Genomic DNA, 72,089 nt, shown 5'->3' on the forward strand with positions numbered 1-72,089 from the left:
TAAATTCCGGCCATTACTCTCTCACTCTACAAGAATTTTGTACTTGTAAAATGACTATCGTATCAAGGATGCGCGGTGGTGTTATTCAAGATTGAAAAAGGTTGATAGTAGCTTGTATGAACAAGAAAGTAGAAGTTGTTCAAAATGCTAAGAAATTAAGAAGCTATTGTATTGCTCCAATTTGCAATGGGTGAGGAAAATCAGAATATAATATTGGATAATGATTCACTAATAACAGTCTCGAATGACTTGAAAAAGAGAAGGGGCCGAATAGTTCTAGGGATATCCACATTATTGATGAAGCAAAAAGCACTCTAGAAGAGTTCCCAATAATTGAGGCAGCTCATGTCATCAGAATAGATATAATAGTGTGGGTGTGGGATAGCTGGAAATGAAATGCACGTGGATGACTTCCAAGCTTGGATTGATGAGCTACAAGCCTGCAAGGCTCTTCTTGCCCAAGTGTGCATATTTGAGATTTCAATGCATCTAATTAATTGCAAGATTTGTATAAAAGTTAAGAATAATACCAGCGTTTGGTATAACTGAAAGGACCTTAATGTGCCAAAAGACGAAGTTTCATTAATAAACTATGGCATTTGGCCAATATTCTCTCTCTCTCTCTCTCTCTCTCTCTTTTATTATTATTTCTTAATATATCTGGATTCGAACTTGTTTTTTGCTCTACACCTAATTAGACCTGTACACTACAGCGCCTGTTGATAGGGAAATACTCTAGGACAACCATATATCTAAGAATGCAAGAGATATTGTTACCATATAACATGTAGATTTAATCACACTCTAAGACATGTAAATAATATTAGACGAGATTTTACCATGAATTTGCATATATGATTGCATATTTGTATTTTTTTTTAAAATTAGTGCTAATAAAAATAAAAAGGAAAAGAGAATATCTTATTGTTAACAATATTTTCTATTAACCTCAACAACCCCACCGTGAGAGAGAGAGAGAGAGAGGACCTAAACTATAGAATTAGACATTTTACTTTGGTTTTTTACTTTCACATGACTTTATGACAATAATAAGCTGAGTGCATGTTCTATTATCATTTAAAAATCAAATAACTTTAAAATAGAGATTCTAGTTTTGGCGTGCATTTATATTAAAAAAGAAAAAGTTAAACGTAATGTAGTTAATGGGACAATTGACGAAATAACTAACAAATGCGGTCCAGCAATAAGAATAAGATTCATTTATTAGTTGTAATTTGCGGCCTTTTTTTTTCTTTTTTTTTTTCCTTCCTCCCTTTCCAAAAGAAAAGTAAATGACGAGGAAGTGTCATGTAATCAGCATCAATAACACTTTGTCAAAATATGATCAAAACAAAAAATAATAATAATACTTTGTCAAAGATAAGCACCAAAATCTACAGCATAAATCTATCATAGTGTTGAAACTAATGACTAGACTCTAGATGCCTTCAAAAAAAAAAAAAAAAAGACTAGACTCTAGATATATCCCTTTACACCTACTCATTTGAGATTACATCACATTTCTAGCAGGGGATGCCATAATTTTCACATATTATTTACCATCCAACTCATTATCCATTAAAAACTAGAATCTTCATCACGCCACAGACACATGGATTGCTTTAATAAGAACATTTCTCCCAACATAGGATTCTCATGCTCTTTCCAATTCCAATATAGCACATGGACTAAAAATCAAAATTGATATCAATATTATTCTTGTTTTTATTAAAAAGAAGAAGAAGGAAAAATATACAAATCACAGGCATGATAAAGAGCTAGTAAAAATTAATCCCTTTATGCCTAATAATTCCTCACTGTACAACATTTAATCTGAAAAATCCAGACAAAAAAATTGCTGTTAGTTTTCAGCAGTATGAATGAGTCCAATTACCCCCCTCCAAAATAATAAAACAAAAAAACCGACAAGACCCGAGCCGACCCTATTGCTGCCTCAATTCCTTTCGGAGCTTCTTTGAAAAAGACCCGCAAGCATCCATGCTCAAATCCATGGCTGCCGCCAATGCCACGAAGGCCGCCGCATCCTCCGTGCATGTCACGTGCTTTACACCCACCTCCACTGTTGGTTTGCCACTTTTCCCCATTTTTCTCACCGTAGAAGACATCACAAACCCTCTATACAATTGAAGCAATGCTGCCGACCCGAATTCGAACCCGGATCCGGATCCGGATCTCGAAGCAGTTCTGGACCTGTTCCACGACCCGGATCCGAAATCCCAACTTCCTCTTGGGGTGTCCATTGCAGTGACACTAGAGGTTTTGTCCACACAGAATTTCCCGCCATTCTTGGAGCTGAGAGTCCCCGCGGCGATCTCGGAGGTTGCGTCGGGACTCGAGAAGAGGTGGAAGCGGTAGCCAATGGCGTCGGGGCCCCGGCGCTCCCGCCACGCCTCGAGGCGGCCCCACGGGTCACACGCCACATCCCCATGGCGAAAAATGAGCCAAACCCCGGGGCTTGATTGGCTGACCCGCCCCGGGGACCCGGGGGACGGCACAAACCGTGTGACCATTGAGGCTATCGCCACCACTGAACCCGACAAGTCGTGTACGCTTATTTGCCATCCCTTTCTATGTTTACTACTTGTTGAATTACTTTGTTCACTGCATTGGAATAAACATATTTCAGATTAGTATAAAGTTGCCAAAGATTTTATTTAAATTAACATTTTACTTGGTTTCCAATCAAATTTCGCTTTCCCTTATTTTCTCAACAACCAAACAGAAACAAAAGAGATGAATTAATTCAATTCAAGTCTTGGGGTTTTAGAACTACGTAGGAATAAACAATTTTGCCAAAGATCTTAAATTAACATTCACATGGGTTACCAAGAAAATTCAAGTTTTGGGGTTTAAGTTACTTGAGGATGGTTTTTCTTCTTACATAAAATATATCATAAATTTCTTTCATATTTCCACTTATTTTCTGGACAACAAAACAAAAACAAAAGAGGAAAAATAGCAATAAGAATAGGACAAAAAAGAACTAACCTTGGTAACGAAATTTGATCGGCCATGTTTCTGAAGCTGAACTTGCAAGAGAACACAGGTTGTCTAACACTCCCATGGACTTGATAGACTAGAGGACTACACTCTGGTTCTCCACCGAACTCAAAAACAAATCTTGGGTCTGGCTCAGCCTTAACGCTCAAGTACAATTGCGCAGACGAGCCCTTCTTGTTGTTGTTTCCAATACCAACCCAGCCTTGGAGAATGTTACTAGCCCTTGTCTCCACAGCACCCAGATCGATCTCTACAGGGACTGTCCCCAATAGCTTCCCACTGTTCAAACCACAAGTTGTGCCTCTCCTCCCTGTGTAAATTTCAATCAACAAGATTGGATTTTTCTGCTTCTTGAGGAATTTGTCGATGTGGGTTTTGTCCAAAGTGAAGCAAGCCGCTAAGGAATTCTCATGGGAGTGGATTTGGTTTTCTTGGGTGATTAGAGGGACTGTGGTGAATTGGGTGGGAAAGTTCTTGAGACTAATCTTGCAGAAACACGGAGAGGTAGAGGGGTGGACACCAGAGAAGGAGGGTTTGGAAGCTATGGGAAATTTCACTCCAAGATTTCCTACAAGGATTCGTACAAACTGGTTCGGATTCATTAGGAGTTGTAAAAGTTTTTCTTGGACTGGTTTTTTGTTTAGATGTGTTTATGTGTTTGAGAGAGAGACAGAGAGGTATATATACATAAAAGAGGGAAAGGAGAGAGCTAAGAAAGAAAGAGGAAATAGGTGCAACTGTAACTGTAAGTACTAAGTACAGCTGTTTTTTTTTTTTTTTTTTAGAAAAGTTTAAGTACAGCTGGGTATTTGAGGTATTTGAGGAAACTCAAATCCAATTCGATTTTTCTTTCTTTTTTCAAATAAAATATTATCCCTTTGGTAGGTTCAGAAAATTTTACTTGTGCAAAATAAATAAATATTTATAAAAAATATTGATGAGACAAACTAAAAAGGAAATGGGTATTCACGTTACTAAAATTGATTAACCTAAAGTTTGTCAAAAAAAAAAAAAAAAATTGATTGACCTAAAGAGTAAATGATGTGTTGGGTATTTTCTGTCAAAATAGATGAAGTGGAAGTGGTCAATTTTCCTACCAAGGAAAATAATTTAATTTAACATAAATGACATAATGTATGCATCAATTTAAAAAGAGGATATACTTTCATCAAAAAAGAAAGAAAAGAAAGAGAATAGGCTAAGGTTAGCTTCTATATTTTGGCGTGGAATAACGGATGGTTGAATAACTTTTGGTATTTGTTTGCTTGGAGGGTGATTGGTTGAATTCTACCTACACAAAAGAAGTCCGTTCTTTTTTTCTTTTCTCTTTTTGTTTTGTTTTTTTTGTTTTTTTTTTTGATGAACCGGTGAATGTAAGTAAGCCATTCATTTGTTAACGTTGAGTTACCGTTAATAAAGTACTAAAACAATTATGAAAAGTTTGATTGCTTCAAGAAGTAACCTATGAAATGACAAGTGCTTGAAGAATTAACCTCTATATATATATATATATATATATATATATATATGTATATATATGGAAAAGTGCTGCTGCTATGCTCTAATCAAAGTTTGCTCTAATCAAAGTTAAGGGATCGCAAGTGTTTTGTCTAGTTGCTAATTACATTGAGCTAAATATGTAAATATTTTATATACAAAAAAAAAAAAAAATCATTTATACGCAATAGTCAATAATTAAAAATAATATGTTCTTTAAATTTAAAAAACAAAATAAAGAGGACGAAGAAGAAGGAAAGAGACATTGGAATGAAAATTGACAAAAAGGCACTGCCATCACATTTCCAATTTTTTAATGAATCTAGTTGCTCTAAATTTTTATGAAAAAATTGTAATTAAAGGCTCCAGCCTCTAGAAAATTTGAAACAATAAACTTGTGAAACATTTTTTTTAAGTTGTATTTATTTCAAAGTTTAGGGAAAGTGCTAAATATATATACATATGATATAATTTCAATCATGGTGTCTATTTCATGATTTTTGAAAGATATAATAGAAAAAATATGTTGTCCACTTCATGATAATTTTTTGATGTAGACAACGTGTGAATCTCAAAACTCTTATTCAACAATAAAAACATTATTAGTTGAACTAACTAAAACTTACGATATAGTATGTTGTAATTGGTGTAAATTAACATTGATAGCAAAATTGCAAACAAAATGACTCATGCAACTATGCAAGTCGGAAACATGGTGTACATTAATGTGATGTAAGCTAATCTTATTAAAATATATATATATATATATATATATATATATATATATATATATATATATATATATATATATATATGTCTTACAAGAACATTGTACTTGTTTGTCATTTTTTTTAGTTTATTTTACAATTTTTTTTTAAAGATATAGGGACATTTAAAATAAATAATAATTGACGGAAACAATAGTCCACCATGGTGTAAATCATCGTGATGCAGCCTATTAGTACTTGTTTGCCATTGTTTTAGTTTTTGTTATTGTTTTAATTTTATAGTTTTACCCATTTAGGTACATATATCATTTTACCAAAAGAAATTTATAACTTCAAAAAAAAAAAAAATGGTCCCCAAATCAATAGGTAATTAATCATTTGGCCCACCCATCACCATTTGCCTTGACACACTAATTAGCATGTTGTCTCTCGATATTAGAGGAGTATTTAAGAGAGTAGTTTAAATTATATTATTTAAGTGTTTTTGATATACATATGAGTAAAAAAATATGTAAAAATTATATAATATTATTTAAAATGTGTAATTGTGTGTTAAAATTAGGTGTCAAACAGGCCATAGAATTCAATAATGTTATGAGCATAATTTTACTCACAATAAATTTAATAGTTATTAAAGTGATTGACTACAAATAAAAAATACAACTATAAAATTTACTGTAAAAAGAAAGTTAGACGTTTGTATAATAGATTGAAATTAGATCCAATTAAATTAGAAGTTTTCTGTCTACATAGATAGGAATTAGATCCAATATAATTACTAGTTTTCTATGTTTAAGAATGTAGCGTGGACAGAAACTGAGAACGAAAGTGTAGGGTCGGTAGGTTCCGAAGTATAAAAAAAAAAAAAAAAAAGTGCATGAGCATGCGTGGAGTAAGCTGGAAGTCAGTGCACACGTACACATTTAAGTTATTGCCAGCAATATCGCATGATATGATATGTGAATTTGGTGTCACTTTCCGTTTCTGTTTCTGTATGTACGGAAAGAGATCCACTACTGGTGCCCGACAGACTACAACCCATTAAACAGCTGTCCCAATTGCCAACATTTTCGCTGCTGGAAAGTTTGGCGTTGGCTTAGACTATAGTTTGACTTAATTCATTAATTAAGACTCAAAGTTTGGAATCCCTTTCTACAAAAAGAAACGTGGTCAACTCACTCAAACCCCCAACCCTAACCCAACTGATTTGGTAACGTCGGACAGGTCTGCCACCTCATTCCTGTAATCCTTCCAGATTGGATCTTCCTTGCTTAACAAAGTTTTCTTTCTTCTTCCTTAAGAATCCAATAAAGAGAACTAAAGCTGATAACCATATATGTGTATTTTAATTTTTTAAAAATAAATTTTGTGTAAGATTATAGATCAATTTGGAAAGGTTAAGAAACTGTTACGAATTTTCTTAATGATCTTAGAAGAATTCATTGCAATTTCGATTACACTTGTAAGCTTTATCATCCTCCTTATTACTTATTTATATACAAAAAAAAAAAAAAAAATGAAAAGGTAAACTATTTCTAAAATTTTAAATGTAAAATTAATAGTGTGTATTAATTAATTAACTAATCCAACTAATTTGATCCATTATTCCAATCTAACACCTCGTGCTAGTGTTTTATGGATTAATAGATAGAGTTGAGTTATAATTTTATTTTTTGTATAAATTCGGGTGGATCGAATGGGCAAAATTTAAAATTAAGTGATCCAATCCACTATTATAATAATTTAAAATAATCTATATACATATTTTATATTATTTTGAGAATAAGTTTAATTTTTTTTTTTTTTTTACTTTGTTTTTAGTGAAGTTATCTTATCGATTGCATAAACTATAAACCATAATTATACTTTCAATAATGGGGTTGAAAATTTTATGAAAGCCTATTTATTTATTAGGCTTGATAAAATGGCCCTAACCCCACAATCCAACTCAATTCCTATGGGTTAGGTTGGGCAGGTTTTTAAAGTTGCCTTGAATTGGTTTGGATAGGGATTTATCAAATCGTGGAGATTAGGTTGGGTTGGGTACTTGGATTGAAAAATACCCAACATTTAACTCATCTTTGACTCATGCCTACCAATGTACAAATTTCCGTATGGAAGTGTTTTTTTTTTTTTTTGAGAAACTGTGGAAGTTTATGTATTAGTACTTAATTTTGTAACTTTCTATTTCTTGTGTTTAAATTACAATCAAGTACTCCAAAACCCAAGATTAGGATAATTTTTCTTTTATCCAAAACGAAGATAAGTATATTAATATTAAGGATAAGTTAACGAATTTTCTAGGAGTATTGGTTTAGGAAATATTTTTATAAACTTTTTATGAGAAAGAAAAAAGATAAATAAATTTTTGAAAACTTTTTATATTTCTCATAAAAGTTATATTAAAATTAACTTTCCTATAATGGTCCAATAACAAATGTTCTAAGGGAATTTGTTAACCGAACTTGTAATATAATAATGCTATATAGCGCATTTTATACCATATGTGAAGTATTTAGTTGTTGGGTGTTTCAAAAGAAGCCAAAATGCATAAACATGTATCATTCTTGCTACGCGATTGGCTTTGTAATATACATATGCTTAACTTCAACCTGCCAATCACTAGAGAGTAACATCCTTCATAAAAACGTTCACTACAAGAAATCTGGGTTTAGGCGGCGTTTTTTTTAGCGACGTTTTTAAATCCGCCGCTATAAGTTGTATATTGTGACATTTTTTACTAGCGCCGCTAAAGCGTGTACCGTTTGCGACGTTTTTTAAAAAACCTCGCTGTAACTCAGAATAATAGTGGCGTTTGTTAAAACGTCGCAAAAAGTACAGTTTCAGCAACATTTATTTGGCTTATAGCGACGTTTGTCTAAAATGCCACTGTAGTTATTAATAACCCCGTGTCTGGAAAGAAGATAAAGAAATAAATATATAGCGACGTTTTGAAAACGTCGCTGTATGTCCCCCAGAAATTTCATTCTTCCCGCACAAAGTACCACCTCTCTCTCCACATAACTCATCTTCTCACTCTCCCCTCACGCCGCTGACACCACCGCCCTCGTCCTAGCCTAGCCACTATCCACCGCCACTACCCTCACCCTAGCCTAGCTGCCGATCTGCCCTAGCCACCACTCACCGCCACCACCATGGCCGTCGTCGACCTCCACCGATTCAGACCTCGCATCATCTTATTACTTTCTTCAAACCCATTTTTTTCAAAACACTGTTTTTCCCTCAAAGCCGCTCTCCTCCTCCACCACTTCCGCCGATAAAACCATCATCTCAGACAAGGAAAGGTACAATTTTTTTCAATAAAAAGAGTAAATTGATATCTTTTGGTCTTCTATTGATATTTATGTTGTATTGTTATTCAATATTTAAATTGCTATTATTTGTTTTGTTTTCAGATTTGATAGATTTGTTCAGTGGTTGACTTGGATAAGCTTTGTAGAAATACTCATTTGGAAAAGCTGATTATTTGTCAAATATTATAATAAAGGTTTAAGAATTTTACGTAGTTAGGAGTGGTTTATTTTTGCTAGTAGTCAATTTGGAATATTTTTTTATTTATTTTAGTGAGGTGAAAATAAATTGGATTTGACTATAAACGTAAGATAATTGAGAAAGTAAAATGTCAATTAAATTGCCCGGCCTTAAGCAAGACACTGCCAAGATAATTGGGAAATGTTGAAATGGCAATTGGACAAATATCACAAGCAACACTAGTCTTTATATCCCACTACCTTTGCTAGATTTTTCCTTGTCAAGATATGAGCATGGACTTTGTGTTAGGATTGCCACATACCTTTAGATGAGCATCAAAATGTTAAAGTTTGGTATATCTCTGGAGGCATTCCATGCTTGTTATTCTAATGTAAAATTGTACAAGTTACATGTGGATTGTGTGTGTAGGTGTGAATAGGCAAATCTTGGGTGGTGGATATTATTTTTCTAACCTTGCCATCTATTAGGTTTAATCAGTGCCCCACGAAGATGGGCTTGATTCTTACTGGCAAAGGTGATAAGGTATTGTACCATGTATACTATGTTGCTAACTACAATGCCATCCTTAAGGTAAGGATTGTAATAAATTAATAATTACTAGTCAACTTTTATGTTTCTCCCATGGTGAGAGTAGATTTTTTTTTTTTTTTTTTTTTTTTATGCTTTGCATCTTAATACTATCAACTTATTGCATGTGAATGATGCTAGGTAATGCATCTCTGGTCCCTAGAAAGCAACAAATGTGTGGAAGCATATTTTGTTCCAGACACAGTTCCTCTAGTTGACTTTGATTTTGATGAGAGCAAGGTAACATTAATAAATCAATGCTTTGAATGTCTTTGTGTATGTGAAACTTGACCTGAATGCTACCATACTCCAGCAAATTAGTTTGAGGATTCATGTTGATGTGTTTATCATTCTTTTTATAACTATGTTAATGTGTTTAGCATGAAGTGTGAATTTCAATTTGTCAATGCTTTCTATGGCATTGCATCTTTTAAAAGGAGTGATAAGTAATAAATGCGTCTTCATCTAAAGAATTCACAAAATTTGCTAGTGCAAATTTTCATTGAAAGTAATACAATAGACTTCCAGTTCCTGAATAAATTGGATGCTTTTGTGTGACCTGCTGTCACAAAATGCTTATTAGTTTGATGAGGATTTATCTTTACAGTTCATGACGTGATAAGTGTAACCCCCAAATGAGTGATATTTCAACTCAAATTGATGAGGATTTAGCTTTACATTTTAGCTTTAAGTAGATAAGAGGACAAGTTAGACAAAATTAATAAAATAGCAAAAGCTGAATATATATTGCAACCAACAAAAGCTGTGATGTCTACAAAATCACCTATTGTTCTATCTTAAATTTTTCATCTCTCTCTCTCTCTCTTTTTTTTTTTTAAATGTAAATAGGCAATAAAACTGCACATTGACAGCATTCCTACAAGTGCTCAACCTCCCATCACATGCTTGGCTGTTGGGATGAAGAAGGTTGTCACTGCACATAATGGTAGGCACATCAAACTCTGGAAATTCAATAGCTGACTTGACCTGCTGGTTTTAATGCACTGGTGGTTTAAATGTTCAATTTGAGTAGTTTATAATAAGAGAAATACTAGGGACACACACTTTTACACAATTTTGTACCATAACTTGCCACATGGTGAGTTGTGATTGGTTTGAGTTTATTAGTGGGCCATGTGAGGACACATTCTAACCAATCACAACTCACTATGTAGCGAGTTATGGTCAAAGTTGTGTAAAAGTGTGTGTCCTTATTATTTCTCTTATAACAAACACGTTTTCATTTTCTTCTATGCACTTATAATGTTTTTGAACTAATTTGTGTCATTAATTTGTTTATCATAGAAAAATGGGGGCCGCTATTTCAGAGCAAAATTCTATGAATTTTATAATGAGTTTCCAACGAAAAAAGTGGAAGACAAAAGCTGTTTTAAATCTTTTTAAATTTTTTTATATATTCGAGGTTGAAGATCTCATCCAATAATATTAAAACTTATGGGTTAAAGAGTCTTTTAGTTCTTCTTCAGTTCTTTGTAGATGATGTAGTATTGCACGTACTGCTTGGTAACTCTAAACCTCTAGTCTTCTAGTTGCTTTGCTATCAACCACTAAAGCTTGCTGTCAAGCACTTAAAATTTATTTAACCCATATTTTAATGAGTGTGCAAACCAATGTCTGCCCACTCTTGTAGTTTTTTTTCTTTCTTTCTTTTTAATTTTATAATTCTCAAATGGTTGACTATATAATGGGGCGTAAAAAAGAAAATATTTGGTTGTCAATTATGCTTAAAATTTAATGTTTTTTTTATTTTCATAATTACGTTTTCTTAGAATTTAATATACCTATTTGCATTATGAAATTTATGACATATAATAAATATTTGAAATATAAATTTTTATATTTATTTGGATTATTTTTGTTAAATTTTCAATTTTTACTAATTTAATATATTTATTTATCTTGTAAATAATTATTAAATTAATTTGATAACATATTTATTAAATAAATTAACATACCTCATACTTGCTATATTTATTTTTCAAGATCTCCCACACGACACTAATAACCTAATGGACCACGAGATCATTCTCGCAATTAATGTGAGAACTGGTGTTTTCTTATCAAGCAAATTGAGTTTGGCTCAACTCCTTGAACAATAAAATTTTTGTCTCCCTCTAATAATTGGTAATAAGTACTGCATGCTTGCCCTTTAGAACCTCAGTAAAATTTAATAGAAAATTCGAAATTCTATTAGGCACATTTTTTATATATTATTTGTTAAATTTGATGGAAATCCTAACAGCGTGAAAACTATTTAAATTTATGATGAGACTACTTTTTTTTATCTGTATGATAAAGCCCATTATATCGGTAAGATAAGCGAATACACATTTATTGGAATTGTTATTATCCTTTGGCCATAAAATATAATGAAAACTCATAATGACCCTCTTCATATCGGTAGCTCTGGCTAAACGATATCTCTGACTCTTAGGATATGTAAAAGATCCAACATGCTTTTCTTTACCTTTTTTTAGTTTTTTATTTTAAGTGATCCAATCTACAATCAAAGAGTCTAAATCAAGATCATGTGCAATCTCTCTCACCTTTATTTGCCTTCCACATCATTTAAGTATCCTCTTTTATTTTGTAGGTTAAATACTCATTTATTGTGATAAGTTTGGATTTTTTTTTTGGAAAGGTGTTTGCTTGGCTTGAGCATAGTAAGTAATTTTTTCTTAAAACTTTGTACTTGAGATGTTGATAATTGTGTTGAGGTGGATTGTTGAGTTAGAGCAAGTTGGTGGCTTGCATGGCGCTATAAGGCGGTTTACATTCATATTGGAAGTGTTTATTATTTTTTGAAAATTTAGATGGATATTTTTAAGTTATATTTGTTGATTACTTTTTGGACTTCAATACTTGTAAGCATTTTATATTTGTAATTATGATAATTGTATTGGATGGATTGTTATGTTGGAGCAAGCGGGTGGCTTGCATGGTGTTATAAGGTGGTTTACATTCATATTGGAACTTATTTAATTTTTTGAAAATTTGGATATTGTTGAGTTATGTTTGTTGATTACTTATTGGACTTTAATACTTATAAGCATTCTATATTATTATATTGATAATTGTATTGGATGGATTGTTGTGTTGGAGCAAGCAGGTGGCTTGCATGGTGTTATAAGGTCGTTACAATTGATATTAGGAGTGTTTATTATATTTGGAAATTTGAATGGATATGGCTGAATTATATTTGTTGATTTTTTTTTTAATACTTGTAAACATTATATATTTGTGATTAAAATAATTGTATTGGGTGGATTCTATTTCCATGGTTTTTGCAAGTTTGTAAAGATTTAAGACTTAGTCCATTTCTCCAAAAAAAAAAAAAGACTTAGTCCATTTGTGTGAATAAGGATATAGATAGACTTGATATGATTTGTTTAGTATATTTAAGATTATGTGTAATTCTATTTGCATGTTTATGAAACTATGTGGTTTTGAATATATTGTGCACTATATTTAAGTGTATGTGTAATTCTGCCTCCATGATTTTTACTTAAGTTTGTAGAGATTTAAGATTTAGTCCATTTATATGAATGATGATATAGATAGATTTGATATGGTTTGTTTATTATATTTAAGATTATGTGTAATCTTATTTGCATGTTTATGAAACTAAGTGGTTTTGAATATGTTGTGCATTATATCTTAGTGTATGTGTAATTCTACTTCCATGGTTTTTACTTAAGTTTGTAGAGTTTTAAGACTTAGTTCATTTGTGTGAATGAGGATATTGATAGACTTGATATGGTTTGTTTATTATATTTAAGATTATATGTTATCTTATTTGCAAATTTATGAAACTAAGTGGCTTTGAATATGTTGTGCATTATATTTAAGTTTATGGTAATTCTACTCCCATAGTCTTTACTTAAGTTTGTAGAGTTTTAAGACTTAGTCCATTTGTGTGAATGAGGATATTGATAGACTTGATATGGCTGTTTAGTATATTTAAGATTACATATAATCCTATTTGCATGTTTAGAAAACTATGTGGTTTTGAATTTGCTGTGTAAATGAAGATATGGATAGAAATGTATTTGGTGTTAAAAAATTTTAAGAACTATCATTTTGTTAATCAAAATGATTTCTTTATGAACTTATTAGATACTCTTAATTTGTATTCAGGGTGGTTTCAGTTTAGATCATTAATCTTTAACTCCTTATAGATTGCAGGCTTCATCCCATCAAGAAACTAGCATATAGCGATAAATGCATTGTTTTAAGGATTTCATGGGCTATTACATAGTTGTTTTAAACAACCACAATTATTTTGGAACTATTGTATATTGTTTATAATATTTTCATAGTTTGGGTGTTTTTTTTTTTTTTTTTTTTTTTTGTAGGTAGATAAGTGCTTTGTTCAATTCAAGATGATTCATGCATTGGTATTAAACATATATATAAATATATATATATATATATATGAATTTATGGTTAATGTGTTAGTTTGGACATTTGTTATTGTGGAATATCAATGATCAATAGGTATATTTGATCTATTACAACATTATGTAAGTTATTGTTGAATTTTCAGCAGGTTTATATAGTATTTTTAATATTTAAAAAATTTATAACGAGCAGGTTTTAGTGACGTTTTAAAAACGTCGCTAAAAAGTAATAGGAAATCCTAATAATCAATCCTATATCAACTTTTTTACAAACGTCGCTAAATGTATTTTCTTACATTATATACGAAAATGTTTTATGATTTAGTGACGTTTTCTAAAACGTCACTAAAAGTTTTTGAACGCCACTAAAGAGGAACACATGGCGACGTTTTTCGAAACGTCGCAATAGACCTATAGTGATGGCTCTATTGCGACATTTTTGAACATCGCAAAAGAAAACGTCGCTATAGACCATTTGTGTCTATAGTGACTTTTTTGGGTTTTTAGTGACGTTTTAAAAACGTCACCTAAACCCAGATTTCTTGTAGTGGTTAGACATGTAAAATTTCATCATTTTCATGAAAAATTACCTAAAAGGTGTGGGATGAGAAACTTGCACAATATCAATTGCAAGATTCAGTAATGCAATTCTTGATGGGACTCAATGAGTCATATAGTTAGATTCGAGGTCAAATTTTGTTGATTGATCCTCTTCCCTCAATTAACAAGGTATACTCCTTGTTGATTCAAGATGAGAGTCAAAGATCAATTGGTCACTTCAATGGTACTTAAGTAGAATCTACTGCCCTTGCAACCAAGTCAATTGCTGGAACTGCTAATTTTGCCAATGGAAACTCTTATAGAGGAGGGAAAGGTACAATGGGCAAAGGAAAAGAAAGACTTGTACGTGGTCATTGTGAAATTATAGGCATACTATGGAGAAATGTTATAAACTCCATAGATATCCTCCTAGATACAAGGCCAAAGGAAAGAATCCAAAGGCTAATCAAGTTGCTGGACCTGAGTTTGGAGCTTTCCTTGGTAATATGGAGTCAGATTCAATGCCTGTGCAGTAGTCTTCATCTCCACAAGCCTTTCCTTTCACTGTAGGCCAATACCAGAAGCTCTCGGCTTTGATTGGAGGTCCAAGAAACATAGGAGTACTAGCATCTGATGTGGTTCTAGCAACAATGGCTAACAATGTTACAATCACTACTCCACTTGCAGGTAATTCTCCTAACTTAAAGCATTCTGTATTTTTGCTGCCAAGGAAGTAAATAGAAGTGCTTATATCTCCAACACTTGGGTCTTAGATACAGGTGCCACAGACCTTTTTGTCCATCAACAACAACTTGTAACAACTTACTACTTATGATTTGTTATGAAAATGTCGTGGACATAACATTTTTTTGTGAAATTATCAAGACATCTTATTGTTGTCACAATATTTTCAAAACTACTGAACTGTTAATTCTTTATAAATAAAAATAAAATAAAACAAAATTATAAAGGTATTATGTAAATATTGTGTCATTTTGTTGTGTTTTTATATAATTCTTTATAAATTATATGGCTTTTTTTTTTCTTATCAAAACTCAATTGTTTATTGTTGAAAGATAATGGTATTCATTATCATTCTTAGAATTTTTTTGTGAATGTATATATTGCTTTTAGCAAAGAGGTACTAAAAAAATAATTTTTGTAAAATAGATATTTATATGTTAAATAGCTACCCTAATTTTGTGGTTGATCAAAATTCTTATATGAACGAGATTAACTTTTTATGATATAATTATCAAAATTCTAAAAATAATATCTCATTTGATTAATGTAAATCTCTTCGTACTTTAAAAATCAAATGCTTTTTATTTTTGTTTTGTGATACAAATAAAATATACTACGTTTTCCATCGAAAAATATGAAGTGCTAGATTTTACCTAAAAGGGGAGAATATTCGTGTAGAGAGTAGAACACTCCATTCATTAGTTAACTAATGAAGAAGGAAATAAGTTTGATGATTATTTTGTTAAAAATTGAAATTATTATAGATAAAAAACCAAAATAGTTACAGTATGATATAACTTTTAGTCGCATGGAGCACTAGTATTGGTGGTGCTAAAAAGCTATATTGATCTTTTTTGCACCACCAAATACCAAAATGTGGCTACACTAATGGAGCCAAAGCCATATTTTTTTGGCTCCATGTTGTGTACTGTAGCTCATATTTAATAAAAATAATATATATTTTTTTTTTTTGAAAACATAAAAATAATATTATTAATTGTTGCGTTCACATTGTTTTTTAAATAAAAAAATCTCTTTTGGTTGTGTTCACACTGCTTTTTAATGAATTTTTATATTATTTTAATCAAATAGTTAAATATATAGATCCATTGATATTGGGTGTATTGTAAAATTAGAAAGTAAAATAAATAACATAGCTTTTGGTTGTGTTCACACTGCTTTTGAATGAATTTTTTATATTATTTTAATCAAATAGTTAAAAATATAGATCCATTGATATTGAGTGTGTTGTAAAGTGAGAAGGTAAAATAAATAACCTAGTTTTTTGTAAAGCCATATTGCTAAATTTATGGCTCCACCAATGTGGATGCATAGTAATGTAACTTGTTTAAATAATTTATTGAGTTACGTAATTTACCATTTGTATGCATGGTCTTATAAACTATTACATAATGGGTTGAACTTGGAGGTGATTCCTATTGTATAAACTATTACAGTCCCATTGTATTATCTTATTTTATGTAGATTGGCATATTCATAGTGGTTATGATAATGCGAGCTTCTAATGAAATAAATACAATGGGACTGTAAATGAACTAGGAAATAAATATAATGGGGTTGTAGCCTATAAATGAACCAAGTTATTTATGAACAGCTTGAGCTCAGTTTTGAAAAAATTTGTTTATGTCCATTTGTTAAGCAAACAAGTTATGATCAAGTTTAAGTTTGGGTCAATCATAGAATTGAGAATTGATTTTGTAAGTTTGTAAATAGGTTCACATAGTACCAAATTATTATTTGTAGTTTATTGATAATATAAACAATTCATTTATTGTAAAAATTCATAGATTTGTAAAGGGGAAAAAACTATTAGTCATGGTTTTACTATATAGGAGAAATGAATAAATTATTCAAGTAGCTCGCAAATAAGTTTAAGCTTGTTTGACAATAAAATGAATGAAACTTAAACATGTAATAATGTTTAGTGATAAGCTCAAACTTAGCTCATGTTCAAAATAAAATTAAATGAACAAACTTGAATTTTTGATTCTCAACTTGGCTTAACTCATTTATAGCTCTATTTCTCAACTCTAAATAAATGGCAATTGGCTCATTATATTTTTATTCCCTTCTTATATGGCTGCTATGAGGCTTTGAGAGTATATTTCTCCTTAATACGCGCTCACACTGCTCATTTATCAACCACCTTTGTTTTGTGAAATCAAGGGCTCTCTTTCAAGACTTCAATTGAAATCTCATCATCAAGTTATGGAGATATGTCATTTCTTTACAAAACACTCATACATGCTGTGAATAAATCAAAATATCTTGTATAATTATAACAATTCCTTCAATCTGGTTTGAAAAAAAACTTTATCCTATATGTGTTTTGTTCAATCTAAATTGACAAAGTACTAAGTATTACTAGTAATCTTTAAGAGTGGAAAAATAGTAAAATTTTGTGTACGTGGCTTTTTGATTGAGAATGATGATGATTACCACCCTTTCAACAAATATTGTCAGAAAAAAAAAGATTAGAGGCTTCCATAGTAGGTAGTTGAAAGCTCGGATTTGTGATAAAAACACAAGAGCTGTTTAGACCCCAAATTAAAAAACAATTACGGCTCGGTTGATTTTACTCTAACTTAAACTAAGTGCGGAATAGAGTAAATGCGAGCGACCAAACAAAACAACTACTCTAAGCCATATTCAATAAAGCACAGCATTAAAAAGAAAGCTAAAAGAGTAGGGAAGAAAGATGCAAACACAAGATAACACTCCGATGTGTTATTGAAGAGGAAACTGAATAACTCAGCGAAAAACCTCTCCACCACCCTCAAAGCGATAAATCGATTCACTAGACAATAAGTTGGATACACGAATAGCAAAAGACCCTTCAAGCCTAGTCTACCCAGTGCACCTAAACCCTCCAAGCTCTTGCTCTAACAAGGCTTCTCGGAACCGTGTCTTATTCAGCTTTCCAAATCCTACAATGCGCCTGATTGCATCCGCCAAAAAGTTGGCTTCTTCCAATGCTTCCCAACAACACCAAAAACTCACTGGACACTCAATATGGGTGTGGTAAGTGTTTGGGCTATTAACCTCTCAAGGATTTGGAAATGAAGAGGTAGGAATAGAGGAAAACCACAATGGATGGTGTGTAGAATTGTGGGTATGACAATCTCACACTCTCAAGGGTTTTAGGCTAGGGTTTTCTCTTCTGAAAAGCTCTCTACTCAATATGTAGGTAATGATGGTATATATAGTATGTATGAAGATGTAGTGGAGCAGATAGGACAAAATAGCAAAACAGACTGTTTCGCAGGTATCTCGCAGGAAGGCCTTACCCGCAAGACACTCGCGAAAACCAACTATCAGCATTAGTCATGACTCTTCGCATTCCAGTCATGTGCAAGACACATGTATCACTTCGCGGGATGCTTAGTTGCGATCTACCCGCGAAACTCTTCTGTCTTCAAATGCTTGAGTCTTCACACTCTCTCTCCCTATCACACAACCTTTACAATTAAATCCCACAATAAATACAGGCTATAAAAGATTAAATAAAATTACAATCAAATTTGGCACGGAATTAAAGCCAACACAAAATAGTTGTAAATCACAACTTTACAATCTCCCCCTTTGGCTATTTCGTGACAAAACACCCTATAACAGACTCTAAACTTAAACGTGAGTTTGGGAACAGTGGCAAAACTCACTCACACCTAATCTAGAAGTTGTGAAGCACTTGTACGAATACATCTGTATCCTAAAACACTTGCACACAAACAAAACTTTCATTAAGCTCATGACAAGTTGAATACAAGGTACGTATAGAAGCAAGTATAATGCAATCAAGAAAAACAACAAGATATAAATAATGAAGCATAACTTGATCATACAAGAATAGTCATTATAGAATGACTACAATAATCATTTAACTAGTAAACGATCATCTGAACACGCAATTCTATTAAGTCCAAAGCAAGAATCAATTGCATGTCCAAAACACTCAACCAATGCAAAATACCAAAGTATTCGCATTAAGGATACAAGATCCAACAAAGGGCACAAGAAAGATAGACTATAAGTATAAAAAAATGTTACAAAGCAATAAGATAAACACAAAGTACTGAATATTAAACTGAATTTAAAACAAAGTACTTAAAGCTTTAAAAGAAAGCAATGTAAATAAAAGAGTTCTAGACTATGGAAAAAGAAAGTAAACAACTAAACCACCAAAAATTAACCAAAAAGTCTATGAAGTGCATGTGCTACACTATACTCTACTATGCTCCCCCTCAAAATGTGTTACTTCCTCTCAAAATGTTCTCCCCCTTTTTGATCGGAATGGCCAAAAGAGTTAGTCATCATCTCCTTCTAGTTTCCTTTGTATTTGATCTAATTGAGTTTGAAGAGAAGGGAACTTCGTGTCGAAGCGAATATGGTGAGAGTGCATGATAGAAGCAAGTCCAGATAGCTTGGTGTTGATGTCTTGAATGGATGACATAATGATGTCTAACTTTTCATCAAGAGCATGAAAGCTAGAGCTTGAACTAGCATGAGGAGCATTATTCTCTTGCTTGGGTGCCTTTCAGGTGTGGCTGATGCTGGCATTGAGAGAACGCGTGCTGATTGGATTAGGTCGTCGGTATGGTCTCTCATCTTCCAACGGGTGAACACCTTTCAGCTTCAGAATTTTTGAGATAAGGCAACTAAAGGGAAGGCAGTTCCTTGAAGCAGTCCTTTCAGCTGTCTTGTGTAAGATGTGAAAGATATGAGAGCAAATGTCAATCTCCTCATCATGGACTAGGTCATGGAGAAATAAAGCCCGACCAAGATTCATGTAACCGATACTTGAGAGAGGATAGAGGTTGTGGAACATGATTGATGTGAGCAGCCTCAATTCAGGTGATAGTGATGCAACACTCACCGCTTTTCCATTGCAAGAGAATTCCAAGTTCTTTCCTAGAGTCTCCCAAAGAAAATCATGCTTAGGATATAAATCATCGCACACCGAGGGCATCGGAAACATAGGCCGATTAATACGTAGAATGTCAGCAAGATAGGTTGGAGTTATTGTGAAATTCTTTCCTCTAACCCAACATTTTAGCTCATCTCCCTCAGCAATGGCATTTGCTTAGAATTCGTTCACCATTTTCTCGTATGGTTCATCAAAACTTGACAGAAGGAAATTCCAATCCTTGGTAGTAAACCATTTTGGGATGCTCATATCTAGAAGAGAGGCTTGGTCAACTGCTCTTTCAACTAACAAGGGGGCATCTTTGAAATATTTCTCATAAACTTGAGATGCTGCGTATGACCTAAATTTGCCAACATCATAAAGCCCTATTGAAGATCTGGTCCTCTTTAGCTTCGGGGTAAAACTGTCAAGATCTGTCACTGGTTCTTTCCCTTTGCTATTTCCCCCTTTGACAGCTGATTTCTTGAAGGGTGACATCTGCACAAACAGACATAAAAGCACAAAAAGAAATAACAGAAACACAAAACAGACCACAAAACTTGATTAGATTCAAGTTAGTCCAAAACAAATAAGTAAAAACAGCTTAAAACATAGCATAACAACCTTAAAACAGCATGCTATAAGTGTTAAAAATATATACACAGAAGCATAATACATGAAGAAAGTGACTGTGCATGTGTGTGCATGTGCTGATGCATGTGAGTGCAGCATGAGGTGCATGGGGTGTGCCTAGAGGATGGATGGCATGACATTGTGAAGCACAAAATGGGCACAGTGTGTAAAACACACACCCATTGACCAAAACATGTTCAATTAATAGTAAACACAAGCATTGGAACTCATTTGAGTCCAAAACAACACAAGGATGTCACTAGGACATTCTGTCAAACACCTAACATGCAACAGTGAGCAACACCTATGAATAACGCATGAATAGGACAAAATCTGCTTCAATAGATGTTTAAAATGCCACAAGGGGCCAACACAGATACACACAAACCAAATGGGACTCAGCCCAATCAAAATTTTGAAAAACTTTTGCTTAAAAAACATGAACCCAACCCTTGTTTTGAAAATCCCCAGAATGTATAACCCTAGAAAAATTTCTGCATAATCTAAGACAAACATGAAAAGAAAGTTTTAGAAAACATACCTTGAAGTTGATTTTGCAAAAAAAAAAACTTGAAAATGATGGGGTTTCGAGAGGAAATAAGATTTGGGTTGAGAGAGGTTCTAGAGAAGCAGTGTGAGGAAAAAAAGAGAGTGTTACAAAACTCAGTCACATTAGCCCTATAAAACTGAAAACACGCGTTTTTTGAGAGTTAGACAGTCGCGAAATTACTCACAAAAAACACCACTGAAGCACAAACACTTTCGCAAGAAGCTTTTAGTCGCGAAACAGTCGCGAAAGACTCTGTATGAATTTGTGTTTTCCAGTTTTTGCCTCAAAAACTTTTCGCGGGAAGAGCTTGGTCTCGAAAAAGTCGCGAGACGATACTCTCTATGTGAAAATTGAGATTTTTAGTTTTCTCTTAAACACTTTTTGCGGGAAGCTCTTAGTCGCGAGCTACTCGCAAGAATGCCTCTGAACCAGTTTTTGAAGAAAAACACAAAAATGCATTTTGAACAAAAACTTAAAGTACGAAAGTACACTTTCAAAAACATATAAAATACTCAAAAATCTTTTTGGGTGTGATCGGCAAGAAATTAAGTATACACATCACATTTGATCATGTACAATCACACAAATGAAATAAGCATTCATTGAACAAAGTCTTGTGTCTTGTGTGTAAGTATCAAATGAGGAATAGTCCTTAGGCTAGAGTGAAGCTTCAATGATCAATTCAATCAAGTCATACACAACTAATACTAAGTCAAGTGGACTATCTCAATTATAGAAATGAACATATATGATCTCCCACAAGAAAATGATTACATTTCTTTGAAGCTTTTCATTTGGCTTCTTTAGAAATTATAACATTTGATAATTTTGAACAAAAATACATCTCATTTTGAGATCAATGCCTGAACTTTTGATATTTCAACTTTGTGAGTAAGCCTTTGGCTTTTTGAGGCACCATACATTTCAATATAAGTTGCTTTCCCTTTTTCTTAGTCAAATACTAGTATGTGCGATGGCTTTTGCAGTTCAATATCTCTTTTTGAGATTTGACAAGCTTGAAGATCGATTTACAACAATCACACATAGATTTCAAGATTTTTCCATAGAGATAGATGTGCATACAAAACAAGCTAAGCTCGTAAATGCACTACACCATTAGTACGATAGTACTAGGCCAAACTCACATGTGATATACACAACACAAGCAATCAAACTTTTTGAAAAACTTTCAATTTTTTAGAGTTTTTGAATTTTTCAACATACTAAAAAACATAGCAAGAAAAGTAAGATCAACAAAAGCAAAAGCAAAAAGCAACTAGCAAAAGAAACATGCTATGAATCAGAAGCAATGACACAAGAAGATTTTGCAAGACATGATGCATGAACCTAGGACCCTAAATATTGAAAGAATTAAAACATGGGCATAGGAAAAATCATGCATGGGTACCCTTTTTCACCCACACTTTTCGAGTGTTTTGGGTGAGAACCTTCATGGAGGTGCGCGACCAACATAGCTTTTCAACCTCGAAGTGAAGCTAGCAAGGCATGGAGAGATATTTTTCAGCATTTCCATGACATCTCCAATAAGATGTCCTTCATTTTCTCCCTTAGATTGTGTTCCCTTTGGTTTCTTCTTTGAACTTTCTTGGCCACGCATAGAGTCAGCTTTCTTGAGTGCATGAAGCTTGAAACAGTTGGGTCTTGTGTGCCCTTGAATGCCACAATGATGACACACATGCTTCACTTGAGGCCCCCTCTGATTTTTGGGCAATGACTTCCCTTTATCTTTTGGTCTTACACCAATGGTTCTTTTCTCCCATAGAGAGATGTTCTTCAGCATTTCCATGACATCTCCAATGAGATGTCCTTCATTTTCTCCCTTAGATTGTGTTCCCTTTGGTTTCTTCTTTGAACTTTCTTGGCCACGCATGGAGTCAACTTTCTTGAGTGCATGAAGCTTGAAACAGTTAGGTCTTGTGTGCCCTTGAATGCCACAATGATGACACACATGCTTCACTTGAGGTCCCCTCTGATTTTTGGGTAATGACTTCCCTTTATCTTTTGGTCTTACACCAATGGTTCTTTTATCAGTAGCAAGGGTCTCAGTCTCAGGCATCACTTCTTTAAGTTTCTCAACACTCTTGGCTGATACGAACCTTACTTCCTTCTTTAGTTCCCTGCTGGAGCATCCTTCTCTAGTATAACCTAAACCGGTCTTGTCATGTGAAGATTTTTATGAAGACAACACACCGTCAAGTTTCTTGGTGGAGATACGCTCAACCTTAACATTAGCTTAGATTATTTCATGTTCTAGAAACTTGATCTTAAAGTAAGCTTCAACTAGCTTTCCCTTGAGTCCTTCTACTTCACATTTTGCCTCTTTAAGTTGCACAAGAGTACACTTATACTCTTCTTCAATCTTCTTCATCTTTCTCAAAACATGGTTCGCAACCTTGACATTTTTTCCACAATCGTCTAGCAAAGAATCATATGCTTCTTGAAGGTTGCTCTCTCCTTCATTTTGGCATACATCTTCATCTTCCAATTCTTCAACTTTCTCACCCTCAGAATGCTCACCAAGTTCATTTACCAAATTGCTCAAATCATCCTTAGATTCAACGATGGTAATTGTCATGAAAGCCCTATAGTTCCCGCCGCTGTCACACTCTTCTTCCGTGTTTGAATTTGAGCTTTCGAAGTCGCTAAGAGTAGTGGCAAATACCTTAACCTTCCCTCTTAAGTAGTTGGGACATTCTTTCTTGATGTATCCATGGTCGTTGCATTCAAAGCACACAACTCCTTGGAGGGATTGAGAGTCCTTCCCATCTTTCTCTTGAACTCCTTTCTACCACCTTTGGATGATGAGAACTTTCCTTTGCTAAAGGACTTCCCACTGTTCTTTATCTTCAAAAATTTTCAGAAGTTCTTTGCAAGGAATGCTACTTCTTTCTCCACATCATCTTCTTTGGAAGAGTCATCCATCCTCTCATTGATGGTTTTGAGTGCAAGTGATTTTCTTGGCTTATGAGAAGGCAGTCTAAGTTCATATGTTTGGAGAGATCCAATTAACTCTTAAATCTTAATCTCATCCAAATCTTTTCTTTCTTCTATAGCAGTAACCTTTGCACGGCAGCTCTCCAGTAAGGACCTTAAGATCTTTCTCACCACCTTAGCATCCTCAATCTTTTCATCGAGATTGAGCTTGGCAATCACAATTTCGTTAAGCTTTCCATAGAATGAATCAAATGACTCATCGTCACTCATCTTAAGCTCTTCAAATCGTGTGGTAAGCATTTAAAGTTTTGTGTCCTTGACTTTCTTGGTACCTTTGTAAGTAGTCTCAAAAATCATCCAAGCTTCCTTAACGGTCTTCACATGTGATATCCTGTGAAATTCATCAGTAGACACACCACAAAATATAGCGTTAATTGCTTTGCTATTGGCATTTGCCAAAGCAAGTGCTGCCTTGTCCCATTCGGACTTAGCTATTATGGGTCTAACATACCCATTCTCAACGAAATCCCATACGGACTCATCTATAGAACAAAGAAATGTCCTCATACGGACTTTCCAAAAGGCATAGTTGCTCCCATCAAAGAATGGTGGAGCATTGAGAGATTGTGACCGATCCATCACAAAAAGGGTCTTGGATCACACTTAGGTAATGAAACCACAACAAGTGCACCCACTTTGATACCAATTGAAAGCTTGGATTTATGATAAAAACACAAGAGCTGTTTAGACCCCAAATTAAAAAAAAAATTACGGCTCGATTGATTTTACTCTAACTTAAACTAAGTGCAAAATAAAGTAAATGCGAATGAACAAACAAAACAACTACTCTAAACCATATTCAATAAAGCACAGCAGTAAAAAGAAAGATAAAAGAGTAGGGAAGAAAGATACAAACACAAGATAACACTCCAATGTGCTATCGAAGAGGAAGCTGAAGAACTTGGTAAAAAACCTCTTTGCCACCATCCAAGCGGTAAATCGGTCCACTAGCCAATAAGTTGGGATACACGAATAGCAAAAGACCATTCAAGCCTAGTCTACCCAGTGCACCTAAGCCCTCCAAGCTCCTACTCCAACAAGGCTTCTCGGAACTGTGTCTTGTCTAGCTTTCCGGATCCCGCAATGCGCCTAATTGCATCCGCCAAAGGTTGGCTTCTTCCAATGCTTCCTAGCAGCACCAAAAACTCACTAGACACTCAGTATGGGTGTGGTAAGTGTTTGGGTTACCAACCTCTCAAGGATTTGGAAATGGAGAGGTAGAAGTAGAGGAAAACCACAATGGATGGTGTGTAGAATTATGGGTGTGACAATCTCACACTCTCAAGGATTTGAGGCTAGGGTTTTCTCTTCTGAAAAACTCTCTACTCAATATGTGGGTAATAATGGTATATATAGTGTGTATGAGGATGTAATGGAGCAGATAGAACAAAATAGAAAAACAGACTGTTTCGCGAGTATCTCGTGGAAAGGCCTTACCCGCGAAACACTCGCAAAAACCAACTGTCAGCATCTGTCATGACTTTTTACATTCTAGTCATGTGCAAGGCACATGCATCACTTCGCGGGATGCTTAGTCGCGAGCTACCCGCGAAACTCTTCTGTCTTCAAATGCTTGAGTCTTCACACTCTCTTTCTCTATCACACAACCCTTACAATTAAATCCCACAATAAATACAAGGGTGTAAGAGATTGAATAAAATTACAATCAAATTTGGCACGGAATTAAAGCCAACACAAAATAGTTGTAAATCATAACTTTATAGTAGCAATAGTGAAGGTCTGAACCAAAGGACCAAAACTTCAAAAAGAAGGAATGAAAGGTTTAGAATGGGGAGGGTTAGGGGCATTATTTTAGGCCTTTGATAGCATGAGAAAACCTAGCAACTAGCAATGTAAATCCTAGATCAAGAGAAATGCATGAAACTCAAAATGCATTACACAAACTAAAAATAGAAAGGATGAATCCCTAAATGCTTCGCTTGAATGATGAATTCCATGAATTAAATTCAATATGTAATTCGCCATTCATATAATAAGAGGAACTACCATATCACTATGTACTCTAAAAGCACTTAATCATTTTCCAGAGGAAGTAACATTAATACATTTATTATTTATTTTAATAAATGACTTAGAAATTAATTCCTATCCTTTTATGTTATAGATGTGAGTGCACAATTTGTGCCCGATCCAATCACTGGACGGACTCAGGCCCAAAGAGCATTATAAAATAAGATTTGTAGAGTGTGGGTTTAAAACCTAGATTATGGATATTGGATAAAGAGAGAAATCAGGCTAGATTGTCGTCATCCGTGTTTTCAATAGATGAGAATAGCAAAGAAACTCTCCTCGAACGTAAACCGAGGACCACTTATATTGCCTTTCTTTTCTTTTTAGAACAATGTTGCAACTACCGTTTAAGTATTCCCTCTCCCTCTCTTCTACCATCATCCCCCTTTTATATCTCTCTTCTTCTCTTGCATCTATCCTCTTCTTCCTTTTTTCTTCCACGTGTATCACAAATCTCCTAACTAGATACTTGTCCCATCCAGCACCTTCTTGAAACCTTCAAATACCAGCTGGAAGGCTGAACCTCACTGTTCAGAGGTATTTCTCCATTAATGCGGCTAAGGAGGTAAGTGCAGAGTCTTTAATGCGGTGGTAGCAGTTTTTTCTCCTCTGATATTTCTCATACATTCTTCCTTCTAACCATCGCATGGATCACTCCTTTACTCAACAGATCTTCCAAAATTCTGTCTCCAAACCCCTTGGCATGGCCCATAACATTTACTGGACCCGTCCGAGGAGACACTCCTCCTCGGACGACTCCTCCACCCCTCGTAGTGTGAACTGGCCTGTGGGCCTTAAAGACTCTGCTAAAACAGACTCCTCCACCCCACAATAGATATAATTTCAATTCTGCTAAAACAGAAAAGAAATATCACTAATCTATAAGAAAATTGAGATGAGTAATGCTACAACTACAAATTATTTTAAAATATTTTTACAAACTGTTAATGTAGCCAACTTTTTATTAGTTTTCACCTAGGTTCACTATTAACAACACTTTTTTCATTTACCAATAACCACTTACTACATTAGTAATTTGTAAAAAAAAAGTTTGTATTCCTAGCATTATTCAATTATGGTAAATGCTTCTAGGTTTACTCTAGCGAAAATCAGCAATGCCCAATATAATTAACGACCAAAAATAGCAAATATCAATAAATTCCTAATAGTCTTGTAGGCTTGTTTATCTATATTCGTCTTAAACTCCTTCCACATAATCTTTAATTAATTTGTTTCCTTTCAAAATAATAATAATCAGTAATCGTTGGAGCTCCATTCTGACCGCATCCATATAGAATTCCCAAAAAAAAAAAAAAATTCCTTCCTGTATGAATATGTTAGAGGATAAACGTATTCTGTTTTTGAAGACATATTGTCATTGTTTATTAACAAAAGCAGCTTTTTTTTTCTTTTTTTTTTTAATACAAGATAGAAATTCTACCCTAGCATAATCTAAGTGTATATGTGTGTAAAGTTCCCTCCTAGAAACTTGAACTCTGACCCTTGCCCCCCACACCTCGCAAGCACTTATACTTGTAGAGTGATTATCGCACCAAGGATGTGCGGTGGTAACGAAGACAGCTTCTTGATTGTCAAGAAATAGAAAAAAATAAAGCAACTTCTTCCGGAGCTAATTAACCTAATCAATGCCCTAAAATAAAGCTCCTCAATGGTTTTTTATGTGTTGATTTGATTAGTGAAGCGCTAGTATTAGGTTCTTACGCATTGCACCAAAAATTGAGAAAGTCTATTTTACAATATATTATGATGTCATGTATTTTCGATTAGAATTTTAAATAAAGTGTTACTACATTCACTTTAAATTTACAATATATAACATGAAACACGATGAGTTGGATTCATTTTAAATGGAGATGATCCTTATTCGACTAACAAGGTAGATTGGTCATGGTATTTTCATTATTTCGATATCCAAATTAAATCATATAGAGAATACTAATGAAAATAAGCTAATCCAAACACAAAACAAAATTATGACTTTAATTAACTGTAATTAATTCTTATCATAGGTTACTTTTCTAGTGCAAGGCTTTTCTCATTTTTTGCAAGGTTCACCTCGGTTAACGATCACGTCAACAAATGATTATGACCATTCCAATAGCAACTGTAACAATAAACATTATTTTAAAACTCATACTTATTTATTTACAAGTTACAACCATAACTGAAAGAAGAACCAATGACTAGAGCATAACTAGTAGCTAGGAAGTCATTGAAAAAACACGGAAAAAACACTGGAAGATGAAAAGAAATGCATAGAAATTCAATTCAATAAAAATTAAAGCAGATCCCCATAAGCAAAATCGTAGGCATTAGGGATAGTAGAAGCAGCATCAACTTTATGTTTGCTCTCAAGAAAATCAACATATTCTATACCATTCATCTCCAAGTGTAGTGAAGAATTAGGAGTAGACTGAAACAAAATCTCGTTGGCTTGTATTGCTACATTCTTCTTTAGCTCCTCAATCGAAACCCTTAATTGCTCTAACTCATGCAGCCCAAGCTCATTGATTGGAGCTTCCCACCAGCATTGTCTTTGGTTAGCTCCCCTCATGTGGTCAAGTGCTTCTCCATACTTTTTCTCAGCTTCGACTTGATTAATAATTTGAGTGAGATAATTGTTGAGCTCACGAACATTAGCATTTTGATGAGCTTCAATGAGCTGGTGTTTCTTGGACCCCAATTTAGGGTTTCCAGTAAGAAAACGATCAAGTATAGGCTCAACGTTGGGGTGACCAAATGAGAAAACCTTGCCCGCTGGTGAGAAAACAACAATGGCAATCTCAGCCCCACAAAGTGTACAAAGCTCACTAGCTTTCTTGAAAAGCCCTGACCGACGTTTGGAGAATGTAACATGTCGATGACTTTTGCTCAGAATTTTTGTACACCCTGTCTTTTTGCGACCCATGCTAAGATTTTGCTTTGCCATAGCTAAACCAATCAGACTGAAAAGAAAAATACTTGTTGTTTTTTTGGATTTTTTGTGCTTCGTTCTGCCGGGAAAACTGAAAAGTGGGTACTTATATAGGGTCTTTTGCGTTAATTATGTAATTAATTACTACTAAAACTATCATTTGTGTGTCTTAATTGTCAATTACTTTGTATTATTAATCAAAGATTTGGACGTTACAAAATCTTCTTTACTGTGTGGATGATTACTATGACATAATTATCTATTTATAGGTTTATAATTAATGATCATTTGACCTGGTCATAATATAGCATATTTGAGGCTGGTTAATATCTTAATAAAGTGGAATTAGAATTGAGTTTAACTTCCTTAACAATAGATTAACGAAAAATACTAGACATTTTTTGATCGAAAAAAGGAACTTTAGATTTACTTCTAAAATCGTTTACATACATACAGCTGTTACCTTTTCCTTTTTCCTCCCAAAAAAAAAAAAAAAGTTATTATCTTTTCCTAAATTTTTTTTTTTTTTTAGTCTCTTACATACATGATGATACAACTGTATTTACTTTGTTTTACATATACTACTATAGACATCGATCTTAGATATGATCATATATATGAACCAAGCTAATCCAATCTGAAGTAGGCCATAGAATAAAAGGCATTGCCCCTTTGTCTCAGTATTTTTTTTTTATTAGAGTGTCAATTTATAATGTCCGCTTCTAATGATTGTGCTCTTTATTATTAAATCAAAACACAAATTGGTATTACAATGGATTTTTTTTTTTTTTTTGTTTGAGAATCTACATTGAAAAAGGTTAGAAATGTTTTAAAAACTAATTTTATTTGGAATAGATAAAATTTTATGCAAACCATAAACTAATAGGAGATGATTTTGTATGTGATATAATAAGAACCTCAAAACCATCTTTAATAGTATTAAATTATTAATTACTATGAAACTAATGCGAGGGAGATGCCACCTTGAGGACTGTCTTTAACCATTGCAACTAAGCACCAAATACAGATTTCCTAGTTCGTTTAAGTGGCTACAGTCTGGACTAGCTAGTGAAGTTGGGTTGGTCTCACTCTCAAGCAGAAATGTGAAAATGATACAGAAAGAAAAGTCAATTTCCAGAGTCCTAGATTTGTTTTAAAATTGTACTAGCTAGGCTGAATTGCCCATCTACACGAACGTTCATTAAGATATTGTGTGACGCAAAAATATGATCCATGATCCCAGAATGCAATCACTAGAATAGGTCATGACGTACAGACTGTACAGTAATACACTGTCTAAATCCTAAAGTTAAGCCAAAATAGCAAATTAGCCATAGGTTCCAAACAATATAATTAGCAGTTACTGAGTACAAACTATATTTTTTATTAGCATCTCGAGTCTAAGAGACTCGATTTTGGGTCTATAAATCGACTCTTTGAGGGTCGACTTTTATAGTCTGATATGGCAATGGTCTGATGTGGCAGTCTACCTGGAAATCGAGTCTCTAACACTCGATTTACCAGCCTAAAAAAATCAATTCTAAGTCACCATCTGTTCCCTAAAATACACAACCACCAAAACCCACCTATCCCACGTCAAAATCCATCCACCAGGAAGGTCAAAATCCATCCACTAGGAAGATCACGACTGAGCATAACCCATCAAAAAAAAAAAAGAATCAACGCCTCCAGATCCATGGCTGCCTAGATCCGCGGCCTGGTCGCGCGACCTGGGCGCGCAGACCTGCGCCTACGCGACCCAGGCCACACGCCCAGGTCGCGCGACCTAGGTCCGCACGCCCAGATCCGCGGCCTGGGTAGCATGACCCAGGCCGCGCGACCAAACCTGGGTCGCACGACCTGGGCGCGGCGGCGATGGGTCTATGGCGGCTTGGCTTGTGCAGATCACTGTGGAGGAGGAAGAAAGAAGCAATGGAGAGGTAGTGAGGAAGAAAGAAGTAGATGGAGAGCCAGACGTGAAATGCAAAAAAATCGAGAGAAAAGGAGAATAGATATAAGATATAAATCGAGTCTCTAATACTCGATTTCCAATTAGACACCACATGTGAAAAATATGCCACATCAGATGAAATTAAACCAAAAAATAGACTCTCAAAAACTCGATTTATAGACCCAAAATAGAGTCTCTTAGACTCGAGATGCTAGTAAAAAATCTAGTTTGTAATCAGTAACTGCTAATTATATTGTTTGGAACCTATGGCTAATTTGCTATTTTGGCCCTAAAGTTACAAACAAGGCATATATATCACGAAAAATGTTGAAAAAAAATTCATACATTCAATGGAAGAACATGGTATATTGGAAGTATGCATGGCGAAGCTAGGATTTGACTTAAAGTGGGGAAGAATTTATAATTTATAAAAAAAAAAAAAACACACACACACACACATATATATATATATATATATATATATATATATATATATATAATTGTGGACACGTAGATACGCATATTATGCACAGGCGCGTACTCAATAAATATAGTACTTAACCAATTTAAATAATAATAAAAAAATGATACTCATATGAATACTAAGTTGTATTTTAATATTATAAAACCCATAAAAATATAACAATCCGTTACATTGTGTTAATTTTTTATGGTTTTTTATATATGAATAAACCTTGATGTAATTTTTTAAAATAAATTTTTACTTATAATTCTCATGTAATGATTTTTAGTAAGTAAATAAATCCCAAGTACAACTTATGTTAATTGTATTTAACTTTATAAAATGATTAAATCATAGAACTTTTAAGCCATATTATAATTACCATTTGTGCATCAAAAACTTTTGAGTTCAACTTAAAAATAATATTAAATTATAAAGTTTAATATATAACTATTGTAAGCGCACAATTGCACCTGGCCCCAGGAACAGTTACGGGCTCAGGCCCAACGAGCCTTAAACAATGTGAATTTGTAGAGTGTGGGCTTGGAACCCAGGTTAGAAGTGACTAAGGAATAATTGACAAGTCAAAGATTACTAACACTTGAAAACAACAAGGAATATTGTAAATCAACCTCCTTGGACGTAAGCCGAGAGTTGTTCTTATATTATCTCTTGCCCTTTTTTCTTTCTTTTCTTGTTTACAAAAAAGTTAGTCCACTTTTTCTGTTCTAGGTTGCTCCTTAAATACTCTTCTTTTTGATACTTTGTACACGTGTTGCTCTAACTCCCCCTTAGCCTAGATATTTCTTTTCTCAGTGCCTTTGAATAGTAACCAGAAGTTTCTCTTCCACTGTTCAGGTGTCACTTCCCCATTAATGCGGCCAGGGTGGTAGGTGTAGGGTCTTTAATGTGGATGTGGCAGCCTTTATCCTTGGTATTTCTCTAGCATCGATGCTTCTAGGACATTCAAGGGTTCACCCCCTTTTACCATTGGTTTTCACCGTGTCATTCCCTAACCTTTACAATGAAGTCCCGGAATCTCCGATGTCCGTCCGAGGGGAAAAATCATCCTCGGCTGTACTCTCGGATCCTCGGCGTATGGGCCGACCTATAGTACTAACAAGTTCTAACCCCAAGAGCAAGTCGACCTTCCTTAGTATGGCCCAAAGGCCCATATACCCATCAGGGTCTTTTTACTCCCCACAACTATTTTTTAAATTTATTACTTAAACATTTATTTTTGTGAAAAATAATTAATATCATATAAAGAATTTGAACTCTTAACCCTTTTAAAGGTAGCATTTTTTAATTTTATTTCTTTGTATTTTTTATCTTCAATTCCAAATTTCTTTCTTTGTTATTATTATTTTGAATCCTTGCTTTTAGTTTTCCTCTTAACTTTAAGATAAAATAGGAAACGTCAAGGGCCTTTTAGCTTAATCAGCTCATTCTCATACAAAAAATTCTTGAGAATTTAGAGGGGGCAGAAGAATTTGAGTTGTGAGATTAACAGTATATTGTAATTATCTCAAAAAAAAATATACATATATATATATATATATATATTTATATATGAAACATTTTTTTGTAATATTTTTTTAATTAGGTTTGACGTATAAAATAAAATTAAAGAAAAAATTTGAAAATGGAGAAGAAAAAAGGGAAGAAGAAGAAGACATATATAAGGAAAAAGGGCAAGGGGGTTGGGCCCTCTTGACCCCCACTCTGCTCTTGTTAGTATGTTTTTATAATTTATTTGAACGTTTGTAGGGAGAGAAGAGTAAAGGGTAAGGGAGAGGAACTTTGCCTCTACTTTAATTACAAAGTTGTAGTTTCCATCATGTGAAAAGAGAGAGCAATCAACCTGCTCATTTCCTTACTAGAAGAGCAGTTTTATCTACATATTTTGATGTACAAGTAGAAGAACAACAACTAGATATGGATGATGTATTCCAAAATAATTTCATTCATCAATCAAACTTAACCTTACTTTTTCTTAATAAAAAATAAAAAAAAAAGGCATCCAAACAAGATTCATTAAGCTTAAGTTTAAGCTTCCTTGATCATCTCATTCTACTTTCCTCTCCTCCCCCTCCATCCAAACACAATCTTATGGATAAAATTAAGGCATGAGGTTAACTTTATGATGTCCCACTTGATAATTCCATTTCATATTTGAGAAAAAAAAAAAACTCAAGTCCTCATTCCCATCAATCTTCTTAGATATTTGAACCCTAAATACAGAAGGTTTTAACCAGTTGAGTTACTATTTAAGTTTGTATACTAAAAAAAGTCATCTCATTTGTAAAGGTTTAAGGAAAATGAAATTTATATATAAATGTGGAATACTCACAGTTAGACAAAAGATTTGTATTCTATTTAATGGAGGAATCACTTTGAATTAATTGTTTCCAAGATGGAGGTTAGAAGTTTCACACCCAAGAACTTTGGATCTCGTAAGGCTTTTTTTTTTTTCTTTTTTTGTTTTCTTGATGAGGAATCTCATGAAGCTTTGAAAACCACTAGGCTAATCTCTTGGGGGTTAATATATGTGTATTTATGTTCGTGAGTGTGTATATATGTACACTTTGAACTGTTCCCAAGATGAAGGATAGAAGTTTCACACCCAAGAACTTTGGATCTCGTAATGTTTTTTTCTTTTTCTTTTTTGATGTTGTTGTTGTTTTTTTTTTTTCTTTTTCTTTTTCTTGATGAGGAATCTCATGAGGCTTTGAAAACCACTAGGCTAGTCTCTTGGGGGGTAATATATGTGTATTTATGTGCGTGAGTGTGTATATATGTATATGTATATATATATATATATATATATATGTATGTATATATATATATATATATAAGTCATTATTATCCTATTCTAAAAAGAAATGAAAAAAGTCATTATTATCATAGTCATTATATATTCTCTAATTGTAATTGAAAATTAATTATTTTTTAATTTAATTTAAGTGATATTAAGAATACAATAAATTTTAGCTTTTGCAAGTTGATTTGTCACCAATTTTAAAAAATAATAAAAATTAGATATTCATTTAAAATTTACTAGTGATATTCATTACTGTGTCATTTTGCAAAGGTTATGTATAAATATAATCCTGGAATTTTCCAATTAATTTTTGTAGACTTAATTGTCTAAACGAAACCTATTAAATAATTGTTGACCAAAGAAATCTAACGGATCCAGCCTAAAGAAATTTACCTAACTCTTGCCTTCGCTTTTAATATAAAAGAGACATTAGATATCAAATGGTTTGGATTTATCCGAACGATAGGTTTTTATATATATATATATATATATATATATATATATATATATATCCTTTTCGGTGTGTAGTTTTGTATTTTTCCAACAAAAAAAAAAAAATCAATTGGACAGGTAAAGAAATTTCTCATTGAGTTACAAACTTATTTAAAAATGAATAAACCGCAATTCCAAGAAATCATATCTTCTACCAAGATATTTAATGAGGAAGCAAAAGCCTATTCAAGAACAAATGGAACACTTTCTTCTACTTTAGGAAAAGGTATAAAGAAATTCCTTTAAATAACTTTCTAATTTTTTAGAAATAATTATTTCTATAATCTAATCTTTTATTTTATTATATATTTTTTATATTAATAATTGTATAGTAATAAAAAAATTATTATTAAGAATAAATTTATAAACAAGTATAAGGGTTTCTTGTTCAAATCATTCAAAATACCTAGTTTTTTTCTTTTTTGAGAAGACAAAACGATACTTAATACTTCTTTCTTTAAAAAAAAAATAAAAAAGTTTATATATATATATATATATATATAAATCCTTTTCGATGTGTAGTTCTGTATTTTTCCGACCAAAAAAAAAAAAACAAAAGATTCTATGTAACTTTTCTATTTTATGTATTGTTACAGATTTTCCTCAAAAAAATAAAGTATTGATACAGATAAACTTTTTTTTTTTTCGAACAAAAGGTAAGCAAAATTTTATTAAGGAAAAAAAGAACTAACAAAACTAAGACAAATCCAATTAGAATACATCATTTAAATCACTAGGTAAATCCTCTACCCAAATATCAGTATCTGTAGCTAAAGCTGCTCACTTAGCAAGACTATGAGCTAATCGATTCCCATTCCGTCGAACTTGATGAAACTGACACCGTCACAAAAAACTACCCAACCTCTTAGTCTCCTCAATATTATGACCAAAGAGAGTAAAGCAACGATCCAAATCCTGTAAAGCCTGAATGACACGAAGACAATCACCTTCAATCTGCACATCAAAGAAACTCAACTGCCCTTTTCCTTGCCAAAGCCTCTGCCATTTCTATAGATTGCACCAATGCCACATTCTAACTCAAAGCAGCCAAGGCATGGCCTTCATAGTCCCTGCACACCACCCCTATCCCTACTTGGTTTGTACCTTCTAAGATAGCTGCATAAAAATTAATCTTGTAACACTCAGCTGGAGGAGGAGACCACCGAACTACAGGAGGACGAATAAGGATCGGCTTCTCCTTAGAGTGAATATCCCAGTACTCTTGAACGAAATCCCGAGCTCTATCACCAACCTCATGGAGCTGTCAGGTTCGTTGACATTCCCTAACTCGATTCTGGCGTTCCCACAAACACTAAGCGATTGTAGCAAACAAGGCACATCAAAAACTTGACCTAGCAGAGAACAAAGTCTCCAAAATCTCCAAGAAAGACCTGCAACGCTTCTGAGTTAAGAAAAGAAAATCAGAGACAGACAACCACACAGCCCGAGCCTAATCGCAGAGCCATAAGACATGCATAAAGGATTTTGACTGATCATTACAGCCATCACAAGTATCATCTAGAGGGAGATGCCGCAGCTTCAGATTCTGCTTTGTAGGAAGAGACTCTCGCTGCTCTCCACAAGAAATGGCGCACCTTGTTGGGAACTTTAAGCTTCCAAATGTTATTCAAGGACATTGGAGAAGAAGAACTTGGCAAGGCAAAATTTTCAGCTTCCACAAGCATACGATATGCACTCCGCACACTATAACTCCCAGATGGAGATAATGGCCAGATCAAGATATCCTCTGCCTCAGCCTCTCCCACATAAATACCCCCTACCTTCTCGGCTTCCCAGGGTAAAAAGCAGCTAGCCAATTTACCTGGGTCCCAAGTCCTTGAATTTGGAAGACACAAGTCACATACCCGAACCACATTAGAACCGGCTCTAGGAGACACAATCTTACTACAACCCGGTTCAAGCAGTAAATGATGATCCCAAATATTGATTGCTTCCCCAGATAAACATCTAGGCAAGTTTTGCATGAGGGGAAACAATTTTCTCGATGAAGGTAGTAAAATTAAGAATTCTTACTTGGGACTTTCTAAAAATATTTGAATAATTTATATTGTTGCAAGCATATGTGATATACCAAGAGATTCTTTCCATCTACACTATTTCAATAATTTGTCATTGTATACTCCTAGAAAGAGAGAGAAAAAAAAAAATCAATCATTTTTGTAATTATGCTCATTAAACTCTATATATTGGCAGAGTTCAAGTGATAATACAAATGGTAAGGATATTTTTTGTGGTGTCACATAGGGGTGTATGCAATTCGATGCAGTCGATTTTGGAGAGGTTTTTTGCACCATGCCTAGAGGGTGCGGTTTCACCCTATGCTTGACTGCACCTTACTTTCTAAGGGTAAGAACCGGTCTACACAAGGTGCGGTTAATCTTGACGGCTCGGTGCAGTTCATTTGGTTGTGTGGGCTGGGCTTTTAAAAATTAATATTCTAAAATTTGGGCTTTTGGCCTCTAAAAAATAGCATTTTGAGCCATTTTGACTTCTTTTTAATTGGGTCTTTCTGTACAAAGGGCTTATTTTTCCCCCCAAAGACTACATTAAACCCTTATAAATATAGAATTTATAAAACATATGAATTATAAAATGCCTTATTAGATTGGATAATCAAACAACAACATCAGCTTTCTCAATGCTAAAATCACAACAACAACAAGGTAATCGACTAAAACCATAATAGCATGATATAATAAACTAAAATCAAAACAGTATAATCAATCAATAGGATGACCAACAAATAAATTTACAATCTTTGAGACCTAGAAACAAAATCAAATAGCAAACAACATGAGTGAACCTTTAAAAAAAAAATAGAAGCAAAATCAAACACAAACATGAAAGTTCGACACAATAAGGTGAACTGAAAACAAAATAAAAAATGACCCTAAAAAAAATCAAATAGCAAAGAAAAAAAAAATCAAACATTAGTGAACTCAAAACAAATAAAAATAGTATGAGAAAATAACCGGTAAATCTTTGAGCCTTTGGGATTTAGTCCTTTACTAGGCTGAATCTCTTAAATTACTCCTGAAATTACAAGAAAATAACCCCCCCCCCCTCCAAAAAAAATTAGAATCAACAAGAAACATTCTATGACCTCAAAATAAAACCTAAAAAATTAGGAGTTAAGGTTACCAAAGAGAGAACTACATAGTGATAGAGCTGACGGTGGAGAACAGAGATAAGATGAAGACTGACTGACTTAGGGATTAGGGATTCTGTGAGACTCTATGAGAGGAAAGTTCTTTATGAGAGAGTGAGACTAAGAATCTAAGATGGGACTTGAGAGAGTGAGACTGGGAGTTTGTGTTCTTAATGAGTGGAGAGTCTAGTGAGAGCCTGAAATTGAGAGGGAAAACCTATTGTTTGTTTGGCGGGATAAGGGTATGGAAAATTATGTGTTTCAGAGACTCCAATGTGTGTGGCTGAGAGCAAAAGTGAACGAGAAAATATCTTACACAGTTAAACTAACTAGATACAATACCTTTTGTTTTTTTTTTTTTTTTTTTTTTTTTTTTTTTTTTTTTTTTTTTTTTTTGTTGAGAAAATGCAAGTCAATTAGACAAGATTACAAGACACATTTGGTATTATATTATATATTTATTTAAAAAAAAAAACAAAATTACACACACACACGTACTCAGGTTGGTGCAGTTTCCAGTGGTGTGCACATCTCAGCACTGCTTGCCGCACCGGTCCGACGTTGGTACTGGAGAAGTCCCATCGATCACCGTGCCGGAAACCTTCAGTGGAGCTCTAAGAGGGGCAGACCAGTGCAGTTAGATCGGTTTTGTCGCTGGGCAATAGATCCATGAACAGGCACATATACCCGACATCCCCCTCTTTCATCCCCACTATTTTATCTTCCTATTATCAAATAAAATTAAATGAAATCCTCAAATTACTATTTTACCATTTTGAGCATCATTTTCTCAAGGAAGACACCCACTGCCCCATTGTTTTTTTTTTTTTTTTTAATTTTGCTTTGGGCTTTGGATCCAATTACAAGTTACTTGTCTCACTCATTCATCCTCATTTGGGCATAATCATAAATTATTCAAGAAGTTTACAAGGTTTTTTCAAAAGTGGATCTCATCAAAGAATTTAAACACTAAGATCAATGCCCTATCCATAATAGAGGCTCATTATATTTTAGAAATTTTCCCCATTTTTTCTCTTTTATAAAACTTATTTGGACATATATTTAAAGTGAGTCATGACACTTCAAAGCCCACACCAAAATTTCTTCTTTTTCTTTATGTTTTGTTTTATTTTCATTTTGTGGGCACTAGATCTTGCTTGAACGATGGTATTTGGGCCCCTAATTAATTTGTATGTGTATTATGTCACAATCCTACCAATTGGGCTCTAAGTTTTGCTTGGTTTATCTCCTCCTAGCCTTAATTCACAACCCTCACCATGTTTTCCCCTAGTTCCCCTGTGTTTCCCAATGTTCTCCCCCCGCCCCCCCCCCCCTCCCCCCCGAATTTTTCCAATCGCTAATCCTTTGCCCACTTCTCCCTTTTATAGTCTTTTGTTAGTGAGGTGATCATCATTATTTCCCCACTTCACACATATTCCCACATTCATCAGAATCTCAAGGGATCCACACGAATTTAGAGAATTCCCTTGGAACTTGTTCCAAACGCCAAAGAGTATTTGGCAATGAACTTCCCTAAGGACACTGCCAACCCTCGGTTACCGATCTCACCATGTACACGTCCTATGCCTACTTTCCTCATTACCTATCAATATTTGAGCTGACCACCTAAAACTCCCTCAAGGTGGTGTCCCTTTTACCTGTCATCCCGACCTTAAGGTAGGGCTTACTGTGATAAGGCTCAGGGTGAACTCCCTCTACGCGTGCCATAACGAGTTGCTCCAATGGGCCTTGGGCCCTATTTTGGGTTCTGATTAAGTAGGCTTGTGCGAGCCTTCCAGGCCTAAACTCCCACACATTTTTTTCCATTTTATTTATTTTTTAAATTTTCCTTATCCCAATCCAGTAGAGTATTTTTTTCCATTCTTAAGACCATCTCTTCTAGCCAAAGCCTATTTGCAATGTTCTATCCCTTTCTTAAGATGGACCTTACATCTAGTTTCTAGGATCATGGTTCATTTAATTTTTCAAGCTTCTTACTCTCATATAGGCCATACATCTAATTTCAATGATTTGGTCTAATGGTCGTGTCCGTCTCATTTTTTCAAATGATTTCATCATTTTTTAAATCCTCATTGAGTTTTTAGTGGGCCTACCCAACTATTTGGGGTTTTAATGTTTCAAAACATTATTGGTGAGTCCAACATCATTTCAATAAAGCTCATAACATACTCATGACCTTGGGCCTTTTGTTTGAGAAATTGTATTGGATTTGAGGCCAAAAGTTAGGGTATCATATGAGTTTATAGTCCATTATCACTTTTCAAGGTCTATGTATACTCATGGTTTTAGACCCCTTAATTGGAAAAAAAAAAATGTTTTGAATTAGGCTCAAAAGTTAGGGTTTACCGTGGCTAATTGTATCATATTCTTATTTCTTTTTGGGTTCTTCTTTAACACATGCAACTTGGGCTTTTCCCTAAGGATCGAGTTCTATGGCTATTCTATGTATGGGTATAGATTAATAGGGTTTCCTTCTCCTCTTCCTTCAAAATACCACTCACAACTAGTTGCCTTGTTCTCCAACCCAAGTGGAGTGGCCCGATCTGAACAATCAAAAATACTATAATTTCCTTTAGTTAATATTTTTCAAGATCCTATTTCGGAATAGGGACCACAGGTTATTAACTAATATAAAATGTAATATCTACACTGTTGAAGTCTTAGCCCATTGGTCTAAAGACTCTAAACTAGGTATCGGGGGAAAATAATTGGCTCATAGGATTAGTGTATGCCCTAGTGGTTTAGCAAGGGTCAACATAATTTTCAAATTTACTAATCATAGATAATATTGAAATGACATTCTATTTTAGATTGCCAGATATGTCTTAGCCCTAAGCTTTTTACTTTCTTTCTTTTTTCTTTTTTCTTTTTTTTTTCTTTTTTTGTGGTTATGCAACCAACCTCAAAAGGCCCATTTCTAGCATAGTCAAAGACACTCACTTTGATTTCAATCTTACCTTGTTTAACTTTCCTTGAATTTTAGGGATATTATTTTACAGCCAAGTTTAGCCAATCTTCCCTCTTCCCTTGGAACCTCCTCAACAAATTCCTTTTAATAAGCTCAATCATGGTTACTATAGCTATAGGCTTATCCTTAGCATTGCTGATGGAGGACTTGAAATTCTTTAACTAATTGTTCACAAGCACATTAGTCTAAATGTAAGCTCAAATAAAAATATAAAATAAACCTAATGCACACTCTAGTAAAATTAAAAAATATAATATAATAAATCATAATTTTTTTTCACAAAAAAAAAAAAAAAAAAAAAAAAAAAAAAAAAAAAAATTTTTTAAAAAAAAAAAAAAAAAAAAAAAAAAAAAAAAAAAAAAAAAACTCGCATAAATTTCTTTGACAATAGTTGAAATGACATATTGTAATCAATTTACAACAAAAATGGTAGACTATTTTGTAATATATACCTTTAAATTTTGGAGTGATTTTTATTTATGCCCTCGAGTTTAAACTAATTTATAAGCCTTTCAGGATGTTTGATTCTATTTTTTTTGTTTTCTAACTAAAAAAAATTGTAAGTTTTCTATTTTATGCAATTGTACAAATAAAATTCTCAATATGTTTTGCATAAGGGGAAACAAAACCAAGTTTTTAAGAAAAAATTTATTTTTTGGGATACAAATTTTCTTAATTAACATGATAAAATATTGTGGCTTCTAGTTAGCTCAATTGTAATAGTTTTTTATTATTAAATAAGAGATCTTGTTTCTCAAAAAAAAAAAAAAAAAGATCTTGAATTCAATTCCCATGTACTCCAAAAACTAACTAGTATATTGGCGTGATAATAAAAAACAATCATAATGAAGTTGATGTTATAGGTTTAAAATACTATCTTATCGATAAATTAAAAAAAATTGATGAAATTAACATTTCTTATTTGTAATGGTGGTTACCAGATTGACAAGCGTTGAAACTACATCCGGAATATGGGCATATTTGATTCAACATGAGACTCTCTCAATCTACACAATTTAGATGATTTGTCGTATTATTGTAGCCTCCAAAAAAGAACCGGAAAAGAAAAAAAAAAATCAATGATTTCTGCTAATGATTGAATTTTACTCATTAAATTCCATTTGTCCCCTTAGGCACCTACATAACAGTTACTGATGGCTCTAGAGCAAAAAGGCAGTTAATATTGCAGGCAGGCCTTGAATTTTTTCATTAATGCAAATTCATCACAAATGAGTTCATCAATAATGAGTTCTAATATATTGAGCTAAATGCGTGATCTCTCCTATTGGATCACTAATTTCGGAAATTGGAGAAGAAATCATACCAAAAAGTCTATGTAATTGAAAATTTATTTTCAAGATTATCATTCAACTACAAACCATAATTGAAAACGAAAACTACACGTAGATTGGTCATGACTAGTGAGTTACTAGCATGTAACTACCTCTGAAAGGAAACCAACAAGAAAAAAAAAATCAGAAAAGCCCATTTCCATAGCCAAAATTATAGACATTAGGCATAGTGGAAGAAGCATTAAACTCTGCATGTTTGTTCTCAAACAAATCAGCACTACTTCCAATACCATTCACTGCCAAAAATTGGGAAGAGTTGGTAGTAGAGCCAATCAAGATCTTGTTGGCTTGTTTTACCACATTCTTCTTTAGCTCCTCCATTGATGCCCTCAATTGCTCGAGCTCATGCAATCCAAGCTGATTGAAAGGGGCTTCCCACCAGAACTGCCTCTGGTTAGACTTCCTTATTTGGTCAAGAGCTTCTCCCCGCTTTTTCTCGGCTTCCAATTGATTAAGAATTTGAGTTAGGTGTATGTTGAACTCGCGAACATTAGCAGTTCGATGAGCTTCAATAAGTTGGTGAGCACTAGATCCCGGTGGAGGGTTTCGAGTAAGATATCGATCAAGAATGGACTCAACTTCCGGGTGGCCAAAAGAGAAGACCTTCTCTGCTGGGGAGAAAACTATTATTGCAATCTCAACCCCACAAAGTGTGCAAAGCTCACTAGCCTTTTTAAAAAGTCCTGAACGGCGTTTAGAGAATGTAACTTGTAGATGATTTTTCTTTGGTATTTTTGCAATTGGAATCTTTTGGCGTCCTATGCTAGCCCTCTTTTTCACCATAGCTATGTCAAAGAAGACTCAAAGAGATAGCAATATCAATAGCAAAACTTTGTTTTCCTTAGTTACGTTTAGACTCGTGATGGTTTCAGGAGAACCATATATGGGGTATTTATGTGGCTTTTTTCTTCTATTTTGGCAAGTCTATATTCCTTTGGCAGCTTAATTCTGAATTAGTTAATATGATTAATTCAAGATTTGAAGGTTATAAAATCTTATTCACTTAATGGATGATTACAAATTTACGATGAAACTAATGATCAATTGGTTGGCATAATAAAAGAAATTATTTGATGACTTTGGAAGCGAATGTCAACCTCTTTCATAGGTGTCTGAATCTGATAGATATATTACTAATCATAATTGACTGTTTATTGTTATTATTTAGTAAGAATTTATTAAACTCTTCACTGGAATTCAACGTTATCTATATAGCAAGATTTTACTTTACTTTTTATCTGAAGGAAGAAATAACATGATTATTGTGAGTGAAGAATTGTGTTTTATGTGTTGTAGGTAGCACCAAAAACTATTAGAGAGACCATAGGTTGAAACTCACTAAAAAAAAAAAAACAACCATATGATTTGATGTGATTTGATTCTCAAAAAAAAAAAAAAAAAACTATTAGAGAGATAAGTTGTAGTTGTCCCTGCGTATTGAATCAATTTTTGTTGATGTAAGTTTTTTCTTGTTTTTTATAAGGCAGATGTAAGATTTAGATCATTGTAAATGGCGATGTAGTAAGAAGAAGTTGACGTAGTGAGAATTTGCTTAATGAGAATCAAATATTGAACTTAAACTTCCTTTTAGATTAGGGAGCAGCACATTAACTAGAGTCTTTAAACATGTTCCTCGTATGACACAATGATATTATATTATACCAAAACAGTGACAAAGAAAAGAAACCCAATTGTTTCTTTGGCTTGAAGAACAAATAATGTTAATAATTAATGTAAAATTATTCAGTGCATCATAATGTATTATACATTTCTCTCGTATAATCGCATATATAAAACTCAAATTTATGTGAGAAAGAGAGGTGCCGGATATACAGACTAATTTCTGGTCGACAACGGCCAGTTTTATTTGAGTTACAACGAAGCAAAATGTCCATTGAATTATAAACTATAACTACTGAAAAGGACAAAGGAGACATGAACTGTCAAATACTATACAGATTAATATGGATACACCAACGAGCTTTATCCACATCATATCTGCCTCATTAATGGCGAAAATATGTGCATTTCAGGAAATGTATTTGGATAAATAGTAGAGGATATAGTTGCTTCATATCATAATTTACCTCAAAACTGTCCACAATGCTAATTTTTCTAGCATTGATTCTTTATTCCTTTTTGTATGTCATTTCCCATGTTTTCTATTTTCAGGTTAGCAACTAGTTAGTAAATATTAAAAAGTAGATATGCAAGTGCATTTGTTTTAGGGCTATCATTGAACCAAGTTGATTATAAACAATTTGGGAATAGTTCAAAAAAAAAAAAAAAAAAAAACTTGTTTATTTAACAAAAGAGTCAAGTCCGCACTAATTTTAGACTTGACATTTAAATGAGTCAAGTTTAAACATAATAATGTTTTCGTTAACAAACTCATAAGTATAAGACTCGATTTAGGTATATATATAATATTATGTATTTATATGTTTGCATATATAAAAATTTATTAATATGGAATTGATATTGGACTATGTATGTTATCACACAAGTTCATAAGTTATCAAATTAATTTGTATAACTTATTAATAATATAAATAGTCCATTTAAAATAAAAAATTATAAATAAATTTTAACAAGTCAAAGTGGGTGAATTTAATTTTATATATAATATACAAAAATTATTCTATCTAAAAAATTCAAATAATACAATTATAATTATAATTTAGTTATTAATTATTAGCATAGATTTGTGATAATTTCTACAGGCCATCAATGAGTTAAGGAGGCTAACGAGAGGATACAACCCGTCAGCCAAGTCTCATTAGGATGCCTCCTTTTTGAGATTCAAGGCCATATCCCTTACATAGCGACGTTAAGCTGACGGATCACGGTGACGAGTCAGGGCTGACGACCTTGGCTGTAAGGGTCCTTGGCTGACGTTCTTTGTGGTGACGACCTTGGCTGTAAGTGTCCTTGGCTGACGTTCTTTGTGGAGACATACATAGGCTGACGATAGTGTAGGAGGTACACGTGGGCTGACGACCTTGGCAGGTAAAAGCTGAAGGAGTAATCCAACCTTCATTTTTAGCCTATCTTGACTTCTGCTTATGTGAATATAAGGAAAGTTCTTGCGCTACACGTTCGACTTTAGTCAAGAAGATTCCTATAAGGAAAGGGCTCAATACAATAGGCAAAGATCCACGAATTACTCTTTTAAAAGGAAAGTACTTCTTCACCAAGGCGCTTATTTCGGCCACATACCACTATATATACCCCAGAACCCTCATGACCCAAAGGTACGCACAATTATCTCAGCTCTGGCACTCTGGGGTTGTTTAAAAGACTCTAACTCGATCGTCGGAGGGTTTTTGGCCGGCACCACACCGGTGCTCTCTGTCGATCATCTATTTTCTCTTCGCATGTGTTGCTTCAATTGGAGGAGTACTCGCAGCTTACTGGTGATTTCTTCGACATCATCAGTTGGCGCCGTCTGTGGGAACAAAGCGACATTTTCAAGTATCTCAGCCGTGCTCTATTCCTGAGACAAAAAGTTGCATGGTACTCACTCGATCGATGGCAACGAACAACCAAGGCGACGAACCGCATGCTACAGCGCTAGAAAGGCAAGTTCAGACGCTTGCTGTTGCTGTTGAGCACCTTACTAAACAGAATCACGACTTAGAAGAGCAACTACGGCAGATGACTGCGCACCAAAGTGCACCAGGGGAGGACCAGGAAGTAGCGAGCTCGGAGGGGAGGAATGCCGTCAGGCCTGAAGGTAGCACCGCACCGACAAGGCTGGAGCGGCCGGAGACAAACCCGCCATCTGCCTCGGACTCCCTGCCACCTCATATCACAGCCGAGATGCAGGAAATGAGGGAACGCATGGATGTGATGATGAACGCCCTTAGAGGACGGGTGTCGAGCAACCTGGACGACCTAGTCCATAGAACAGATTCGCCTTTCACAGCGTTGGTGAATTCATGCCCCGTTCCTCCAAAGTTTCGCATGCCCCATGTGGAAAACTACGACGGATCCAAAGACCCGTTGGACCACCTGGAGTCTTTTAGAACCCTAATGCATCTTTAGGGTGTACCAGATGAAATCATGTGTAGGGCTTTTCTCACCACCTTGAAGGGGCCTGCGAGGGATTGGTACAGCAGGCTGACGCCCAATTCTATCGGCACTTTTAAGGAACTGGGCGCACAGTTCGTATCACACTTTATTGGAAGTCATCGACACAAGAGGTCTATTGCGTGTATACTGGGCATTAAGCAACGAGAAGACGAGACATTAAGGTCCTATATAGCCCGCTTTAACAAGGAATCCCTCTCGATAGACGAAGCAGATGACAAGATACTTATGACAGCATTCACGAACGGGCTACGAGAGGGTAAGTTCTTGTTCTCTCTATGCAAGAATGACCCAAAGACTATGTCCGATGTATATTACAGGGCGACGAAGTATATGAACGCGGAGGATGCCTTGCTGGCCAGAGACGACCATAAACCAAGAAAAAGGGAGAGACAGGAAGATGCGAAACCCGATAATGGACGAAAAAGGGGGAGAACCAGAGAGGGACGAGATGATCGACGACCCAAGCCGCCTACAGGAAGATTCACGAACTTCACTCCCCTAAATGCGCCCGTCGACCAGGTGTTGATGCAGATTAAAGATGAGGAAACTTTGGCCTTTCCTGGTAAGCTGAAGGGAGATCCCAACAGGAGACCAAGGGATAAATACTGTCGTTTTCATCAAGACCACAGCCATGACACCGCCGATTGCTACGACCTGAAACAGCAAATAGAAGCTCTCATTAGGCGAGGGAGGTTACAGAGGTTCGTCAACAAAGAGAGGGCGGACCCGCCACAAAACCAAGCCCCTCGGCGAGACAATGATCGCCCCAGGCAATTCGTAGGAGACATAAGGATGATTGTAGGAGGCACCATGAGGGCCGGATCTTCCAAGAAAGCCCGAAAGACATACATCAGAACGGTCCAGAATGTCCAGTCGGCAAGTCCTGTGCTTGGAAGGTCACGGATTGGAAATCCCCCCATTGAATTCTCGGAAGTAGACGCCCAGCGCCTTCATCATCCCCACGACGACGCTTTGGTCGTCACCATACGGGCAGGAGACTACAACATACACCGAGTTCTCGTAGACAACGGAAGTTCAGCAGACATCCTTTACTATCCCGCTTTCCAACAGATGGGAATTGAAAGGGAGCGACTAATTCCGGTTAATGCCCCACTCATTGGCTTTAGAGGGGCGAGGGTACATCCACTTGGCACTGTCACTTTAACGGTAACCGTTGGAGACTACCCACAGCAAGTCACCCGGAACGTAACATTCCTGGTAGTCGATTGCTCGTCGGCTTACAATGCCGTCATAGGGCGTCCAACCCTCAACTCATGGAAAGCTGTAACCTCGACATACCATTTGATGATAAAATTCCCTACAGATCGTGGAATTGGAGAATTGAGAGGAAATCAGGTATCTGCACGAGAATGTTACGTGGCCATGATGGAGATGGACAGTCACATTCAAGCCATGAACATAGAGGAACGTCGGGTGGCGACAGAGCCCGTCGAGAGGCTCGAAGACGTACATCTAGACGAAGCCCACCCGGAGCGAATGACAAAAGTCGGAACCCTGGCCGACCCGGCGATACGTCAAAAATCGTAACTTTCTTGAAAGAAAACAAAGACGTATTCGCATGGAGCCACGAAGACATACCGGGAATTGACCCGTAGGTCATGGTGCACAGGTTGAACGTGTCGCCATCTTTTTCGCCCGTCCGACAGAAGAAAAGAACCTTTGCCCAAGAAAGAGACCAAGCAATAGCAGAAGAAGTCCGCAAACTGCAAGAAGCGGGATTTATCAGGGAAGTGTATTACCCCGATTGGTTGGCGAACGTCGTGATGGTCAAAAAGAACAACGGGAAATAGAGGATATGCGTCGACTTCACGGACTTAAACAAAGCATGCCCCAAAGATAGTTACCCCCTCCCGCGGGTCGACATCCTGGTGGATTCTACGGCCAAACATCAGTTGCTAAGCTTCATGGTTGCATTCTCCGGGTATAACCAGATCCGAATGGATGAAGCTGATCAAGAGAAAACTTCGTTCGTAACAAGCCAAGGCCTCTTTTGCTACAAGGTCATGCCCTTCGGCCTGAAAAACACTGGCGCAACCTATCAGAGGCTCATGAACAAGATGTTTGCACGACAGATTGGAAGGAACGTCTAGGTGTATGTCGACGACATGCTGGTCAAAAGCCAAAGGGAAGAAGCTCATCTGAAGGATCTTAAGGAAACATTTGATACTCTTCGCTCCTACAACATGAAGCTCAACCCAAGCAAGTGTGCCTTTGGAGTGACGGCAGGAAAGTTCTTGGGGTACATGGTATCCCAAAGAGGGATCGAGGCCAACCCGGACAAGATTCAGGCCATTATGGGGATGGCCCCTCCTAAAAATATTAAGGAAGTACAAAGCCTCAATGGTAGGGTCGTCGTGCTTAGTAGATTTGTGTCGAAGGCCGCAGATAGATGTCTACCTTTTTTTCGAACATTGAAGAAATCCTTTGAATGGACTGCCAAGTGTCAACAAGCGTTCGAAGATTTAAAGGTCTACCTCTCTTCACCGCCATTGCTAAGCCCCTCGCAACCAGGAGAAGAACTGTTCCTCTATCTAGCCGTTTCCCCAGCAGCTGTCAGTGCGGCCTTAATTAGGGAAGACGATAAGGTTCAACGACCCATGTACTACGCGAGCAAGGCATTGCACGGTGCAGAAGAGAGATATCCCCTCATGGAGAAACTTGCCTTCGCTTTGGTTACAGCGGCCCGTAAGCTCAAGCCATATTTTCAAGCCCATACAATAGTCGTCCTAACTGACAAACCTTTGCGGCGAGCAATGGGCAGCCCTGTGGCTGCCGGATGAATGGCGTTATGGTCGGTAGAACTAAGTGAATTTGATATACAATATCGCCCCCGCGTTGCCATCAAGGGGCAAGCGGTGGCCGACTTCATTGCTGAGTTCACCAGCGCGGAAGGCGAAGAGGAAAAGAATCCCCAATGGAGCATTTTCACTGACGGGTCATCCAACAAGAAGGCTGGCGGGGTAGGGGTCGTGCTTAACTCTCTGGAAGGCGACGAGCTCAAATGCATGATTCGCCTCGATTTTCCTACAACTAACAATGAAGCTGAGTATGAAGCCCTGATAGCAGGTTTAGACCTTGCTCAAGTTGTAAGGGCCACGAATGTGGTTGCTCATTTCGACTCCCAAGTCGTCACAAGCCAGGTAAACGGCGAGTACGAGTGCAAGGGTGAAAGAATGAAGAGGTACTAGGAACAAGCAAAAAAGAGGATGGACGGGCTGCAAGCCAAAATAGTCCAAATTCCAAGAGGAGAAAACGAACATGCCGACCGACTTTCCAAAGCCGCATCTGCGGAACCTATGACCACCATCAACAAGGTACTTTCTTTTATTCAGTCCTCACCGTTAATTGACGTTGTCTGCATACAAGAAATTGGTTCCGAAAACAATTGGACCACGCCCTTGATCTCCTACCTAAAAGATGGCACGTTGCCTGATGAGAAGGAGGCTACCAGGAAGCTGAAGGTCCGGTCTGCACGGTTTGTCTTGATAAAGGACGTCCTCTACAAAAGGGGATTTTCTCGACCATACCTAAGGTGCGTAGACCCCGAAGAAGCAAGCTATGTTATGAGAGAAGTACACGAGGGGATATGTGGCAACCACTCTGGATCACCGTCATTGGTACAAAAGTTGATTCGAGCCGGATACTATTGGCCGACAATGCAAAATGACGCCCAGGTTTATGTGAGAGCTTGCGACAAGTGTCAAAGGTTCAGCAACATCATTCGGCAACCGGCGGAAGAATTGACCCGCATAACTGCCCCATGGCCATTCGCCCAATGGGGGTTGGATATCATGGGACCATTCCCGATGGCAGTAAGGCAGCTGAAGTTCCTCGTCGTCGGCATCGATTACTTCACCAAATGGGTTGAGGCTGAAGCCCTAGCCACAATCACTGAAAAGAATATAAAGGGTTTTATATGGAGAAACATCGTTTGTAGGTATGGAATTCCAAGAGTCTTAATTTCAGACAACGGTAAACAATTTGACAACGACTCCTTCCGAGCCTTCTGTTCAGAGTTAGGAATCAAGAACCATTATTCCTCCTCAGCCCATCCTCAGGCAAACGGACAAGTGGAAGTCACCAACCGATCCTTGCTTCGAATCATCAAGACTCGGCTCGAGGGGGCAAAGGGTGTATGGCCCGAGATGCTACCCAGCGTGTTATGGGCATACAGAACGGCAGTACGAACCCCTACAGGAGAAACCCCTTTCCAGCTGACATACGGAAGTGAAGCGGTCATTCCAGCCGAGATAGGACTCACAAGTTATAGGGTGGACAATCACGACGAGGGAAGAAATGATCAAGAGCTCCGTTTACAACTGGATCTAATTAACGAAGTAAGGGCGGTGGCCGAGCAGAGACTCGCACGATACCAGGACCTCGTAAGCAAGCACTACAACTCCCGAGTCAAGCACCGAGACTTCAAAGTCGGAGATCTTGTTTCAAGGAAAGTAATGGGCGTAGCCAGAGATCCCACACAAGGAAAGCTCGGCCCGAACTGGGAAGGACCCTACAAGATCGTATCATGGCGAAGAAAGGGCACCTATCACCTAGAGACTCTTGACGGGCAGAAACTACGACACCCATGGAACGCCGAACATCTCAGAAAGTACTACCAGTAGAAGATAGCAAGCAAAACGTTACTCCTCATTACTAGTTTATGATCCTTAATTATTTTTCTTAGCTTATTGCTGTCTACAGTATATTTTAAGTCCAAAGGGCTAAAAGTTTATCTTTCCTATTTTTGAACAAAATTTTGCTTATGCATTCATCATAATAAGAGGAGGTTCATTCAGAAATGACTAGTAAATTTTTTATGTCTTGAAGAAAACAGCAAGTCCCCTACAACTAAGTCCACAAAGTGGACGGCCTACTTTTAAGTTCACAAAGTGGACGACCTACTTCTAAGTCCACAAAGTGGACGACCTACTTCTAAGTCCACAAAGTGGACGGCCTACTTTTAAGTCCACAAAGTGGACGACCTACTAATAAGTTCACAAAGTGGACGATCTACTTCTAAGTCCACAAAGTGGACGACCTACTTTCAAGTCCACAAAGTGGACGACCTGCTAGTAAGTTCACAAAGTGGACGATCTATTTCTAAGTTCACAAAGTGGACGATCTATTTCTAAGTCCACAAAGTGGACGGCCTATTTCTAAGTCCAACAAAGTGTATGACCTACTTTTAGGTCCACAGGATGGACGACCTTACACCTAAAATCCACAGGGTGGACGACCTCATTGCTAGGTAGGGGGCCTCATCACTAAGTACACGAGATGCACAAGGGCAATGAAGTGCTGATCTTTTCCCTCTTGAACTCGTCATCTTGCCATGATGCAACAAAGTGACGGCGTTATGTTCAAAGTGACGGCATAATAAGTTAGCTAAACTGACGGCATTGTTCGTGGAAATGATGGACGTATAGCCAAATAGATTAGCTAACAAAAGAAGAGCTGACGCCGTTAGGAAATTAACTGGCATACAATTAAGTTTTATCCAAACGACGTCGCCCACGAAACTGACAGAATGATAATAAACAGTTTTTATGAAAAGAAACTGACGCTGTCATCAGTTCAACAAATTGGATTGAAAGAAAAAAAAACGCCGTCACAAATAAACTGACGAGCTCATATAATTTTGACTTGGAATAAAAAACACGCATACTTGAAGTATAAAATGACATTAAAATTAACATGGACGATGTCTTTACAGAAACCCAGAAAAATGGGCGTCAAGTACTACAAGTTCGTCTACACTTTTTCTTAAACAAAAAAGAGGACAGAAAAAGAAAATTGAGTTCATAGAACGGTCTCAAGGTCCTCCATCGTCTTCAACAGTAAAAGGCTGGGCACAGGAGAGAGAAGGGCTGACGGCATTTTGGTCGTCACCGCGGGGATTTGCTAGAGTCAGAGTAACGGATTGACCCGCAGCTGGTTGAGCTAGGATGACGCTGTTGTCTCTCTGGCTGTTGTCGTCAGCTTCTTCATTAACGGTGTCACCTGCAGGGGTTGACGGGATGGACTCATCCATTGAAATCCTTGACAAATCCAAGTCAGGATAGGCAGATTTTACTTGCTTCAAGCAGTCCTCGAACCCATCACCATAGTAGGCGGCACAAGCGTCTATGAAGGCTGACGAATCCTTAAACTCCGTCACAACATCGTTCCTAGCCGTCTCCACTTGGACTAGGATGGACCTCAACTCCTTCTCCGCTGTCACCTTGGCCTTCGTTTCCAGCTCCCGTCGGCGGGTCTCCTCCGTCAGCTTTTCCTTGTAACCCTTCAGCTCCTCGCCCAAGATGCGGTTCGCATCCCTGTACTGCGCCTGGCCGTCAGTTAGGTACTTGACGCGCTCGTGCAGACGGGTAATCACCCCTTCCTTGGCAGAGCACCTGCTTGACAAAGCCTTCATTCGAACCATAGCCTGGACGAAAAAGGGGACAAGACAACGTCAGGGTATAAAAAATTGGTCGGGCACCAAAGTAGAAAGCGAGACTCACTCTGGTAAGGTCGAAAAGGCCTGACGCCTTTATCTCGTCAATAGTCTGCTCGGCACAAGGGTCCATTTCCTCATCCTTCAAAGTGGACTCCGTCACCTCTACAGCGTAGTCTTTATGGGTCAGCAAGCGACGTGCAGACTCCTGGGAGATAGGGCCTGACGAGGTCATGGGCCCCTTACCTGCCCCAAGAACGGGCCTGGGAGGTGACGGTCTTCGTGAAGACTTATCCCCGGGAGTTGGGGCAGCTTTCTTCCCTGGACGGTCTTCCCTACCGTCAGGTTTTCTCTTGGCCGCGACCTTCCCGATGGGCCTGGGGGCTGACAGTGGGGTTGACTCGCCTCCAACCTTCTCTTGCTGTTTCTTCTTGGCCGCAGCGGCAGCTCGAACCCTCTGTTTAGCTGACTCCATTTCTGCAAAAAATAAGGGTTAGAAAGAGACAGCGTCAGGATAAAGACAAGAAGTTAAAAGACACTCACGACGACGGGAATAAGCGTTCAATTTGCAAGCTTCCTCCGTCGGTTCAGGACCCCCACAATATAAGTGAAGAGTATCTAACGTGATTAGATCCCGACACTTCCTCTCGTCCAAAGGAATGGCCGTCACTCGACAAATGAAATCCTCTTGCTCCTCGATAATACGTGGACGATTGTTAGCTGCAATAAAAGGTGACGGGTTAGGATAGCAAAAAAGTAGACGAGGCGAGAAGGGTCGACGGGATTAACCTGAATCTCTAATGTAAGCCCATGTGTTATCAAAACCATTGGGCATTGACTCCCACTCCTCTTAACGACATACCCAATTTGTTCCTTCTACAAAGAAGTATCTGCCCTTCCACTTCCTATTGGAGTCAGGCATATCTGACACTAACTTCAACTCCTTTTCCCTCACTGCAAAATGATACACTCCTTTTGACGAGGAAATGTGCTGAGGACGATAACACCAAAAGAACTCGTCCAAGGTCAGCTGACGGTTCCCACCACTCAGACGACCCCACAAGATCTCGGCACCAATGAAGGTTCGCCAAGCATTGGGGGCAATCTGGCTGACGGATATCCCGAGCAAGTTAGCCAGCTGACGGTGTAATGCCGTCAGCGGCAGCCTTAGCCCTGCCGCGAACATAGCATCATACATGCCGACGTCCGCAGTTCATCCAGAGTAACACCTCTCACCTTCCTCAGGAAGACGGATGGGAATGTCGTCTGGTATTTGGTAACGGGACCGCAAACTTTTGAAAACATTCTCCGACATCGTCGGGAGAAAATTGTTGACGGACCACTCTGAGGGTAAGATGAAGGGACGGTCATCACCAGAGGATCCCGAGGTGCTCTCTAAGGCTTCCTCATCGCCGTCACTCTCACCCCCATCACTGATACTTGCCTTTCCACGAACCCCCTGGTCTTCATCGTCTACCCCTTCTTCATCACCGCTCACCTCACTTCCTCTAGAACTCTCTACTTCACCGTCAGAAGGACCTGACGATTCTCTTTCTGACGACCAGGATAGGCCCTCCGTGGGCTCACGACCTGATTGGAAAACTTCATCATAACCCGCTCCGTCACGGATCGACGATTGATCACTCAGCGTCTCCCTAAACATCTGACTACCTACAAATGACGGGTTTTTTCTAAGATCCTAGGTAGACGACTTCACTAAAGGGCGTTACTAGGGAAGGTAAAAAGTAAAGTATCGAAAACTTACGTGTAGGAGGACGGTCTCAAGAAGCTAACGGTTGCACGATTAACGGCGTGATAAGATTGGCAGTGACGAATTCGTTCTCTCAAGATGAACAAGGCGAAAAAAGTGGGAAAAAGGTAAATAGTGAAGTATGTATAGGAGAGAGGAGGCTCGAAAGACGAAGCGGCACGCCCGTTCAGTCGCAGAGCCAATCAGTTTATGCCATGTGTCCCACCATTTAATGAAGATGGCACGAATTACCATGCACAAACCATTTCCCCAATAACGATAACTCCATGACCCGTCATCCATAGCTGACGGGGTAATGGAGTGGGGGGCAGCTGATAGTGATGATTTCTACAGGCCGTCAATGAGTTAAGGAGGCTGACGAGAGGATACAACCCGTCAGCCAAGTCTCATTAGGATGCCTCCTTTTTGACATTCAAGGCCATATCCCTTACATAGCGACGTTAAGCTGACGGATCACGGTGACGAGTCAGGGCTGACGACCTTGGCTGTAAGGGTCCTTGGCTGACGTTCTTTGTGGAGACATACATAGGCTGACGATAGTGTACGAGGTACACGTGGGCTGACGACCTTGGCAGGTAAAAGCTAAAGGAGTAATCCAACCTTCATTTTTAGCCTATCTTGACTTCTGCTTATGTGAATATAAGGAAAGTTCTTGCGCTACACGTTCGACTTTAGTCAAGAAGATTCCTATAAGAAAAGGGCTCAATACAATAGGCAAAGATCCACGAATTACTCTTTTAAAAGGAAAGTACTTCTTCACCAAGGCGCTTATTTCGGCCACATACCACTATATATACCCCAGAACCCTCATGACCCAAAGGTACGCACAATTATCTCAGCTCTGGCACTCTAGGGTTGTTTAAAAGACTCTAACTTGATCGTCGGAGGGTTTTTGGCCGGCACCACACCGGTGCTCTCTATCGATCATCTATTTTCTCTTCGCAGGTGTTGCTTCAATTGGAGGAGTACTCGCAGCTTACTGGTGATTTCTTCGGCATCATCAGAGAATATACAGCCCCATTTCAGATTAGTCTTGCAAAAGGTCTATTCCAAGGCTAGGCCTACGGCCCCTGTTAAAAAACCCTTCACCCTTTTATAAAAAGGTCTCACTCCCCATTTCATATAAAGGCCCAAGTTTTATGATAGTCTTTTTAATAATAATAATAATAATAATAATAATGGTTATACACTATATTTCCTACTTCTAATAAGGCCTTTAAAATATTGTGAGTTTCAGTTAACTCAAAATTCAAAAGATAAAGTTTCTATCATCGAATAAAAGATCTAGGGTTTGATCCTCTCTTACACAAAAAATTAATTAGTGTTTTTGTCTAATAAAAAAGAGTAATTATCAAGAGCAAATGTTATAGGTTGAAACTCTATCTAAAATAATTTCTTCTAAAAGAAGGTCTCCAAAACATTAAACTAATAGAAACTCAACCCAATTTAAACCCCTGATTATTTGAAAAACAGAAATATACATGTGCAAAAGCATTAAGGATGATTAATTTTCCCTAACAACTTAAGACTTTAATTTTTGTAAACAAATATTTTATAGGTTAGATTGTCAACATTAACCACAAAATCTCCTACTTAGCCCTGCACCAAACAATTTTTATTTATCTTGACACCAAAACCAAAACCAAAACTGAAAATTAGATTAAAATATTATTTTACTATGCATTGTGTTATATTCATCATAAAGTAAACCTCCTTTTAAAAAAATTAATAATTTATTTTGTTAAATTTTATGCCTATTTGACTCTCCATATGAAATTAACATTGGTTCAGTTAGATATTTTATCATGTTATATATTCGATTTGTCAAATTAAACTTGATTTTGAAAATAAATTTATTTATTATTATTTAAAAATAAATAAAAATGTCCCACTTCAATTTATTGCTTTGGACCCAAACTGAATCGGCCGACAGCAACATATTCTTTTGGGCCTAAGTTATCCGCATTTTAGTGGCCCATATAATTACTACTACGTTTGCTATGCAAACAATTTTTAAGCATTATTATACTGCGTTGTTTTATTTAGTATAATATATTAATTACATTATATTCAAGTCCAAAAATTAGAAAAGGGTCCAAAGGTCCAGAATTTAAAAAAAAAATGTCGTGTCAATAATTTAATTGATGATTTAAATATATGATATAATTTAAATTCAATTAAATATATATATTGTAAGTGCACAATTGCACCTGGCCCCAAGAACAGTTACGGGCCCAGGCCCAATGAGCCTTAAACAATATGAATTTGTAGAGTGTGGGCTTGAAACCCAGGTTAGAAGTATGTGGGGATTAAATGACAAACTAAGGATTTCGAATACTTGGAAACAATAAGGAATATTGTAAATTGGCCTCCTCGGACGTAAGCCGAGAGCTGTTCTTATATTATATCCCTTTCTTAGTCTTTTCTTTCTTTTTAGGTTACAAAAAGTCCCCCCCATTTCTATTCCAGGTTTCTCCTTAAATACTCCTCTTTTGAACACTTTGTACACGTGTTGCCCCACCTCCCCCTTAGCCTAGATATTTCCCTTCTCAGTGCCTTTGAATAGTAACCAGAAGTTTCTCTTCTACTGTCAGGTGTCACTTCCCCATAAATGCGGCCAGGGTGGTAGGTGCAGGGTTTTTAATGTGGAGGTAGCAGCCTTTATCTTTGACATTTCTTCAACACCGGTGCTTCTGGGGCGTTCTAGGGTTCACCCCTTTTAACCATTGGCCTTAACCATGTCATCCCCTAATCTTTACTATGAAATCCCGAGTTCTTCAATGTTCATCCGAGGATAAGGTCACCTTCGGCTGGATCCTCGGATCCTCGGCGTATGGGCCGACCCATAGTACTAACAATTTCTAAACCCAGGATCAGGTCGGCCTTCCTTAACACGGCCCAAAAGGCCCACGTTCCCATCAGGATCTTTTTGCCCCACACAATAGCCCCTCAAAACTCTAATTTTCAACGTCCGAGGAGAAAAATAGGGTTTTGATCCGACGAGAACCTACTCCAATCATTTTGTGAGTAATGGCACGTGTGGAAATCGTTTCGCGTCCCAGAAGATGCCATTTGGCGGTTTTATTTTGAACAACGCGCGTATTTAATACTGCCAGTTACACTTTGTCCCTCACGTTCAACGGTGAGATGGGCATCCAACGGCCCTCATTACTCCACGAAATTTTAGGCGGGACAAATATAATTTCGAGGCCGCCTTTTCGCACGTCGTGACGCTTCGGGAACCTGCGCCTTCATTTAATTCCTCAGGGATCAATCCCATCAAAACACCAACAATCATCCTTTACCAGCGGAAAACCGTGGAAATCTGTACCTTCAACTTTGTAAGTTCTTGCTCTCTCTATTCTTAACCCTTTCTCCTCGGATACAGTCCTCGGCTATCTTCGTAAACACTCTCCCCTTTAGAGTTTAACCTTTCGTTCTTTTCCAATGGGTAAGTTTAAGTGTCTAGTTGATACCGCCGCTGGGATGGAAGGCTTTAGGGCCAAATACCGTATTCCCAGCGATGTAGGACTAAAATACTGCCCGGCAACAGCCGTGGCCGGTTCTAGGAAAGAGGGAGAGGTTATCATTCCTATGATAGCCTTTCTAGAGGGTGGGATGACCCTTCCAATGAAACCTGTAACTAGGGAGTACCTTCGCAACCACCGGTTGTGTCCCGATCAATGCCTCCCAAACGTTTTTAGAGTTCTAGGTAGTGTAGATGCTCTAAACGAGCAGATGGGTTTAAACCTCACATGGCACGATGTCGTGTTCCTATATGAGTCCCATAAACTTTCTAAAGTAGGTTATTACATTAAATCTCGGTCCAGCACCGTTAGTCTAATCTCCTGTCTGCCCAAATCAAACAAAGGCATGAAGGACGACTACTTGATCGTGTTTGGGAACTGGCACGACGGCTTCCACTGCCCAGTTGAGTGGGGGGATCCAGGTGCGACGCCGTAGGATTAATCTCCCCACAACACAACTTCTCCTAACACACACACAGAAATGCGTATTCGTACTTACTTAAATTTTTTAAACATCTATGTAAATCTGACCAAGTTTGTTTGTTTTGACGTCTTTTTTGCAGATAAGCAACACGTGCGTCCTCGTCTAAGTCACTGTAACATCGCAGATCTAAACCGGGTACTTCGCTCCGAGGTGTTCGTTAGTGAAGACCTACAACTCCGGGCTGCTCACCTTATTCTTGGGTACGCCCCCCTTTCCAAAGACTTCCAGGAGATAGAGAACGCCATAATTGCGGGGCGACCGAAGACGAAAGAGGATAAACGTAGCTCGGCCCCACTTTTTGGACGACCGTGACCTCCCGGACGCTCCTAACACCATTTTGTACAACCGGCCGATAGCAGCAGTCCCCCTCGCCGTGCACTCACAAGCAACTGTCGTTCCAGAAGAGCAGGTGTCTTATTCACACACACTTGACGACGAGATAGACCGATTCCATCTCGAAGACACCGAGAGACCTCGCGGGAACCAGTTTGTGGTACTTTCCGACGAGGAGGAAGAAGCCACCGAGGCCTCTGGAATTGCAGGGTTTGTGGTTGCCCTTCCCGAAGACGAATTAGAAGAAGACATGGGAAGAATGGAGGGTCTCCTCACCAATAGGGCTGCTAAGGTTGCAGAGAAAAAGAAAACGGGGACGTCCTAAGTTCCCCCAACTTTACCTCCTCCTCCTCCTCCAACTGAGCCAAAACTGCCAGCCGAGGATCCCAAGAAGAAGAGGAAGGGGGATAATGAGGGGACGATTAATAAAGACCCCAAGAAACCACGCCAACAACTCCCACCGGCCCAGCAGCAGAAGCTGGACAAGGGCAAGGGTAGAGCCCGTTCGGTTGAAATCGGGGAATTCAGGGACGAGGCTGAAGTGCGCCGAGCACCGACCACCTGGTCCCCCGATCTAAGGCTGGACGGCGCACCCATCTCCTGCCAGTCCAGTATAAGGGCAGTTCAACAAGGCCACGCCCACCACCTGGCCGAGGTCTTGGAACGCCCTCTTCTGCTGCCCAAGGACATGGAGACCTTGGAAAAGATGGGCCAACCACAACTATTCCTCTCACTAAAAAGAGACTTAGCGTTGGTAAGTTTTTCTCCTTTTTTAGGGAGATTCCACTTTTAATAATATTTATATGTATTTTGTTTCTTATTATTCCTAACTCCATCATACTTTACTACAGGCTATTCAGGAGGTCTTTGTAGCTGAGAAGTTTATTGAAGACACTCGGAAAATAGCCAGGACTGAGCTCGAAATCAAGATGGAAACTGAGAAGTCCTTGGGCACAGCCCTTGCTGCGAATGAGAAGTTGACCTCGGAGGTGGCTGATCTGAGGAGAGAGAAAAATGGGGTCGAGTCAAACTTGAAGACCATGAAGACCCAGATAGAAGGACAGCGCAAGCTCCTTCATGAAAGAGATGAAGAACTCTCCCAAGCTCAAAGGGAGTGCTCGGATCTGAAGAAGCAGCGCTCGATGAAGGAAGAAGCCGGCTCCTTCCAACTCTCTCTTCAAGCTGCCAAGCGAGCAAGTTTCGATGAAGGGGTAGCAGCCACGAGAGGAGCGGTGACGGAGGAGTTCGCGGCTTTATGCCGTGAATGCTGTCAAAAAGTATGGGGGAAGCTTTAAACGTAGCGGGAGTTCCCCAATCTTCGGATTTGAGGAAGTCCGAGAATGTTTGGCTTCCCCTAGAAATACGAGGAGATTGAAGAGGCTCCTGCTGCTACTCCTATCCCCGAGACAACTCCTCTGCTCTACCTCCGGTGGTCCCACGGCAAATTCCTGATCCTACGAGAACCTTCGGTTCCAATAAAGAAAAGGAAGGAGGAGTGGATGCGAGAGAAGGACTTGAACCGGACGGTGGAACCCAACGTCCTTCCAACAAAGACGGCGGATAAAGGAAAGCGAGGTTATGACTCCTTTTGAGTGGAGTTGAGAAAGACCGAGGGCACTAGTACCTCTCGGCAAGATCCTCCTCCAACGGCTTAGGACTTAGCTTAGGGCTTCTCTTTTTCCATTTTTTTTTTGTTTTTGAATTATATATTGTAATGCATACTCAGCGATTAATGAAGAACGATTTCGTTTACTTTTCACTTGGATTGTATCTGTTTTTACTTTATTCTTTTTGTACTTATTACAAAAGTTTCCCATTAAGTCATATCAAAAGTTTCTCAGAGTATAAAAATCTAACTCCAAGGATTGCACAATCATAACTTCCACATAATCATGCGTATATTATTAAAGATTTAATACAAGGTGACATGGTTAATTCATTTGAACAATGCCTCGATTAAGAAGAAGAGAGGGCCTCATAAGAAGAAGAGAGGGCCTCATATAACGATTAAACCCTTGTAATGCGTAGCTCTGTTTCTAGTAAGATGTAAGATCCGAGGACCATTCCTTACACAATCAGAAGTTAACTTTACGATCCGAGTTAATAAACAGTAACGTATTAACATCCAGACACAATCAGAAGTTAACTTTAATCAAAGTCGTAGTCCGAAGATAAATATTAAGCAATCTTTCGTTTAATTCTTAAAAATTGTAACTGTAAATGTTAATTTTCCCAAAGTAGGAGGTCCGAGGACCCGGCATAACTAAGATTCTGTTTAACAAATGATAAGACATCAATTTCCACAAGGTTTGTGGTCCGAGGACTGCACTTAACCAAGTTTCTGTTTGATTCTTTAGAACAATAACTTCAAATGTTAATTTTCCCAAAGTAGGAGGTCCGAGGACCCGGCATAACTAAGGTTACGTTTTAACAAATGATAAGACATCAATTTCCACAAGGTTTGTGGTCCGAGGACTGTACTTAACCAAGTTTCTGTTTGATTCTTTAGAACAATAACTTCAAATGTTAATTTTCCCAAAGTAGGAGGTCCGAGGACCCGGCATAACTAAGGTTCTGTTTAACAAATGATAAGACATCAATTTCCACAAGGTTTGTGGTCCGAGGACTGCACTTAACCAAGTTTCTGTTTGATTCTTTAGAACAATAACTTCAAATGTTAATTTTCCCAAAGTAGGAGGTCCGAGGACCCGGCATAACTAAGGTTCTGTTTAACAAATGATAAGACATCAATTTCCACAAGGTTTGTGGTCCGAGGACTGCACTTAACCAAGTTTCTGTTTGATTCTTTAGAACAATAACTTCAAATGTTAATTTTCCCAAAGTAGGAGGTCCGAGGACCCGGCATAACTAAGGTTCTGTTTAACAAATGATAAGACATCAATTTCCACAAGGTTTGTGGTCCGAGGACTGCACTTAACCAAGTTTCTGTTTGATTCTTTAGAACAATAACTTCAAATGTTAATTTTCCCAAAGTAGGAGGTCCGAGGACCCGGCATAACTAAGGTTATGTTTAACAAATGATAAGACATCAATTTCCACAAGGTTTGTGGTCCGAGGACTGCACTTAACCAAGTTTCTGTTTGATTCTTTAGAACAATAACTTCAAATGTTAATTTTCCCAAAGTAGGAGGTCCGAGGACCCGGCATAACTAAGGTTCTGTTTAACAAATGATAAGACATCAATTTCCACAAGGTTTGTGGTCCGAGGACTGCACTTAACCAAGTTTCTGTTTGATTCTTAAAATTGATAATTGCGAGCGTCAGAGCTACTCATAACTTTGAAATACAAACTGACAAAAGCTCATTTCATTAATAATAATACCTTCTAAGATTATTTACATTCCATGGACGTGGAACAATTCGTTCGTCTAGATCAGCTAGCCTATATGACCCTATGCCTGCTACTGAAACAATGCGATAGGGGCCTTCCCAGTTAGGTCCTAGCTTACCCCATGCTGGGTTCTTAGAAGTGCCTACAAATTTCCTTAATACAAGATCACCAGGTGCAAGTGGCCTTAGCTTCACGTGGGCATCATATCCTCGTTTTAGCTTCTGCTGATAATAAGCCAATTGGACCATAGCTGCCTCACGCCGTTCCTCAAGTAAATCAAGATCTTTCTCTAGAAGTCCCTGGTTATTCTCTGGGCTAAAAGAACTTGTCTTTAAAGTAGGAAAACCAGATTCTAGCGGTATCACCGCCTCGGCTCCATAAGTCATAGAGAATGGCGTCTCTCCAGTGGACCTGCGCGGTGTGGTCCGATATGTCCACAGGACATGAGGGAGCTCTTCTACCCATCTGCCTTTCGCATCGTCCAACCTCTTCTTGAGCCCGTTAACTATGACCTTGTTAACTGCCTCGGCTTGTCCATTTCCTTGAGGGTAAACTGGGGTGGAATATCTGTTTATGATACCCATGTCACCACAATACTTCCTAAAAGCCCTACTATCGAACTGGACACCATTATCAGAGATGAGTGTGTGTGGTATTCCGAATCTAGTGACAATATTTTTCCATATAAATTTCTTGGAATCAACATCTCGTATATTGGCTAAGGGCTCAGCTTCAACCCATTTAGTGAAGTAGTCTGTTCCCACGAGCAGCCATCTTTTGTTGCCAGCAGCTCTCGGAAATGGCCCTACAATGTCCAAGACCCATTGTGCGAAAGGCCAAGGGCTGGAGAGAGGGTTAAGAACCCCTCTAGGTTGGTGGATATTAGGGGCGAACCTCTGACATTGATCACATTTTCTGGCATAGTCCTGAGCCTCCCTCTGCATATTGGGCCACCAATAACCCTGAGTCAGGGCTCTATGGGCTAAGGACCTTCCCCAAGTGTGGCTCCCACAAATTCCCTCATGCAATTCCTCCAACAATGCTTCTGTTGATTCAGGGTGTACACACAACAAGTACGGTCCTGAAAAGGATCGTTTGTATAGCTTGTGGTCCTCGGACAACCAGAAACGCGGCGCCTTTCGACGTAACTTTTCTGCTTCAGCCTTGGCTTCGGGAAGAATGTCATTTTTAAGAAAAGATATGATCGAATCCATCCAACTAGGACCAGGCCTTATTAGATGGATGCGAGGTGCATTAGCGATTACAAGAGAAGGTTCTACCAAATCTGAACGAGGATAACCCTTGGTAAACCTTGAGCCGAGGATGTTGCCAACGTAGCCAAGGAATGCATGAGTGTTTCCACTCCTAGAAACGTGAGCTAAGGCAAAGGAGTCAAATTCGGCTGCCGGCGTTTGACACAGGGCCAAATATTCCTGCATTCGGGGTCTCTAGCCTCCATGGTTCCCATGACCTGGCCGACCACTAGCCGAGAGTCCGAGAACACATGGATTTCCTTGCCACCCATCTTATGTACCATTTGCATGCCTACCAAGACCGCTTCATACTCGGCCTCGTTATTAGTAGCCGAGAAGGCCAATCTCAAAGATTTTTCGAAGACAATTCCTTCAGGGGACATTAGAACAAGTCCAACACCAGACCCTTTTTGATTAGCAGCCCTATCCACATAAACTCTCCAAACCGAGGGCGATACGTCTGTGATCACACCAACTGATTTTTCACCCATGTGTGCTTCTTTTGAAGTTTCTTCTAACAATGGTTCAGTAAACTCTGCCACCAAATCAGCGAGGACCTGTCCCTTTACCGATGTGCGAGGCCTGTATTTAACATCAAAGGCTCCCAAAATGGTTCCCCATTTTGCCACCCTGCCAGAGTAATCAGCACTACGCAACACAGCCTTAAAAGGCAACTGGGTCAAAACAACCACAGTATGAGATTGGAAATAATGAGGAAGTTTGCGCGTGGCGTGGACTACAGCCAGAAGTGCTTTTTCCAAGGGCAGATAGCGCACCTCGGCCTCATTCAAGGACATACTAACGTAGTAGATCGGTCTCTGTACCCCGCTTTCATTCCTTATAAGGACTAAGCTCACCGTGTGAATAGCCACGGCCAGATAAGCGAATAAAACCTCGTCCACTTCAGGGCGAGATAAAATAGGTGGCCGAGAAAGATATTGCTTAAGATGTTGGAAAGCTAATTCGCAGTCCTGGGTCCATTGAAACCCTTTCCACTTGTGCAACAACTGAAAGAAAGGACGACACCGATCAGCTGACCGAGAAATAAATCTATTCAACGCAGCAATCATTCCAGTCAATTTCTGAATCTCTTTTGGGTTCCTAGGCGGCTGCAAATTCTGAATAGCCTTAACTTGCACTGGGTTTACCTCTATGCCCCTATGAGTAATCATAAATCCCAAGAACTTCCCAGATCCCACGCCAAAAGAACACTTGGAGGCGTTAAGGCGCAATTTATACTTCCTTAGCATCTGGAAGGTGTCGGCCAGATCTGTCATGTGTGAAGGTACTGTCTTACTCTTCACCACCATATCATCCACGTACACTTCGATGGTTTTCCCCAGTTGCTGTTCAAACATTCGGGTCATCATTCTTTGATAAGTAGCCCCAGCATTTTTTAATCCAAATGGCATGACCTTATAATGATAGTTCCCGGTTGGAGTAATGAAAGCAGTCTTCTCCTGATCCTCTAACGCCAAGGGAATTTGGTGGTAACCCTGGAAGGCGTCCAAGAAACTCATCCGAGGATGTCCAACAGTAGCATCTACCAGTTGATCAATCCGTGGCATTGGGAACGAATCTTTAGGACAGGCCTTGTTCAGATCAGCAAAGTCCACACATACTCTCCACTTGCCGTTCTTCTTCTTAACAACAACAATATGAGCCAACCATTCAGGGTAGAAAACCTCTTTGATAGCCCCCGCCCTTTTGAGTTTAAGAACCTCTTCCTTCACAGCTTCAGAATGTTCTCGGGAAGATCGCCGAGGTGGCTGCCTCCTCGGAACAATGGCAGGATTGACGTTTAAACGATGACAAATAAAGTTCGGATTTACGCCTGGGGCCTCATAGGGGTCCCACGCAAAAACATCTAAATTATCTTTCAGAAATTTCAACAACTCCATCTTCTCTTGGTGTGGCAAAAGTATGCCAACTTGGAAAAACCTCTCCGGATCATCTGTTATTACAAACTTCTCTAACTCCTCACAAATAGCCTCGTCTCCTGTCATCGCTCCAGGTGCCTCCGGAGCTGTTAATTGCTATGACTCCTGGATGGGCAAGGTTGATGACTCAATTTCTGACTGACGAAGCACCGCAGCCGATATGCATTGCCTAGCCACTACCTGGCTGCCGAGGATTTCCTCAACATGCTCCCCCGAGGGGAATTTCACCTTAACATGTAAGGTAGAGGAGACAACTCCCAAGGCGTGCAACCATGGCCTGGCGAGGATGGCTGTATATGGAGAGTACGCGTCAACCACAATGAAATCTACCTCAACCGTTTCGGTGCCAGATTGAACGGGTAAACGGATCTGTCCCTTCGGCATAACGGCCCTTCCTTCGAAGCTTATAAGTGGGGAGTCATAAGGGGTTATATCTTCCAACTCCAATCTTAGCCCTTTAAATAGATCAGGGTACATGATATCTGCACCGCTGCCCTGATCTATCATCACCCTTCTCACATCATAGTTCCCTATTCTGAGGGTAACCACAAGAGCATCGTCATGGGGCTGGATAGTCCCTACCTTATCCTCCTCGGAGAAACCCAAGACAGGTAAAGTGCTCTTTAATCTCTTCGGCCTGCTACCCACATCCTCGGCCTGCGGATGGGAAACCGCCATAACCCTAGTGGGACCTGAGCCGGTCCTACCAGGTGCAGCGAAGATAACATTAATTGTTCCCAATGCTGGCCGAGATGAACTGTTCCTCTGATTGTTTGAACCAACTTGACTGACCTGCCCGGTGGGCTGACACAAGTGCTGCTTTAACTTTCCCTCACCGACGAGCTGCTCTAGATGGTTCCACAGGGTCCGACAGTTCTCGGTAGTGTGGCCCACATCCTGATGGTACTGACAGAAAAGGTTTTGATTTCTTCTAGCAGGGTCCCCTGCCATCTTGCCGGGCCATCTGAAGAAGGGCTCTTTACGAACTTTTTCTAATAACTGATGCACTGGTTCTCGGAACACGCATTTACGGCTGGGGTGCTGCCGAGCCGGATTGTCCGAAGTAATCCCTCCTCGGCTTGTTGTGATATCTGTCCGACCTGAAATCCCTTCTCTCCTGTGGGATAACCTTCTCCTTTCCTTTCCCCTGCTGCTGGTCTTCCTCTACCCTCTTATATTCATCAATACGATCCATAAGACTGCGTACACTGCGGACGGGCTTTTTCGTCAAAGACTTTCTCAGGTCGTGATCAGTAGGGAGGCCCACCTTAAAGGTATTAAGCGCCACCTCATCAAAGTCACCGTCTATTTCATTAAACATCTCCCAGTATCTGTCGGAGTATGCTTTCAGTGTCTTTCCTTCCTTCATGACCATGGATAGCAACGAGTCCAATGGCCGAGGGACTCTGCTACACGTAATGAACCGCGAAGAAAATGCCCTAGTTAGCTCCCCAAATGACCCTACAGATCCCGATTTGAGACCGTTAAACCATCTCATAGCCACAGGTCCCAAGCTGGAGGGGAAGACTTTACACATCAAAGTCTCGTTGTGAGAGTGCACTGCCATCCTTTGGTTGAAGTGACTCACATGCTCCACCGGATCAGTCCGGCCATTATAGATGGTAAAGGTGGGCTGGGTGAACCTCCTGGGAAGCCTCCCCCTCTCAATCCTCCGTGAAAACGGAGATTTAGAGAGTTGGTGCAACGCCCTACTCATGGTATCGTTGCCTAAGCCCCTAGAATGAAGCTTCTTACGTCTGCGGGTTGGCCGGTCATCCTCCTCACCGGAGGATGTTGCGCTGGTGGGGGAACATGACCTTGAACTGTACCCGACTCCCCTATCCTTCTCTGAGGAAGAACTAGACGAGGACGGGGAAACCTTACGCTTCGCGCGGCGTAACTTCCTCTTCAAACGATTGATTTCCCTCTGCATGGATTTAGAACCCTCATCATGGGTAGTGCTACCCCCTCCATGAGTATGGCTAGCCCCTGGGTATTCTGTATGGACGCTTCCCTCACGATCCCTACGATGTTCAAGACGTTGGAAATGATCTTCCGGTTGTGATCCTTGTGACTCTGCATGGTGAGAGCCTAAGCCTGCCATAATATCCCTACCTCTTCTAGACTAGATTTCCCACAGACGGCGCCAATTGTAAGTGCACAATTGCACCTGGCCCCAAGAACAGTTACGGGCCCAGGCCCAATGAGCCTTAAACAATATGAATTTGTAGAGTGTGGGCTTGAAACCCAGGTTAGAAGTATGTGGGGATTAAATGACAAACTAAGGATTTCGAATACTTGGAAACAATAAGGAATATTGTAAATTGGCCTCCTCGGACGTAAGCCGAGAGCTGTTCTTATATTATATCCCTTTCTTAGTCTTTTCTTTCTTTTTAGGTTACAAAAAGTCCCCCTCCTTTCTATTCCAGGTTTCTCCTTAAATACTCCTCTTTTGAACACTTTGTACACGTATTGCCCCACCTCCCCCTTAGCCTAGATATTTCCCTTCTCAGTGCCTTTGAATAGTAACCAGAAGTTTCTCTTCTACTGTTCAGGTGTCACTTCCCCATAAATGCGGCCAGGGTGGTAGGTGCAGGGTTTTTAATGTGGAGGTAGCAGCCTTTATCTTTGACATTTCTTCAACATCGGTACTTCTGGGGCGTTCTAGGGTTCACCCCTTTTAACCATTGGCCTTAACCATGTCATCCCCTAATCTTTACTATGAAATCCCGAGTTCTTCAATGTTCATCCGAGGATAAGGTCACCCTCGGCTGGATCCTCGGATCCTCGGCATATGGGCCGACCCATAGTACTAACAATTTCTAAACCCAGGATCAGGTCGGCCTTCCTTAACACGGCCCAAAAGGCCCACGTTCCCATCAGGATCTTTTTGCCCCACACATATATATATGTTAAAATAATGATATGGAAAATTGTGAGGTTTTAAAAGTTTATGTAGCATAATATTATGAAGTCAATCCCTTCGTCTGTAATCTATATATATAATAATTTGTAAAGTTAAAAGAAACTCAAATTAGAATTTCAAATTAAAATTCCAATTTTGCGCCATATTTCCTAAATTATTTATTCTTAAGGAGTTTTATTTCTTAATTTTAAAATCAAATGTGGGACCATATCATAAATATTAATCCAAGTGAGTTATTAAGTACAAAAACTAAATAGTTTAGAATAAACGAATCGTTAAAAAAAAAATGAACAATTTATATTTTATACCTAATAATATCCTTACAAAAAATTTTAAAGAGTTAACAAAATATAAAAATGACTATCAATCGTATTTAAATTATATATATAGAAACTATATTATGCATTTTATTATATATCTTTAAGGCTCCGTTTGGGAGTTCATAAGAGAATGGAATGGAATTAAGTAACCTTAATTGGATGTTTTAAAATAAAGGAATGGAAAGCAATGAAAATGAATGAAATGTAAGTAATCTTATTTGGGAGCAAAATAGAGGGAATGTAATGGAATCATTGGATGACAATATTACTATTAGATCCCCATTTTAAAATAAAGGGTTGAATATATAGGGGTATTTTGGGAGTTTTAGTTAAAAAATCATTAAGTCTAATTTCATTCCCTCCCATTCCTCCCAATTTTGGGAGAAATGAAAATTTGAGATTTTAAAAAAATAGAGAGGAATGAGTGTTCCTTCCTACCCATTCTATTCCCTCCCACTTAAACTCCCAAACAAGGAAATGTGTTTTCCATTCCTTCCATTAAAACTCTCAAACAAGGGAAGGGAAGAATATTCTAAAATTATTCTTTTTATTCATTTCCATTCCATTTCATTCCCTCCTCCCAAACGAGACCTAAGTGTATCCATGCATATGCATGGGGTTACAAGCTAGTATATATAAAAGGATTCTCCTCTTTCAACAGGACTTTTATGTAGTTCAAAAATACTCTCAATGAAGGGTAACTTCAATTAGAAATAGGGTTATAAATGTCAAATAACAAATTTTATTTTGAATTCAAAAAGAGAATTCCTAATGTGGGGATAAAAGAACCGAGTAGGAGTATTGGGCCGTAGGCCATGCCCGAGGATGCAAAGGAGCCCGAGGATGATCAAAGAGTAAGATAAGCATGTGGGTTAATGGGTCGAGGACAAGGACAAATAACGACGAACAAGTGGTGTCTCCCGATGAGCCAAACTTCCTCGGGAGGCGTTGTAGAGGGCCAGAACCCGGCCGCCTAAAGAATACCATGCAAGAGGCAACCATACTTTTGAGAATGAGCTTCGGAGAAAAGAGTCAACAGTGAACAAAGAAATATTTAAGAAGAAAGTTGCTACCATCATATTAAATGTTCTGCACCTAACCAACTGGCCGCATTAATGTAAAAATGACGGTGAACAGTGATATTTAGCCTTACAGCTATACACAAAGTTTCTAGAAGGGTTCTGATAGGACAAGCATCCAAGAGATCACCTCTACAATCAACAGGTGGAAGGCTGGGATTGAAAAAGAATAGGACTATATAAAGAAAAGGCCCTTGTGAGAAATGGAGCAAGTAATCATTGGAAAAACAAACAGAACGGAGAGAGAATATCTTGTACTTAGAAAAAGCTTGAGTATATACAAGAACAACTTATCCTCGGACTTGACCGAGGAGTGCCATTAACATATTGTGTTTTTTTACTAGTTTAATCTCTTTCAATTAAAGCTCATATTTGATTTGTTGAAACGTTCTTTTTTGTAAGATCCACTCTCTAACAAATATATTGTGTTGCTCTTGCTGGGCCACCATTAATTGTTCACAAGTGGGAGGTCGAAGCGGAGGGTCCTTACACCTAAAATTTAGGATTTTTTTTTTCTTTCATGTTTTAAAGAGAAATTACAATTATTGCTTATCTCTAAAATTTATCCTTTTTATTTGTTTGAAAAAATATATATATTTCTAAATTATTGTAAACACAAATTTTTCACAAAGATTGAAAATCAAACAAATTGAAAAAGATGTCACAAATATATTTTTGTATTAATAAAGTAGTGAGTACAAACTTTGTTTCAATTCTTTTACAAAAAGTGATCCTCTTATTCTATCTTCTTTGTGGTCTTGACCCGAACAAAAAAAATTTCTCGACTTTGGTTGGAAGATGGATTGAACGGTCTTCACAACAAATCTCTAGTTTTGAGCTTATTAGAGGTTTGTTGTTCTTCAAGTCTTTCGAATGTTCTTCAAGTTCTTCAAAGATTCTTGAGACAGAATTTCTCCAAAACTTGGGCTTCTTAAAAACTTGGTGTTGAAAATGAGAGGAGACGTTTTTCTATTTATAGTGGTTTTAGGGGATAAACTCCACTTTGAATTGATATACTTGAAAATGTAGTAGACTTTGATTAGCCCAAATTTTGCTTACAAATAATTATCTCTATTTATCTATTTTAATAAAGATAATAACCAAGAAAGATAAATGATTATCTCTATTTTATCTATTTATTTTAATAAAGATAATTATCCATCAATTTTGAATAGAAAATTTATTTTTATTTTATTTATTTTTAATAAAGATTGTGGGGAGTAAAAGGACCCAAATGGGTATATGGGCCTTTGGACTGTAGCATGAAGGGCCGACCTGCTCCAGAATTAAACTCTACGAATCGGCCCATATGTCGAGGTTCCGAGGATACAACCGAGGGTGAATTCCTCCTCGGACCGACCCAAGAGAACTCAAGGTTTCATTATGAAGGTCAAGGCACAGCTCTGGAAAGACTAATGGTTAAAGAGGGACACCCTGAACCTTCTAAATGCACCAGTGTTAAAGAAAATATCAAGGGCAAAGGCTGCCACCTCCGCATTAAAGGCTCTGCACTTACCTCCCTGGCCGCATTAATGGGGAAGTGACCCCTGAATAGTAGGGCTAAAACTTCTAGTCACTGTCTAGAAAGTGTGACAAAAGGAAGTATTTAAGGGGGATGGAGGGCGGGGAGAAAGGGGATCGAAAAAAGAAAGAAAGAAAATGAAGAAATTGTAATCTTTAAAGGAAGAAAGAGAAATAATAAAGAAGTAGTCCTCGGCTGGAGTCCGAGGAGATCCATTTGCAATTATCATTCGTTATTTACCTGTACGTGTTCATAAAAACCTGTTATCAAGCTCCCAGTACTTCTAACCTAGGTTTCAAGCCCACACTCTACAAATTTTATTGTTTAAGGCTCATTGGGCCTGAGCCCGTGATTGTCTTTGGGTCCAGGTGCAATTGTGCACTTACAAAGATAATTATCTATCAATATTAAATAGGAAATTTATTTATCTTATGGGCCAAATGACACGTGAAAAATTTCAATATACCAATGTAACATCAATTTGGATGACACATGTCATTATTTGATTTAATTAATTTAATGACATAATAATCTAGAATTTGTCACTTAATTTTGATATTGCATTTTATAATTGGCTTAAAAGTTTGTCTCCTATAATTATAATAGATGCAAATTATTAACAAAGTCCAAAAAAATTGAAAGATGCTAGTGTGTGTGTGTGTATATTCAATTAA

General features: G+C 37.6%; 4 protein-coding genes across 4 annotated transcripts; all 4 read right to left on the minus strand.

Annotated features, from left to right (window-relative positions):
* Positions 1–1,701: 1,701 nt before the first annotated feature.
* LOC142642332 (uncharacterized) lies at positions 1,702–3,690 on the minus strand. Its single transcript, XM_075816687.1, has 2 exons — positions 3,010–3,690; positions 1,702–2,622 (listed from the first exon to the last, which is right to left on the minus strand). The coding sequence occupies exons 1-2, from the start codon at positions 3,621–3,623 to the stop codon at positions 1,944–1,946; spliced, it is 1,293 nt and encodes a 430-aa protein (XP_075672802.1). The 5' UTR covers positions 3,624–3,690; the 3' UTR covers positions 1,702–1,943.
* An 11,063-nt stretch (positions 3,691–14,753) lies between these two features.
* Positions 14,754–24,732, minus strand: LOC142644198 (uncharacterized). The gene is made up of 4 exons (XM_075818857.1): positions 24,426–24,732; positions 23,552–23,940; positions 20,209–20,453; positions 14,754–15,009 (listed from the first exon to the last, which is right to left on the minus strand). Exons 1-4 carry the CDS (start codon positions 24,730–24,732, stop codon positions 14,754–14,756), a joined length of 1,197 nt encoding a protein of 398 aa, XP_075674972.1.
* Positions 24,733–28,483: 3,751 nt separating this feature from the next.
* LOC142644199 (agamous-like MADS-box protein AGL62) lies at positions 28,484–29,134 on the minus strand. The gene has a single exon (XM_075818858.1). The coding sequence runs from the start codon at positions 29,132–29,134 to the stop codon at positions 28,484–28,486; it is 651 nt and encodes a 216-aa protein (XP_075674973.1).
* A 13,348-nt stretch (positions 29,135–42,482) lies between these two features.
* On the minus strand, positions 42,483–43,142 carry LOC142642369 (agamous-like MADS-box protein AGL61). Its single transcript, XM_075816721.1, has one exon. It carries the CDS (start codon positions 43,140–43,142, stop codon positions 42,483–42,485), a length of 660 nt encoding a protein of 219 aa, XP_075672836.1.
* Positions 43,143–72,089: the final 28,947 nt, after the last annotated feature.

The sequence above is a fragment of the Castanea sativa genome, chromosome 7, assembly GCF_040712315.1.
Source record: "Castanea sativa cultivar Marrone di Chiusa Pesio chromosome 7, ASM4071231v1".
In the NCBI taxonomy this organism is placed as follows: domain Eukaryota; kingdom Viridiplantae; phylum Streptophyta; class Magnoliopsida; order Fagales; family Fagaceae; genus Castanea; species Castanea sativa.

Coding starts and splice junctions, on each gene's coding strand:
- LOC142642332 (XM_075816687.1), bottom strand. CDS start 3,623: ATGAATCCGAACCAGTTTGTACGAATCCTTGTAGGAAATCTTGGAGTG. Junction 2,623..3,009: donor GATCAAATTTCGTTACCAAG/GTTAGTTCTTTT, acceptor ATTCCAATGCAG/TGAACAAAGTAATTCAACAA.
- LOC142642369 (XM_075816721.1), bottom strand. CDS start 43,142: ATGGTGAAAAAGAGGGCTAGCATAGGACGCCAAAAGATTCCAATTGCA.
- LOC142644198 (XM_075818857.1), bottom strand. CDS start 24,732: ATGGATCGGTCACAATCTCTCAATGCTCCACCATTCTTTGATGGGAGC. Junction 23,941..24,425: donor TTTTGAGACTACTTACAAAG/GTACCAAGAAAG, acceptor GGTGGTAGAAAG/GAGTTCAAGAGAAAGATGGG. Junction 15,010..20,208: donor GATATGAGCATCCCAAAATG/GTTTACTACCAA, acceptor CTTCCTTGGCAG/CAAAAATACAGAATGCTTTA.
- LOC142644199 (XM_075818858.1), bottom strand. CDS start 29,134: ATGGCAAAGCAAAATCTTAGCATGGGTCGCAAAAAGACAGGGTGTACA.